Below are 72,089 nucleotides of genomic sequence, written 5' to 3'. Positions count from 1 at the left end.
TTGCTTAACAGCATTTTCCACCTGTAAACAAACGAACAAAAAACTTGTAACACTTGCAATTAAGTTTACATAATTGTGCCAGCCATTATAAACATACTGATTAGCAACAGGCTAGCAGCAGATAGCAAGTGTTGCCGCCACAACAGTACAGTATTTGTAGTAAATAATATTAAACATCATCATCGTAATAACAATATCAAAGACACCAAATCGTTTCATGCGCAAGATTTTAACTCTAGTATTTTTTTAACACTGGACACATGAAAATGCAGGGATAGGAAGAACATACATTCCATAACACCAGCCTGCAACATGGCTACATAAACACCCGGTCTTTGTGGTGGCACGGGCTTGCTTCCACATCTGCCTTCATGAACATGTTGTTAAGTTGGTTCCTATTTTATATTTGAGGAAGAAATTGTTTGTGTTACACACTGGATTTACACAGCTGAATATTTTGAATGAATGAATGAATGAATTTATTGTCATTGTCATCATCATCAGAATCATTGACAATTACAGAGTGTGGGATAGTTTGGCCAGAAAGGAGAAACATTGACACAGACTATGGAATAATTTGCCCGAAAAAAGACGATGACAGACAAAGGAAGACGGGAAAAAAGCAAAGCAAATGCTTACCCCCTCCCCCAACAGCCCGGGACGCACAGTCTAGCATGTTTGTGTTAAATAGTCCATTTTTTTTTTTTTTTTACTCATATATCTTTCAGAAAGTCATTGATTGCAATGGCATTTCGCAATATTGTCAATTTGAGTAGGTTCATTGGATAGGTTGATTTCCAAGTTGGTGTAGGGAGGGATGGCCGGGGGTATCATGGAGGCCCACGTCTGCTTTATCCGCTCCGGAAGATTAGTCATCATCCTCCCTTGCCCGGTTCCTGCGAGCGAGCCTTTCATGATCCCGGATCTCTGTGATGATTTTCGTGACCATTTGAGCGGTGGCATCACTTAACGCTGCTTGTTCCTTCGTCACCTGGGACAATTTGTCGCCATTGTTACGAGCAATCTCCATTGCCTCGTTGAGTTGACGCTTCATTCTCATCGAGAATCGGTGTACCCAGAGGGCACCAAGAAGCAGCAGGAAGGCGAGCACCATCAGAGAGCCGAAGATAAAGAGGTCCTTGACGTCCTCAATCTGGAGAGACGTTAAGCATATGGGCCTCCATTTTCCCCAGGCATCCTACACATAACCAGACATGAAGGTGTTGGCCGGACATGGCCGTTGGTTTGGTGTAGGTCTCATTGTAGAAAATATTTTGTCCAATGAGCTGAGTGTCCAGTCAAGGAGCTCCATGTCACAGCAGGTTAAACACACCGCTCACGTTGCAATGGCAGATCCGTAATCTAATTTTACTGGAGGGTATATCTTCAGAGCAAGCAATGTTATGTCTTAGTCTCTGTCCCTGACATTTAATCATCCTTTGCTTGCCTTTTTTGCTGTGGGAACAACTTGTAGTGGATGTGTGTGTGTAGTGCAGCTATGACTCATTTTGGTCCATGTAGCGATTTAGTATAGTTTCTTTGTACATCTTTTTGAAGTAATTCAATGATTTTATACTCGTAAGCGCTGCATCACATGTATTCCATAGGCGAGCCCCAATGTTCGTAATCGAGAAAGATTTTAATGTTGTCCTAGTTGCCCGATAGGAAAACAATCTGATTCCTCTCAGGTCGTAGTCTGATTCCCTTAGTTGGAAACATCATTCCAGTCTTGAGTTGAGAGATCTTTTTTCATGTTTTCAATGTTTTGATCAGTTCTAATTCACTGTCTTTGTCAGATTTACGCAGTAGTTGCGTAGAGTGTAGCTTGTGAAGATAGGCAGATGGTCGGTGATATCACAGATTAGCAAGCCACTTTGAGTCTGATTTAGAATTTTGGTAAATATATTATCAATGAGTGTCACACTGTGTGTCGTTATTCGTGTTGGTTGTGTAATCAGAGGCCTCAGGCTTTGAGAATACATGGAAGCAACATGATAATGAAAAGTTACTGGTCACGGAGCTTTTTCAACACCTACTCTAATATAATCAGTGGGCTTTAATGTACACTAACTAAAAAAATATGCGAAACTAAACAAAACAATTTAGATACCTCGACATACGATCGCTTCGGCACACGATCCTTTCGACATCTGACGTAAAATTTGACTCGCTGTTTGTTTCTACATCCGATGACATGCCCGATATACAACAACATGACAGCGCCGCAGACGAACGCACGGCGGATTTTCTTTTGAGAGAAATCAACACAGGTTCCGAGAAGGTTAGTGCATGTGGTGAAAGAAAGGAAAAAGGTGACGCTTACCATTGAAATGAAGATGGAAATGATAGAAAAACATGGGCGTGGGGTGCGCATCAGGGAACTGGCTCGATAATTTGGCCATAGAATGTCTACGATCTCGACGGTCCTCCTCCGACCTCCGTTCGCCAGTCTTGATAGGTTAAAGTATCAATTATTATTGTGATAAAATCGGCCAAAGAAATCACCAGGTTCGTCAGGTTTTTGATATTTATTTCAGAGCTTGTGCAACACAACACGCCTACTGTCCGCCGCAGTTGACGGCAAAACAAAACATTAAAAGAGAAAGCAAAATCTCAACCGCACCTTTCTCTTTCTGTCACGTCAAACACGCGATGCGTTCAGGTACAGCACGCAAAACACGTCCACCACATTAGAATTCGTTAAATTATTACAGAAATTATTATTATTATTTAATTTTACGGTTTTTACTAATAGTTTGTGGGCATGTTTTGCTATGTGTAACTGCTATTTGTAATAGTACCAGGAGTATTTATTAAGGATTTAGTGTAGGTTTTCAGACTGTGGAATTAATTAATGGAATTATAATGTATTCTTATGGAAAATCCTGCTCAACATGCGATCATTTCGACTTACAAACAAGGTCCTAGAACGGATTAACTTTGCATGTAGAGGTGCTACTGTATACTGTTTGTAGGCTATTGAACATGTATTAAAAGTCTTAGCTATGTTTCTTGTGATTGCTGAAGATGCTAAATGCTTCAAAATTCTGAACTAATTGGCTGCGATAGGTCAGTGAACGAACAAGCTGCCAATTCATCCAAATTCAAATGAACTGGACGTCTACCAGTGACAAACGACTCACTGGAAGTGTTAATCTTTTATTTACCATTTAGTTTCCTTAGCAATGTGGATACAATTGTAATATGGTAATATTGTCACTTTGGTCATGCAAATCCAAGCATCATAACCATGGTCCACCCTACATATTTGGCAAAGGGTGGGGTATTGCTATCATTGCCTAAAACCTGTATGTCCTATATTACGCTAATGCATCTTATGTACATTCTGTTACTGAATGCACAATTTACCCCAATTCTTCAAGCCATGAGACCCATACTAGTTGTGAAAAGGTTATGTAATGCCTGTATGATGGCATCTTTCACTCCCATCTTGTTGAAAGTAAAGAGAGCAGCGCAAATAATAAAACGCTGACGGTCCCTTTCGTTCCTCCTCAGCATCACCTCCCAGCTCTGGCTTTTCATTTGTTTTATTTACATAGCTGCATTTATGACCTTTCATCAGCAGGCATCCTTATATAGGAAACTAATGGCTTCTCAGAGCTGTAATCCATGTGTGTTTGTAGGCCTGCAGTCAGTCCATATATTGTGTATTGGCCTGCCTACTCGTCCCTGGGTGTGTGTGCGTGTGTGTTCGCAGAGAGGCAAAATCAACATTTTGATGAAGACCTGAGTATTGTTTTTCCAAGCAAACACTCCTCTTCCCTTTCCGCTTTCTAACCCCCTGCTCATTTTTTCAGCTGCACCCTCTGTGTGAATCCATTTGTAATACCTCCGTTGTTCATTGATTATCCATCATCACTGCAGGTCCTGCTACAAGATGTTCTGGATAAGTAGCAATCATGGGCACTAGCTCTGAGGTCTACGGTGTTTGTTTCTCTTCAAAAGGTATTCGTGTTACATTGAGTGTTGGAGTGCTAAGCTATTTGTATTTTGTTTTTGGTTGGTAAACTGTTCGATGTAAACGCAGCATGCATTTCTGAGACAAACAGACACATTTATGTTGTGGGAAAAATAACACTTCCAGCACCTCTGCTCCCCTGCTCTCCCTGTTTAACACCCTCTGCGCACAACGTGGGCTAAAAAAAAAAAAAATGGGCCCAGCTTAGGGCCATAATTGGTCTTGATCCTTGGGCTTCGGGCATATTCCAGCGGTGGGTCTGGATGAGGCGCTTGTTATGTGTGAAAAGGTGGCAGGGGAATGCCTGGCCAGTAATTAACAGTGTGCAGGGGACTGTGGAGGAAATTTAAAAGTGAATGGGGGAGGCCAGTTCATTCTGTGGCCTCCGCACAGCCTCTTACTCCGCCTCCTCTGTTTCTCATCTATTCAGTCTTGCCTGTTATTGGAGCTGATTGGTTTACAGAGATTTTCACACTTTTGGACGTTGGGCTGGCATTGTGAATTTGTTTTTTGCTCGCTCCCCATTTTGCACCCCTTTGCTCCCAAGACAGCCACACACAAGCACAGACACCCCCCACACACCGATCTTTTCCACCTGTTTACTAACTCACAAACTTTACTCAATAACTATTCTCAACAATATTCATTTTTGAAATTTACCAAATAGAGTCAAGTTTTGGACTACTTAAATGTACAGGAAAGTCGCAGCTGCCTATCTACAAAAATAATTAGTTACAAGAGTAAGCGAAAGACCAAACACTCCTAAAGTGAATCTGTAGATTAAAAATACTTAATGAATGTTTGACATATTGTCATTACATGGAGCATTTGTATGTCATTTCCGGTCTTCAACCTTCATTGATAAAGCTTTGCATGTTTAGTCAATTGAACACTCTCAATAGCCCATTGTTCGGAATGTGACTGTGAATGGTTATTTGTCGAGAGGCGCCCTGTGGTTGTTTGGCAACCAATCCAGAAACATGGATATCCATTCATTCATCTTATTCCATACTAGTATATGGTATATTATATTACATAATTCATCCACCCAAAAAATTATCTTATTTATTATTATTTATCGGTCTATAAAACACACTTGAAATCCAGTATTTTTCCCAAAAATTGATAGAGTGCCTTATAATCCAGTGCGCCTTACATATAAATTCTGGTCGTGCTTAATGACCTCAATCCTATTTTGTTGAATCTTAACTGTATCATCATGCTCCAGTAAAATGCTCTATAGATGCATTCTGCAAGCCCATAACAATACACACAACAATAAAACAAGTAAATTATCCAATAATTACAATGTGAAAAGGCAAAGAACAAAATCAGTACATTTATGCACTACGGCATTTCACATTACCGGTTTGCCCCAGTGGCAGAATTTAAGGGGGTGTGAAGGCCCGCGAATAATTGTCCCCCCACCGTTAGACTCTTATACATTCTTTCCGCCACTTTGCCCGCCGTTTGCCGCGCAGAAAACGTGTTATTATGTAGGAGGGGGCGTTCCTGGTGGCAGTGATCATTCGTGGTCATTCCGGCAGCAAAGCATGAGAGAGTTTGCCACAGCAGGGCGGGTCCCAAACTAAAAAAAAAATTACTATTTCAGAGTGGCAAACTCTGAACGCGTCCAATAGCGGAAGTGCTGCGCAGTGATATCGTGCTATCATGGATACACACAAGTCACGGCAGAGGAAGGCTGATAAACGTGCTTTCATGAAATTTCCTGAGCTTTGGAACACTCGAAAAGTGGCTCTCACAAGAGGCTCTCCCTGCTAAGCCAAATGATACCTCATTGCAGTTTTGTGACAGATGCCCAGTCCATTTGGACTGGGAAGGATGGCAGTGAATGATTCTTCATCTGATTGGCCATGTATCACTGTCAATGGCAATCAAAGAGTTGTGATAAACATTTCTGTGTACAGTTCCTTTACTTGGAACTGGATTTTTTTCCCCCCAAATCCCCAAAAACCTTGGCTTGTGTTTGAACCTCACAGCCATCACTTTTAATTATAAGACAGTTAATCAATGTTTGTTGAGTGTTCTGTTTTTGTTTGACTGCAGGTCTCACCAGGCCACTCAGTCACTCACCTTCGCCCTCAATGAGGGGCAAAGTCACCATGTTTTATAGATTTAGTCTCGTCTGGCTTTGCTTTGTCTAAACACAGAGACCAATTTGAATATACAGTAACAAAGAACACATAAATAGTGTGATCGCAATGTAGAATGATGAATGTAAACAGGTTGCAAAACCGGCATCCATAATGGAGGCCTTTGCTTATTTTGTTTCTAAAAGCTGCCGAGTTATAGCATAAGAGTACTCTTGGGCTGTGTAGTAGTCGTTGATGGCCACTTTTTGGGGCGTCAGTACCCCATTTGCATCCTCCTCACTGCTCTCCAGACTAAACATGTTAGCTTGAGAGGCCTGTTTAAGCCGACAGGAAGTAGGCAAAGCGATGAGAACTCCTTTGACAGCCTTGGAGATAAATGGCAGCGCTGCTAAATGATGGAAGAAGTGGACACAAATGAGCCATCACGAGGAAGCACCTGGCATGGGGTGGAATTATGTACCAAAAAAAAAAAAAAAATGCATGGTCTGCCCGTGTCTCCTCATGTGCAAGTATATGTCTGCCTGTGTGTGGCTCTTGGGGTAACAGGTGGGAGGTATGCCATGTCCCGGTTAACAAGAGTGTTATTGTGTTGTTCTGTCCTGCATGGCTGACCGTCAGCTGTGCAGGGTCATCCTTTTCCCCCCTTAACCCCGAAACACTAACACACCAGCTACGCATGCCTGCACACACACAACACACACATTTTTAGACATACTCAAGGACACATGCCCAATCATGCACATATAAACAGATTGTGTTATGCATCAGTTAGTGGCCTGTAAGTGAATTGGGACGTAATCAGTGATATTTTCAATTAGGTAGCCCAGTGAAAAGACATCTGCATGTGTTCTGGCACAGGTTTGAACACAGATTCTGATTTATACACATGCCTGGTGAAAGGAGCACTTCTTGGCCAAAAAGAAACGTTGACACGATAAAGGTGGGATGTCAAGGGTTGTGCCACTCAAAAACAGAAAGACAAGCATATACAAGCGGCTTTCCTAAGTCAGGCACTCACAATGCCTCAGGGCGCTCTTGCTGTTCTGTAACACTACCCAATGACAATAGTCCCTCAACTGCTCGGCTGTTTACTTTCTCAAAGAGTTAAAGTCTCCCACTTAAAGGATTACCTTACATTGCCCTGAACCCCATGCCCTATCCCCTCTCTTTAGCACAACACACACACACAATCACACACTGATGCACACACATGTCCAATGCCAGGTTGACAGCCACACAAAGACAGTGATGAAAAGACATGCAGTCATTGATGGAAGGGAGTCTTTGTCCCACCGTAACCTCTACTCTCTACCTGCGTGACTTTTAAACAAAGTGCCTATCTGCTCCATTTCTTTTGTTGCATCCTCATTTGACTATGAAATGGAAAATCAAAGTGGTTGATGAAAAAATATTGACCTGAGTGCAGAAAAAATACCTTCCCAGAAGGGAGTCTTGTACTCTATCTGCACTCTGAAGTGGCACTCAAGTGGTCTAACAATCTCCACCTTCCCTTACAAAGTACCCCCTACCGGGCTGGGCGGGGCTATCTAAGCACGAAGGCGGGATTTGGAATCGTAACTGATGGACTTGTTTACCAACACCCTCATTGTTTCCCACCCACATGCTGCTCCTTGTAGGGCTTTCCCAACGAATCCTCATGGTCAAAGCCTAGGATAAGAAGAGGTGGCCTTCTAGGCCACTTCTTGACTCTGCTGCCTATAGTTGCAGGTGTACAATAACACACTTTTGTATTATTATTATTTTTTTTTTTTAATTGTGGTATTTGGTGTTATGCACAGAGGTGGGTAGAGTAACCAAAAATTTTACTCAAGTAAGAGTAGAGTTACTTCAAAATAATATTACTCAAGTAAAAGTATTCCTCCAAAAAATGTACTCAAGTACAAATAAAAAAAATATCCAGTGAAAAGAATACTCAAGTAATGAGTAACATTTTGAGTAACTGAGTATTTTTGTTTGATTTTTTTTTTTAAACAACAGTATTTTTTTTCTCTCAGCACAAACGTATCTATATGAACTGTTGTTATAATGATACTGTACAATAACCCATTACATAACCACAGTAAGCCAAAGAAAAAAAGGAAAAAAAACACTAAAATAAAGAGAGTGAGAAAAACCATTGAAATATTATTCGTCCAAAGAGCATGAGTGCCCTGCCTTCTGGTGGAGAAAATAGTTCCTAGTATGAATGGTGAATACTATAGTTCCTTCATAGTTACTATTATGAAATTAAAAGGCTGATATCTCCGGTTTTCCGTGGCCAATCGGTGCCAAATAAAAACTGGGAAAGAGGTTTAAATCTGCACTTTTGATTCATGTTGAGGGCAGCGCTCTATATCACTCTATGTGTACTTCATTTGTTAAGGTGCTTTAAAGACGCGTGATTAGTTACATAGTAACATAGTTACTATTATGAAATTAAAAGGATCATATCTCTGGTTTTCCGTGGTTAATCGGTGCCAAATAAAAACTGGGAGAGAGTTTTAAGTCCGCGATTTTGATTCATTTTGAGGGCAGCTTCCTGTGATCATAGAACGGAAAGCATGCGTCTGATTGGTGTAATGGAGTCATGTGATTATAGTTGCGACGTCTCATTGGTGAAATTATTAGTGCTACTCTTGGCAATAGCATCGCGAGCAAAAAATAAATAAATAAATCTGATATGTAGAACAAAGAGGAAAAATGTAACGATTCTTGTGTAGCCCATAGTAGCGGAGTAAGAGTAGCGTTTTTCTTCACAAATCTACTCAAGTAAAAGTAAAAAGTATGGCTTAGTAAAACTACTCTTAGAAGTACATTTTTCTCCAAAAGTAAATGTAACGGAGTACATGTAACACGTTACTACACACCTTTGGTTTTGCATGACATAAATCTCAGGCAAAGCTACGCGAAAGTGTGTATTTTATGATGTAGAGCGAACAGAAAATGATTTTTTTCTCTCAATAGCACAAGCGCATCACACATTTACACAAAATGACTGCAAACGCTCTAGAGGCCCCACCTAAATGAACATAATGTCAATCCTGCCCCTTGAAGAATGCAGTAGCCAGCTGACTACGGGAGCTAATGAGAAAGCTCAGTTGTCAAGGGGGAAGAATTTACATGAAGGTGCCGCTTCCAGTTTATGTGCGATGCATGACCTCCACATACCAGTTTGCGCTCAGACTCTTTTCATGTATGTCGAACGGTATGTGTTATTAAAGGGAGTGCATGCTAACGTGCTAAATTCTAATGGTGTTTATAGTTTCTGTGCGATATACTTTGTGGATACGTTGCTGTAGATATATTTATTTCTTCCCACGTATTTGTTCGTTTTACTTGGTATATTCATTTCCATATTATTTGTCTTATTCACTATGTATCTATAACCTTTGACTCTATTTGGATAGCTATGAATGGGAGCACTCAGCTTCTTTCTTGTAGCAAGGCCATTCTAGGTAAAGTTGTGGCCCTATTGTAGGTGCATGGGAAATTTCTATTTTGGTGTTAGCCACACAGGTGTCCTTACAGGGTGACCTTGTGGGCGGGCATCAGCCTGGCTAGTTGCATATGGAATAATGAAAAATGTATGATTCAGAAGCTCGGGACCAAATCCTCTCAACGGTATCATGGTGCACTCGATAAACGAGGTCCAGGCCTGCTTTTAATTGTCCATTCATAATTAAATGTATTTAGCTTGGTGATTATCCCTTTCTTTTGCAACGGATTTGTGTGTCATCATCTTTCGTTCATTTAAGATAATTAAATAACATGTTAAAGAGAGAAAATTATTTTTTTTTTCTTCAATGCAAACCTGAAAACTGCATAGAAAAAGAAAACCCGATTGCACATACTGTATTGTTTGATGATTGTAATGTATTGTAATTAGTGATGCACGATAATACATTTTTCAACTGATAACCGATCATTTCCTCCTCGTTCCAACCGATAACTGATAATGTCAAGCCGATAATTCTATTAAAAGATTTATGTAAAATATACACAAGAGAAAATATTACTGTGCAAAAATATAATTGCACTTTTTTTCAACATCAAATGTGAACAAGTAGTAAATTTCAACATCTAAATAAAGACAGATTGTCTGACATTGTGGAATGGTAAACTTTTGGCAACAATTACTTACAGAGTAAATACCTTAGTTGAACAAAAATGCCTTTAAAGGTAAGCCATTTCTAACATATAACATTACTATACTGCAAAAACACACCTCCCTAAAACTAGTTAAATTCCTTTGTTTTCAGTGTAAATTTATTGGAAATAAGTGAAATCTGCCAGCGCTTCAAGTATATTTCACTCGGATTTCTTGAAGAAAAATAGCTAGTTGAAAATAAGCTTAACAGCTTTATTTTAAGAAACAAATTATTATACTTAATCCTAAAATACAGAAATGTTCATTATTCAAGAATAGGTATGGTCCAAAACATTATTTGAAATTTTGTTCTTGATTTGGGTGAAAAATGACCAATTTTTTTAGATGTATGGGCTTAATAAGAACAAATGGCAATATATACTTCAGATAAGTGGAATAATCTGGTGCATTCATCTGTTAACTAGTCTATAACACTCAAAACAAGATGGGGAAAATTATTTGACTAGATTTAAGAAGAATGATCTGATTAAGACGTCATAAATTTACAGCGTACTGAATGCATTACTGACTGGCTGACTTGAGTGTGGTTTGGTGCATATTGAAATGATCATCTAACCACCATGATAAGCATACTTACTTGACATCACTTGTCCAAATGTCAGCGGTGAAACTGACGTGAACGGCATGTTTTCCAGAAAGAATAGTGGTCGTATAAACTGCATTATTTTTTTATCCAGGGCTTTGGCTCTCGGGTCCCTTCGGTAAAAAAAACCTCTCTCGTCCAGCATCCCCTCCCGCCTGTGCCCTTCAGTCCGTCCAGCAGCCAAATTAGCACAAACGTCAGGCATGGCCGTGGTGCTCGATGAGTTGAACCGGAGATGAGTGACGGCGACAGCTAGGTATTTCGGCGTATTCTGGCTCTGGCTCTGCAGCTCAGAGGCAGCTACAGAGACTACAGTGGCGGCACCTTGCCTCCCACACGCCGTGAGGGAACGCTCGAGAAACCGGAGTGTTCGCCAGAGGTCCCGCCACCTGGCAACTGGGCTCGGCCCGCCTGCGGCCTGCCGGACCGGCAAGAGTGGCGGGCTCCGTCAGAAGATGGCTACTTGTCGACTATTGGTCTCATTCCGGTGTTTAGCCTTAGATGAAGTTTACCACCCGCTTTGTGCTGCTTTCCCAAGGAAGCCGGGAAGGCCGCAGCATCTCTCCATCGTCACAAGTAGCTTAGCTTAGTTTTTGTGCGCTTACATTAGCTTTAGCATTTGCGCTAGCAGCAGCCTTGTATTCGTTCCAAAAATTTTTGTGATGCAGTTTTAAATGGCTTATCGGGTTAGTGGTGTTGAATTAGGACGCTTTCTTTCTTCTGCAGTGAATGTTTTGCAGATCGCAAGAGTGTAGTTGTTTTTCCACACACGGATAAATCAAGCTCCTCCGTGAGTCATCACCTTATCGTGGTGGAGGGGTTTGCGTGTCCCAATGATCCTAGGAGCTATGTTGTCTGGGGCTTTAAGCCCCTGGCAGGGTCACCCATGGCAAACAGGTCCTAGGTGAGGGGCCAGACTAAGCATGGCTCAAACTGACCCCTTATGATGAGAAAAAGAAATGAACTCCAGTTTCCCTTGCCTGGACGCGGGTTACCGGGGCCCCCCTCTGGAGCCAGGCCTGGAGGTGGGGCTCGAAGGCTAGCGTCTGGTGGCCGGGCTTGTCCCCATGGGGCCCGGCCGGGCACAGCCCGAAAAGGCAACATGGGTTCCCCTTCCCATGGGCTCACCACCTGTGGGAGGGGCCAAATGGGTCGGGTGCGTAGAGAGTTGGGCGGCAGCCAAAGGCGGGGGCCTTGGCGGTCCAACCCCCAGCTGCAGAAGCTAACTCTTGGGACATGGAATGTCACCTCTCTGGCAGGGAAGGAGCCTGAGCTGGTTGGTGAGGCAGAGAAGTTCTGACTAGATATAGTCGGACTCTCCTCCACACACAGCTTGGGTTCTGGTATCAATCCTCTCGAGAGGGGTTGGACTCTCTTCCATTCTGGAGTTGCCCACGGTGAGAGGCGCTGAGCAGGCGTGGGCATACTTATTGCCCCCCGGCTTGGTGCCTGTACGTTGGGGTTTACCCCCGTAGACGAGAGGGTAGCCTCCCTCCGCCTTCGGGTGGGGGGACGGGTTCTGACTGTTGTTTGCGCTTATGCACCGAACAGCAGTTCAGAATACCCACCCTTTTTGGAGTCCTTGGAGGGTGTGCTGGAGAGCGCCCCCTCTGGGGACTCCCTCGTTCTACTGGGGGACTTGAACGCTCACGTGGGCAATGACAGTGAGACCTGGAGGGGCGTGATTGGGAGGAACGGCCCCCCCGATCAGAACCCGAGTGGTGTTCTGTTATTGGACTTCTGTGCTCGTCACGGTTTGTCCATAACGAACACCATGTTCAAACATAGGGGTGTCCACATGTGCACTTGGCACCAGGACACCCTAGGCCGCAGTTCAATGATCGACTTTGTAATCGTGTCATCAGACTTGCGGCCACATGTTTTGGACACTCGGGTGAAGAGAGGGGCGGAGCTGTCAACTGATCACCACCTGGTGGTGTGTTGGCTCCGATGGCGGGGGGAGTTGCTGGCCAGACCTGGCAGGCCCAAACGTATTGTGAGGGTCGCTGGGAACGTCTGGCAGAATCCCCTTTCAGAAAGAGTTTCAACACCGACCTCCGGCAGAACTTCTCTCTTGTCCCGGGGGAGGTGAGGGACATTGAGTCCGAGTGGCCCATGTTCCTTACCTCCATTGTTGAGGCGGCCGATCGGAGCTGCGGCCGTAAGGTGGTTGGTGCCTGTCGTGGCGGCAATCCCCGAACCCGCTGGTGGACACCAGCGGTAAGGGATGCCGTCAAGCTGAAAAAGGAGGCCTATCAGGCCTTTTTGGCCTGTGGGACTCCGGAGGCAGCTGACAGGTACCGGCTGGCCAAGCGGACTGCGGCTTCGGCGGTCGCCGAGGCAAAAACTCGGACATGGGAGGAGTTCGGCGAGGCCATGGAAAACGACTTCCGGACGGCTCCGAGGAAATTCTGGTCCACCATCCGGCGTCTGAGGAGAGGAAAGCAGTGCACCATTAACACTGTGTATAGTGAAGATGGTGTACTGCTGACCTCGACTCGGGACGTCGTGAGTCGGTGGGGAGAATACTTCGAAGCCCTCCTCAATTCCACCAACACGCCTTCCTTTGAGGGAGCAGAGTCTGGGGACTCTGAGGTGGGCTCTTCGATCTCTGGGGTTGAAGTCACTGAGGCGGTTGGTAAGCTCCTCGGTGGCAAGGCCCCAGGGGTAGATGAGATCCGCCCGGAGTTGCTAAAGGCTCTGGATGTTGTAGGGCTGTCATGGCTGACACGCCTCTACAACATTGCGTGGACATCGGGGACAGTGCCTCTAGATTGGCAGACCGGGGTGGTGGTCCCCCTTTTTAAAAAGGGGGACCGGAGGGTGTGTTCCAATTATAGAGGGATCACACTCCTCAGCCTCCCCGGTAAAGTCTATTCAGGGGTGCTGGAGAGGAGGGTCCGTCGGGAAGTCGAATCTCGGATTCAGGAGGAGCAGGGTGGTTTTCGTCCCGGCCGTGGAACAGTGGACCAACTCTACACCCTCAGCAGGGTCCTCAAGGGAGCATGGGAGTTCGCCCAACCAGTTCACATGTGTTTTGTGGATTTGGAGAAGGCGTTCGACCGTGTGCCTAGGGGAGTCCTGTGGAGGGTGCTCCGGGAGTACGGGGTAACGAGCCCCTTGGTAAGGGCTGTTCGGTCCCTGTACGACCGGTGTCAGAGTCTGGTCCGCATTGCCGGCAGTAAGTCGAATTCGTTCCCAGTGAGGATTGGACTCCGCCAAGGCTGCCCTTTGTCACCGATTCTGTTCATAATTTTTATGGACAGAATTTCTAGGCGCAGCCGAAGCATTGAGGGTGTCCGGTTTGGTGGCCTCAGCATTGCATCTCTGCTTTTTGCAGATGATGTGGTGTTGTTGGCTTCATCAAGCCGTGACCTCCAACTCTCACTGGGGCGGTTCGCGGCCGAGTGTGAAGCGGTTGGGATGAAGATCAGCACCTCCAAATCCGAGACCATGGTCCTTAGCCGGAAAAGGGTGGAGTGCCCTCTCCGGGTCGTGGATGAGATCCTGCCCCAAGTGGAGGAGTTCAAGTATCTTGGGGTCTTGTTCACGAGTGAGGGTAGGAGGGAGCGGGAGATTGACAGGCGGATCGGTGCAGCGTCTGCAGTGATGCGGACTCTGCACCGGTCCATTGTGGTGAAGAAGGAGCTGAGCCAAAAGGCGAAGCTCTCGATTTACCGGTCGATCTACGTTCCTACCCTAACCTATGGTCACGAGCTGTGGGTCGTGACCGAAAGAACAAGATCCCGGATACAAGCGGCCGAAATGAGTTTCCTCCGCATGGTGTCCGGGCTCTCCCTTAGAGATAGGGTGAGAAGCTCGGTCATCCAGGAGGGGCTTGGTGTTGAGCCGCTACTCCTCCGCGTTGAGAGGAGCCAGTTGAGGTGGCTCGGGCATTTGGTTCGGATGCCTCCTGGACGCCTCCCTGGAGAGGTGTTCCGGGCATGTCCCACCGGCAGGAGGCCCCGGGGTCGACCCAGGACACGCTGGAGAGACTATGTCGCTCAGCTGGCCTGGGAACGCCTTGGAATCCCGCCGGAGGAGCTGGCTGAAGTGGCTGGGGAGAGGGAAGTCTGGGCTTCCCTGCCAAAGCTGCTGTCCCCGCGACCCGACCCCGGACTAAGCGGAAGATAATGAATGGATGGATGGATGGATGGATGGATGGATGGATGGATGGATGGATGGATGGATGGATGGATGGATGGATGGATGGATGGATGGATGGATGGATGGATGGATGGATGAATGTATAAATCAAGCCACGCTGGTGACAGAGCTGCCATGATATTATTAGAGTTAAGAAAATTGTGCCATATATAACTGCATTAATTCGCATGCATTTTTATTACGTTATATTTTTTCTACAAGTAAAAGTACCTTAAATGCCCTTTCCTGTTAATGTTAAAGCAGTAGAATAGTCACATCCCTGTTTTGCAGACACAGGAAAACCGTAAATGACTGAGGTTTAGTGAAGTTTCAATACTTCAGCATTATTTACTTCCCTATAAGTGGGCCACGAACCTGGTTAAACATAACACATTGTTCAGAGGAAGGGCGCTAGGGTCACAAGGGGCCACAGGTTGCGCCAAAGGCTGACTTAAGCGTCTAGGGCGCAGGTGCTGAAGAGGCCTTTTCGTCTGGACACCTGCTCTTCACGTCATCCCAACATCACATCACCCCACGTTCTTAGTATGCTAATTTTCTTACGAATGGAGTATATATGGAAAGTGCCTGGCTGGTGGGTTTACTGATACTTCTGCTTTTCTGTGATGCTCAGACTAGAGAGCTATCAGCCAGATATCTGTAACTGTTGATTGCTTTGTCTCTGGAATCAATACACTCGGATAAAATTGCAACTCAATGCCTATGACTCTTTTTATTTAGATTTGCACTCAATTATTAGTATACCTCGCTTATGAGTAACGAACACAAGTAAAGTTAGGACAGAGGAGTAATCCGTTGTCTACACCCTTAATAGGGTCCTGGACCCTCACAACAGGTATTTTAAACCTAGCAATATCCAACTGCCTGTGTTGTGTAACTCCGCCTCCTCCACCCCTCTTCCCTCAGGGGCTTCAGTGGGGGGAGGGGTTGAGGAGGCGGCGGTGCAGAATTGGACAAAACTGATTCGGTTGCGCACATTTGAAGGCTAAATCAAGTATAAAGTTATCGGATTGCATTACCGGTTCAATTTTTTTTTTTATCTGGATTATCTGTGTGACGTCATAATTGCCATTATCGGCCTATAATTATCTGTAACCGATATTATCGTGCATCTTTACTTGTAATGTGTTGTGTTGTAGTCTAGTCTAGTCTAGTCTAGTCTAGTTTGGACTAGTCTATCCTGATCTGTTTGAATGTACAAAATTCACCTGCAGCACAACGAGATAATATAGAGCATAAAAGCATAATTTTCACACAATGGTATTAGTCATAAAGTTCAATTTTTTCTTTGCCCTCTTTAGAGGTCACTATGGGCAACGACAGAAACTCTCTCCACTTCCGAGCAACTACAGTGTGACGTCAAAGATATTTAAATGATATGAAAACAGACTTGAACTTATAGTTTGATGTTCAAGGTCCACTTTATTTTAATTGTATTTTAGGACAGTCTTTGTCATATTGGAGTTTTGGACCCATAACAGGTTCTGTCAAACCTCAACATGGACCATACTTTATAGTCATTGTATTTAAATATTAAAAATAAAGTAAAAGTTTCCAATAAAAGCAACGCAATATTTTGTTGCAGAGTTCCTTACGGTGTGCGAAGTAGCCCTGGTACTACACAAGCCATGGCATAGGATTATGGCATGTCAAAGGTAGTTCCTGTAACGGAAACATTTTAAAGACTATTGCAGAATATACTGTAATTTTGTGATGTTTTCACACAGCCTTAGAAAAACCCCTTGAAAGCAGTTGCTGTCTTTCACGGTTCCGTTGATACAGTTAACACAAAACATTTTTGTTGTAGAATAAACGTGTGAAATGTGAAACCATTTCTTAAAAAGATCCGGAAAGCATAAAAAGAGCTCGCCTGACAAGCTTCCTTGGCACCGCAAGCATGTAGCCTTATCCCGTGGATCTTTTGCCGCAGACAGTCTGAGTTCCAGACAGCAGCGTGGTAACTCATACTAATCAGCTGGGACAGTATCCACGTTTCTAAAGTGATGAGTCAGTCCGAACACAAAAGTCACCCTCATATCCCCTCCCCCCATCACCAACCTCAACTTCACCTAGTGACTCAACTCACCACCTCATGTGTCACCCTTGCATCACCTACCGTCTCTAAGCACGCCCCCCTGTATTCGCCAGGCCATTTCCGTTCTCCTTCCTATTCTACAAATATGTTCTTTGGAGCCTTTCCCAGAATACGCTGGCATGTGCCCATTCCCAATCTGCTCACTGTGTTGACACACATCCAGAGGACAGCAAGGGGCAGTGAAGGTGTTGGCGTCTACAGTCTGCGTACACTTTCTGTACAGTCATGGTGCAGCTAACCCCTCGAGGGGGAGATTTATCTCATGCACTCTTCTGTGTAACAAGGCATTCATGTTTGGACAGGGTTTATTCTCAGTGGAGCAGCAACTCAAAGCCAGCCCTCGCCTAAAAATATCAAGTCTTGGTAGCTTTGATGGGAGCTGTGACTCCACCACCAACTGCTATGAAGTTATGAACAAGTGATGAGAGGCTGGCTGAGAGAGTGAGATGAGAGAGAGATGAGATTGAGAGGGGTGAGATGGGGGTGAGAGCCATCGGGGGGGATAAAGTAGTGGGTGATGCAGGGCAAGAAAAGGGTGGAAGAGTATTTAAAAGTAAATCCATGGTGTGAAGTCACTTAGAGCTTGAAAAAGATACCAGCGTGTATAGTGACGTCATTGATTATCTTAGAACTGAACTGTATTCATTTGTAAAGCACTTAGCTGGTTCCACCATTTGCCCAAAAACTATTATCTGTCTAAGGCCTTGTTAAGACTGGCAGCCAAAATCTGATTTATAGCCCATCCAGATTGATCTCGCTTGTATTCTGGAAAGTCACAAAACACAGAAATCAGATTTTTGTACGACGGATTGAAACCACATACAGAGGAGGTAGTTTCATATCATATATACTGTAAACATGGATATGGATATGCTTCTATGTCTAAACGGCTCAGATGGGTTTTGACTGTCCGTGACGTCACTTTATGCTGGATGACACCTTCGTTGCCACAGTAAGCTGTCAGGCGTGTCAATAATGTGGCCCAGTCTGAACAGGCCCGGATCTGATTCGGACACTAGCTAAAAAATAGTGCGAACTGTCAGCCCTAAAAATCCAATTTGAGGAGGAATCCGATTGGAATCAGATATGCGTGCAGTCTGGACGCAGACTAAGTATTACACACCTTCTTAGTAAACTTCTTATGAGAGGTCATGTCATTCATTGAAAGAAACAGTCTTTTGTCATCTTATTTGAAAGGTTGCATCTACCAGATGACTTTTGGTCAAGAATGAATCAGTGTTTTTTTTTTTTTTGGCACTGTTTTGTCACTGCCACGATCAGGAAGAAAACGCAAGCTATCACCTGCTGCTGAGAGAAAATTGGTCAGGAGAGTGAAGATTCAACCGAGAATCACCAAAAAGCAGATCTGCCAAGAATTAGAAGCTGCTGGAACACAGCTGTCAGTGTCCACAGTCGCGCGTGTTTTGCATCTCCATGGACTGAGAGGCTGCCATGCAAGAAGGAAACCCTTGCTCCAAAAGCGGCACCTTAAGGCTCGACTGAAGTTTGCTGCTGATCACATTGACAAAGATAAGACCTTCTGGAGGAAAGTTCTGTGGTCAGACGAAACAAAAATCGAGCTGTTTGGCCACAATGCCCAGCAATATGTTTGGAGGAGAAAAGGTGAGGCCTTTAACCCCAAGTACACCATGCCTACCGTCAAGCACAGTGGTGGTAGTATTATGCTGTGGGGCTGTTTTGCTGCCAATGGAACTGGTACTTTACAGAGAGTAAATGGGATAATGAAGAGGGAGGATTACCTTCAAATTCTTCGAGATAACCTAACGTCATCAGCCCGAAGATTGGGTCTTAGGCGCAGTTGGGTGTTCCAACAAGATAATGACCCCAAACACACATCAAAAGTGGTAATGGAATGGCTAAATCAGGCTAGAATTAAGGTTTTCGAATGGCCTTCCCAAAGTCCCATTGAGAACTTGTGGACAATGCTGAAGAAACAAGTCCGTGTCAGAAAGCCATCAAATTTAACTGAACTGCACCAATTCTGTCAAGAGGAGTGGTAAAAGATTCAACCAGAAGCTTGCCAGAAGCTTGTGGATGGCTACCAAAAGCGCCTAATTGAAGTGAAAATGGCCAAGGGACATGTTACCAAATATTAGCGCTGCTGTATGTATATTTTTGACCCACTTTTTTTCTGTTCACCCATAATAAAGTCATAAAAGAACCAAACTTCATGAATGTTTTTTGTGACAAAGAAGTATCTGTTCCAATCACTCTATCAGAGAAAAACCAGAGTTGTAGAAATAACTGGAAACTCAAGAGAGCCATGACATTATGTTCTTCACAAGTGTATGTAAACTTTTGACCACAACTGTATGTGCTTGTCTGTCAAAATTGTTGGAAACCTTTATTTATTTATTTTTTTGGACTAAAACTTTTTAACAGACAAAAAAGTTTTGAGTAAAAGTCAACTAAAATCAGACGAAATTAGTCTGAGTTTTGGTCAACAAAAACTAAACAAAGGCAAACCCATTTTGAAATGAGTAAAATATGAATAAGGCTAATAAGTATTTTAGTTCAAAAGAGTAAGAGTAAGATAAAAATTAAAAGGGCTGCAGAAAAAAATCAAGACTTGTATGAATCTAGTAACATGAACACCTTCTTTACATTTATTTCGTGAGGTGCAATCTAAAAAAAAAATGGTGGTTTCAGTTCATTTACGGCAATAGACATCCAAGTCATTCGATCTAGGAAGGCGTACAGCAATCAAATGGTCACTGCCAGACCCTCCCAGTTCAAATTGATTGGGAGCAGTTAATGGCAGTGAATGAGTGAAGTGCATATTTTCAGTCAAAGTAGAATTATAAACATACTTTGTCAGGTTCTTACTATCATACAGTCCCCAAAGTATAATTAATCCTCACTTCATCTTTTTGTCTTATGAATTCTTTAATTCTAAGTAAAGTTATTTGCTTTCTTTTGGCCATTGATAAAAGCTACATCAGAGCAGAGTGACTTTGATGCAGGGAAGAGGAACCTTTGGCAATGATCTGCAATGAGACAGCCAGCATGCTAGTCAGGAGGGTTTTCATTAGATGAATGCTATGTGGGACACAAGCCAGAAAAGATGCTTGCCAGCACACCACAATCAACCAAAAAAGTTATAGCAAGGTGCTCTCTGTTCGACGGCAGTGTCTGCATTTCTGTCTCTGTCTTCACCCTTTGAAATTTGCCCAAAAATACCTACTGTCATCTCTCGATCGATCGATCGATCATGATTTTCTGCAAGTCATTTTACCTTCTTGTAACTTAATCAGCGTGCATGACTCGTTCTTTTGGTGCGCTTTGTATTTATTCGTGGCATGAAAAATCCAGCGCTGATTATTTTAAATTCTGTGTGTGAAACTACGCGGGTGACAGAAAGCTGATATCTATCTGGGCGTTAAGCTGATTAGGGTGAACTGTGGCCAGGTTCATTTGCATACGTTCCTTATCTCATTAGATTCCTATCTGCCGCTGTCACCACGCAAGGCCTCAGCCGGGGCGCCTTCGTACCTCGTTCGTTCGCTACACGTGCTCACACACACACAATAGCCCTTCATGCCCCTGGCAAACAACAGTGCTAATGTGTAACACCAGCCAAGAAGTGCGGCATCTTCATCTCCTCTTGTCAGCAGCACGATGACACTGCTGTCACGGCAACGCTTCATGTTTTTTCCGCAGGCCGTCCACATAGGCTACCCCGGTCCCTTATCAAGGTCATTAATTCCTATCTCATACTGCTATCGTCACAAAATCATCTCATTTGTTTCACTTTGCCATTATCTTTCACTTTAAGGTCACCAAAACTTGACAGTCGAGACAAATTTTCTGTTTCTTAGGAAAGTTGTTGATTAATTTTTGATTGTCGAGATTGTAATATATCTACCATGATTTTAAAACTATAATCCACTGTTTTCCCATTCTTTAAATCGTGCGGTTTGTAGACAAGTGTGCGAAATATGGGTGGCGCCATCTTGGACAATGTCTGCCTAGAACTTCCGGTTCAGAAAAAAACTACATGAATTACTGTTGAAGTAAGCAGTGTTTTGTCAAAGTTAAAACTGCAAAACTAAAGCAGAGGAACTCAATAATCTCCATAAATGTATGTAGCACGACTTAGATGAGACATAGATGAGATTGTATGATTGTTCTTATCACGTCGTTGATCATTCGTGGGCAAAACTATAACAACCTGTCAGCCTGTGTTGACGTGAGGTATCACTTGAAACGCCGCCCACTTGAGTGACCAATATGAGATATGATTACACATTATAGTACATTTGCCGAATGCAGATGGGCTGACATGGATTTTGTTGTTACAAGGAAATACTACACGGTATGTACATATAAACAAAAATAGTATAATTCTTTTTTATTGCAGATAATGATCGCAATAAAAAACATTTGGACAACATGATTCAATTTCTTGTTTTATTTAAAACGATTGGTGCATGTACACAACAGGTCAATAAATCACAACTTATAAAATGATCAGGAAAAATAGAAACGAAGGTTAAGCATACGAGGAATGTGTTATTAGACAGCAGAGCTTAAGGGGAACCAAACTTTCACCCGGCATTACAAGACCTTCGGCGGCATTCAGACGGGCTTTCTCCCGCTGTCCTCGGTCATTCCAGCTCCAATAGCATATCTTAAAGATGCTGCAGTTAAAAAGTTCGTAGTTGGATCACGGCGAACCACCGTCTGTCCCAGCCCCTGCCTTTTGAGAGGGCAGAGGTGATCATTTTTGGGCCAAAAAAGGAAAGGTCAAAGATAAGCAGCGAACTTAGCACAATGTCACTTACAGCTACAAATCAAGTCAGAAACCTTGGCGTAATTATTGACTCAGACCTAAAATTTGATAGCCATTTAAAGTCCGTCACTAAATCCGCTTATTACCACCTAAAAAATATAACCAGAATTAAGGGGCTTCTGACTCAACAAGACATGGAAAAACTTATGCATGCATTCATTTTCAGCAGCTTGGACTATTGCAACGGTATATTTACAGGTCTTGATAAAAAATCAGTCAGGAAGTTGCAGCTGGTACAGAATGCTGCAGCCAGAGTCCTCACAAATACAAGGAAGCTGGACCACATTACAACTGTTTTGAAATCGCTACACTGGCTTCCAGTAAGTCAAAGGATAGACTATAAAATACTACTGCTCGTCTACAAAACACTTAATGGCCTTGGACCAAAATACATGCTTGACTTGTTAGAGTCCTATGAGACATCTAGACCCCTAAGGTCGTCTGGAACCTGTCTTCTGCATGTTCCAAGAACAAGAACCAAGCAGGGTGAGGCAGCATTTAGTTATTATGCTCCTCACCTCTGGAACAAGTTACCCGAACGTCTGAAGTATGCTCAAACTGTTAACTCTTTTAAATCAGGGCTAAAAACGCTTTTGTTTAGCACTGCATATCTATAACTGTCTATATATTTCAATCTACCTGCTTTCTATTCCTCTTGTTTTTATCTCCATTGCTGATTTCAATTATTAGTAGTAGTAGTAGTTTTTGTTTTATTTTTATTTTATTTTATTTTTTTTTCTGTGATTAAATGCGATCTTTTGTCTTCGTTTCTACGTTGTGTTGATTTAAATGTGATTTTTATGATCTTCATGTGATGTCAAGCACTTTGAATTGCCTTGTGTTGAATTGTGCTATATAAATAAATTTGCCTTGCCTTGCCTTGCCTTTTGGCCACACCCGGGAGTCGAGCCATCCACCATTAAAGTAGAACGCACGTAGTCTTTATATGTCCATCAACGTACAAGTCAAGTTGTCTTCCCTTGCCTAACAGCGTTTTCCAGCTGTAAACAAACAACAAAAACTTGTAACACTTGGATTTATGCGGTGCCATCAAACACGTACTGATTAGCAACAGGCTAGCAGCATCAGTAGTTGTAGTAAAAATAATTAAACTTCATAATTACAATCATCATCGTAATATCAATAGCAAAGGCAACAAGTCGTTTCATGCGCCAGATTTTAGGCTTCGTATTTTTGGAGCACATACCTTCCATTAGACAGCGTCAGACACGAACGGCCGTGCCCCGCGGGACAGCCTGCACTTTGGACGTCTCCCTCCGGTATTACGAGCACCCATGGTTTGTGGTATGGAGCATTGAGGCACCGTCTTGGTTTTACATCCGCCTTCATGGAGACAAAATTCCAATGTTCGTGAATGCGGAAATATCCAACTTTGTGGGTGTGCAACTAGTACTGGAATGCCTCTGAGCTTCCCGATGGTGTTTCCATCGACTGCCAAAGAGTCAATAAAATACTATAAAATTTTATTTGTGGTCACCCTCAGCCACTTCTTGATGTTGTCTTCCCATGTCGAGATGGCAGAAGGATGCAGTATTTCCAAATCATGTTTTTTTAGGGTTTTTAGTGAATGATGCCACTCCAGCGCCATTGAAGTCAATGGTAAAAAAATCGGAAACGGAAGTGGTAGGGAGACATAAGGAAGTCAAGCGGAAGTACCTCGGAAACTTGCCTAATGAGAGCACCCTTTTGATGTATTTGGGTATTTTTTTATAGGGCGCCATTTGGATGTAACACAGTGGATAATAACAGAGGGGACATTTTGTGCTAAATTTAGCCTAGCTTTGCTAGCATAATAGCTAACATGACTTTGGATACTTGATGAGAAGTTTAGTTTATCCAGGATAATTAAATCATAACAATTTTTTTTTAAATTCTCTACTTATATTCGTTATTTTTTAACTGGATTTGAATGAAACACACTGGGGGCAAAATTCCAAAACAGCCTTTCACCAGAAGTAGATTAAATTTACAAAAAAAAAAAAAAAGAATATAGGAGCCTGTAGCCTTGATTTTATAATAGACGGCAGTTGATAATACACCAAAAATTAGTTGAACGAGTATTTGTCCAGCTTTAGTGAAAATACAGCTTAATTTATAATGGAAATATAAGTATATTCAGTAGTATGATAAGTATCTGAACCATTTGGAATTTCTCACATTTGTGCATAAAACCACCATCAGATGTGATCTGATCTTTCTCAAAATCACACAGATGTAAAACATTTATAGTTTTTTTTTTTATTTTAATGAGGATCAATCAATCGGTCGATCAACTTTAATGGTGTAGCACATTTAAAAAATCCGCAAAGCATTCCAAAGTGCTTTACATACCATAAAACAGCAAAATAAGTTAACATTCAAAAGTATAAGAAACACATAAAAAATGAAATAGAAAAGACAAGGTCATAAGGAGACTTAAAGAGCAAGTGAAACCAATTTTTACCAAAAAATTTAAGTCAGGTGTGTTCCCAATCACTGATGAGTGGTTTAAAGCTGCCCTGCCCACTATAAAAACAAAAAACACCCCTGGTAAGAATTGCCTTGATGAGAAGCATTGTCTGATGTGCATCATGGCTCGGTCAAAAGAGCTGTCTGAAGTCCTCCGATCATTTATTGATTTTTATAAAGCTGGGAAAGGATACAAAACCATCTCTAAAAGTGAAGATGTTCATCAATCAACAGTCAGAAAAGTTGTCTACAAATGGAGAGAGTTTGGCACTGTTGCTTTTCTCCCAAGGAGTGGCCGTCCACTAAAGATGACGCCAAGAGTTCAGCACAGAATACTCAGAGTTAAAAAAAAAAAAACCTTGGAGTGTCTGCTAAAAACAGAAATCACTGGCACAGTCTAATATCTCTGTGTACACATCAACTATATGTAAAACTATGGCCAAAAATGGTGTTCATGTGAGGACTCCACAGAGGAAGCCACTGCTGTCTAATAAAAAAAAAAAGAAAAGAAAAAAGAAAGAAAGAAAAAAAAAAATTAACTGCTTGTTTAATGTTCGCAAAAAGGCAATTGGACACTCCACAGAAGTTTTGGCATAATATTTTGTGGACTAATGAAACCAAAGTTGAATTGTTTGGGAGTAATACACAACGTCATGTGTGGAGGAAAAATGAAAAATCTCACAAATATCAACACCTCATCCCCACCGTGAAGCTTGGTGGAGGGAGTCATATGATTTGGGGCTGTTTTCCTGCCTCAGGGCCTGGACAATTTCAATTCAAAAGTCAGGATGTTTTGCAGCAAAACCTAAGGCCGTCTGTCAGACAGTTGAAGCTAAAAAGAGGATGGATGCTGCAACAAGTCAATGATCCAAAACATAGAAATAAATAAACTTCAGAATGGTTTCAGAAGAACAAAATACACCTTCTGGAGTGGCCAAGTCAAAGTCCAGACTTGAACCCCATTGAGATGCTGTGGCATGACCTAAAGACAGCGATTAATCCCGGACATCCCAGGAATCTGACTAAACTACAGCAGTTTTGTAGAGAACGATTGGCCAAGATTAGTCCTGATCGATGTGCCAGACTGATCTGCAGCTACAGGTAGCATCTGGTTGAAGTTATTGCTGCCAAAGGGGGGACCACAAAATATTAAATGTGTTGGTTCACTTACTTATTTTCCCCCTTCTGTCATTGTTTGCAAACTATCCTGTTTATAATATGAAAACCTATAAATTTTTGGGTGGTTTTAGTTAAAGCAGTTTTTTTCATCTGTGTGATTTTGACAAATATCAGATCATATTTGATGGTGATTTTATGCAGAAATGGGAGAAATTCCAAAAGGTTCAGGTACTTTTTCGCACCACTGTATATGACCCTCATGAACAAATACTGTTTCTTGTCAAATTTGGTGGGTCATGTGGTGGGTTATGGTCAGGTGTGATTTATGGTCCAGCAGTAGTACAGTACATAAACTATCAATCTTCTGCCCTCAGCCGAGCGTATGGCTACTCGACTTTGGCAGCGAGCTAAACCGACAAAGAAACTTGGAGGCCCAAACTCCTTCCTCTCATTTATTTCTTCGCGTGAACGTGCGTGTGCGTGTGTGTGTGTGGTAAAACTGAAACATACATAAAACACAAATGTTATACACAAAATAAAAGGTTCTATACAATAACATGTTTATGTAAATAACAGAAAACTGGCTCCATTATGAGCAAATGAAATGAAGTGGCTACTTTAGCTTAGCACAAAAACGTGTGGGTTCGCGCCACATAAATAACAACAAAATAACAGAATAGACACACCAAAATTACATCTAACCCACTGTTAAAACGTACAAACTTACAGATTTTGTTTTGTCAAGGGTTCCCAACGATGTATGGTGCAGAGGAGGTGTGTAACGTCTTAACACCTCAAGGCCTCTTTTCCAACTGAAATAAAAAGTTCTTTCTGCCTGCTGCTTACAGCAAGTCGCCACTAGGGGAAGCCGAGCGCAAACAGCAATACCAAAGAAAAACTTAAGATTCTGAGTTAGAATAGCGACATCCTGTGGACGGATGAACAATGTACAATCTTAGAAAGAAATTAAACCCAAAAAGTAGTCAACATAAGACCAGAGGACATAACACTCCCCGCCTGACATCTGCAAGATGTCAGCCCTTAACTAATGAACGATACAAAACAACAACTCGTTTTACATGCTATCCTTAGACATCAAAAGCACAACTTCACGAATTGGGCGAATGTAAAACCTATTCTCGCCGTTTCGGAAAATCTTAACCTCAACTTTTCTGACATTACCGTCCTCACTTGGGAAAGATTTTGTGATCAGTCCGAGTGGCCAATTATTCCTATGTTCCAGAGACTCCCTCATTAAAACAACGTCGCCCATTTGAAGGTTCGGCTTTTTTATTTTCCACTTGCGACGAACCTGCAAGCCTGCGATGTATTCTTTCTGCCAACGACTCCAGAAAACATTAGCTAAGTACTGCACGCGCTTCCATTGGGCTTTGAATAGGTCACTGGTCTGAAACTGCCCTGGTGGAATCGGTGGTGTGCCAACCTTTTGCGTGAGTAGCATCGCAGGAGTAAGAATGACTGGGTTTTCGGGATCTGTAGAAACGGCTGTTAGCGGACGGGCATTTACAATTGCGGTGACTTCAGCTAACAATGTTACGAGTACTTCATGTGTGAGCTTCCCATATGGATGTTCAAGGAGCATTGCATTGAGGATTTTTCGGGTGACGCCGATCATGCGTTCCCAGGAACCAGCCATATGGGATGCATGTGGAGGATTAAACTGCCATTTGCACGCACTGTCTTTCAAGAATGTGCCTATTTTGTCATTGTGACAGCCTAGTTTGTCTATTTGGAGCTCTTTGCAGGCACTCACAAAATTTGTCCCACAATCAGATCTCAAGAGTTTGGCACCACCTCGGATGGCAAAGAAACGACGCAGTGCATTAATGAATGACGATGTGTCCATTGACTCAATCACTTCAATATGAATTGCACGTGTACTCATGCAGGTGAATATGACTGCCCATCTTTTAGCATCTGCATTAGCACCACACGTTTTTCTCACTGTAACGGACCAGGGACCGAACACATCAAGGCCTACATTTGTGAAAGGAGGGTCCGTGGACAGCCTGTCCTCAGGAAGTTCAGCCATTATCTGTTCAGGTTGCCTGCCCCTTAATTTGCGGCATGTGATGCACTTGAAAATCACACTTCTTACTGCTCTTTTTCCTCCCACAATCCAAAAGCCCCCTGCTCTGACTGCTCCCTCCGTGAAATGCCTTCCCTGGTGACATAATTTTTCGTGAAAGTGTCTTATTATGAGCTGAGCAAGATGGTGCTTTCCAGGGATTAGTATGGGATTGGTTTCTTCTGCAGACAACTGTGCTTTCTTTAGTCGGCCTCCAACTTTAAGGAGCCCTTGCGTGTCAACAAATGGATTCAGTTTGCTGAGTGGACTTGAGTTTTTTAAAGCTGTGCCTTTTTCAATGCATCCAATATCTTCTGCGAAGACCTCTCTTTGAACGGTGCGAATGATCGTGGTCTTGGCTAGTTGCAGTGACTTTTCAGTTAAATGTTTGTTGCAGTTGTGCCAGCCACGACAGGAAACCTCAGAGTTGTTCTTGAATGATTGAGCTATATGTTGGAGTTTGGCAATAGCCTTTTGCAGCACCTTCCAACTTGAAAACCTTTCAAATCTGGCACTATTAAACTGGCCTTTTGATAGGGTGGTAGTGCAAGTTGTTACCTCAGGACGCAACTCACAGTCAGTCTCTGGGTCTATGAGATCGAAGGTTTGACTTCGAACTTGACTTTGGTCCAACCTGGAGAGGAAAGCTGGGCCTCTGAGCCAGGTGGAGCTGGAGAGCTGCTCAGCGGGCAACGCTCGTGTGGCATGGTCTGCCGGATTTAAGTGTGTGGGCACGTAATGCCACTGGTGAGTTTGTGCAAAGCGCCTGATGCGTTCGACTCTGTTGTGCACATAAACGTGAAAGCGTCTCTTGGTGTTTGAGATGTACCCAAGCACTACCTTTGAGTCTGTGTAAAGATTCACCTGATCGACTGTGACATCCAGCTCCTCTAGAACCAACTCTGCTACTTCCACGGCCAGGACTGCTGCACAGAGTTCAAGTCGGGGTATGGTGATGTCTGGTTTAGGAGCTAAACGTGCTTTGCCGAGGAGGAATCCCACTTCGCTGTGTCCGTCCTCATTTGTGAGTTTGAGGTATGCTACCGCACCTACGGCTTTTGTGGAAGCATCACAAAAAACGTCAATCTCTATTCTTTGGGCTGCAGACAGCGGTATTGAAGTGTACATTCTGGGAATTTCAAGATGTTGTAGGTGTCCGAGGGAACTTTTCCACTTTTGCCACTGTTCTAATTTGTCTTTTGGCAGTTCAGTGTCCCACTCTGAAACATTTGTGGAAATGTCTCTGAGTATGGTTCTACCCCCTACGATTACTGGAATAGCAAAACCAAGTGGGTCGAACACACTGTTGATAACTGACAGAACTCCCCTTTTTGTGAACGGCCTTTCATTTACTCTTACTTGGAACTTGAATTGGTCAGTCAACAGCTCCCATCCTAAGCCCAAACTGCGCTGCATTGGTGGGGTAGTCTGCCCAATGTCAAGACCTTGCATGCCTACAGCACGATCTTCGGTTGGAAAGGCTCCTGTTATGAGAGGACAATTGGATGAGATTTTGTGCAGGCGTATGTTACACTGAGCCAGCATCTTCTGTGCCCTACTAAGAACATCAATGGCCTGCTCTATGGAAGAGAATGATTTTAGCCCATCATCTACATAGAAGTGCCGTTCAATGAATTCTTTTGCGTCACTGCCAAATTCCATTTCTCCTTCTATGGCTGTTCTTTTCAGTCCAAAGATGGCGACTGATGGGGAAGGACAATTACCAAACACATGGACAGTCATCCTAAATTCTTGCACTTTTCCATCAAGGTCATGATTTTGGAACCACAAGAAACAAAGGTAGTTACGGTGGTCTTCTCGGACTACAAAGTTGTGAAACATATGCTCCACATCTGCCATGACGGCGTATGGGTCGGACCTAAACCGCATCAGAACTCCTACGAGAGTGTTGTTAAGATCTGGTCCCTTGAGGAGCACGTCATTGAGAGAAACATTGTCAAGTTGAGCACTCGAATCAAAGACTACCCTAATTTTTTCTGGCTTTTGCGGGTGGTAAACGCCAAAACTAGGGAGATACCAGCACTCTTGATCTGGCGCCAGTGCGGGCGCTGGTTCGGCATGGCCCTTGCTGAATATTTTCTCCATAAACTCAGCGTAATGCGCTCTCATTTCAGGTTTTCTTCTCAGCGTTTTGCGGAGCGACATTAAACGATTGTAGGCCTGCTCCCGATTGTCAGGTAGGCGCCGCCTAGGTGAGCGGAATGGAAGTGGAGCTACCCAGTTATTCGCCTCATCTTTAGCAAAGTTGTTGTGCATAATGTCTAGGAACAACGCATCTTCTGCCGAAAGTGCAACTTTGTCGTCATTTGTTGTTTGTTGGAAAATATGTTGTCCTAGTTCCGCTTGTGTGTTTAGTGGATCGTTTTTGGTGTATTTCTCTTTGATAACGATTGTGTTTTCGCAAGGACTGAGGAACGTGGGACGTCCACTGTTTAGAACGTTCGTCTTAAATGAGTTCAATGTGGGTTTATGAGCTCCAGAGAGACAGACATCACCTATGACAACCCATCCTAAATCGAGACGCTGGGCATGAGGTGCATTGTTTGGCCCATTTACCTGACCACGAACTTTATGAGCCTGAATGATGTCCCTTCCCAGGAGCAGAAGAATGTCTGCCGATGGGTCGAGAGGAGGAATCTGTGAAGCGATTGATCGCAAATGAGGGTGAGCTGCTGCTACCTCAGGGCTGGGAATTTCGTCTCTATTATCTGGAATCTGATCACATTCTGTTATTGTAGGCAGCATCATGGAGACCTTACCATCTACATCTTCTACAACAAAGCCATCAGCTTTACGACCTTGTGTCTCTGATAAACCTGCACATGTTCTCATGGTGTATGGGAATATGGTACCTTGCACATTAAACATGTCAAAAAACGCAGATCTGGCTAAGGATGAATTGCTCTGATCATCCAACATGGCATATACCCTCTTTTTCTTTTCTGGAGAAGTTCGGCGATATACATTAACTAAACAGATCTTTGAGCATGATTTTCCTTTTACGCCTTGCCCACATACTTCTGTGCAACTGGCTGTGTTCACAGGATTTGGGCCCTCAGACTCCCCGCCGTGACTCTGGGTTGGGGGATTAAAGTCTTGAGGTGTCCATGGAGGTGGACCGACATGCATGGCAGACACATGAGCATCGCTATCACATTCTGAGCATTGGATAATAGCTTTACAGTCTCGAGCCCTGTGATTTGTGGACGCACAACATTTAAAACAAATGGCGTGCTCTTTGAGAATGTTCTTTCTTTCGTCTAGTGTTTTCATTCTAAACCCCCTGCATTTGACGAGTGAATGAGGTTTTTGGTGGATAGGACATTGTTTGTCTGGATCGAGTGCTGTCAATTTAGCCGGACTGATCTCTATTTTATTCACTGCTAGTGGAACTCTGTATTTGTCTCGTCTTACTGATGTCTTACCAACCCTTGGATTTATTACGTTTGAACACTGTAACATAAAGCTAGGGTCTGTTCTCATTTCAGCGTAGTCATTTACGAACCGCACAAAATACGAAAAAGGTGGATAGACTGCACCGTTTTCCCTTTTGTATTTGGTACCTTGTGTAACCCATGACTCCTGGAGTCCATATGGGAGTTTTTCAACTATCGGGTTTATGCCCCTTGGTGTGTCGAGAAAGCTAAGACCCGGCAAATAACTTTCACTTTTGGCATACGATAGCTCTAACAGAAGATCAGCAAGCTCCTGCAGTAAGTGAGTGTCTTTGTTGGAGATTCTTGGAAAAGTCTGCAACCGTTGGAAGAGTGAGGATTCAATTACCTCTGGAGAGCCATAAGTCTTGTCTAGCCGCTGCCACAGACGTTGGAGACCTGCCTGTGGATTACTCACGTGGACCGCCCTGATCCTCTGAGCGTGTTGAAGAGACTCCCCGCCGAGCCACTTGGTGAGAAGGTCGAGCTCTTCGCTGGGCTTGAGATTGAGGCCTTCCGTCGCGTTGCAGAACATGGACTTCCAGGACAGGTAGGACTCTGGCCGGTTGTCGAAAACCTTGAACCCCGATGTCAGCAGATCACGCCGTGCTAGATAGGCTGCTAAATTGGACAGTTCACTTTGTGGGGTTGCTGAAGGTGTAGGCTGGTGTGAGATGTCCGTTCTCCCACGATGAGATTGGAGATGCTCTTCGTCAGCGATGTCGATGTGACGCACATGTGGAAAAGCACCAGCTGATTTTGGGCTATTTTCTGGTTGTTGAGAGTCATTGTGCCTAACCAGGTGCTCAGTGTTTGGCGTTTGTGTGCCATCTGCTTGCACACGCTGGTCGTCAAAGTGAGCATGCACATACTCTTGTGCACGCCTGATGGAGGGGGGTGTCTTGGAAAATACCCCTTGCTCGCTGAGGTCGACTTTGGCGCGCTCCTCTTCTTCGAAAGTCGCCTCCCAAACTTTAGCTGCGGCGAGCGCTGCTTCTGCTTCACCTTCCGTCTTCAGAGCGTGTAGTGTTGCCTCGATGCGTGCCTTCTCGACCTCCATGTCGATTTGGCGTTTGGCGTACCGTGCTCTGGCGTAGGCAGCTTCGGCGTCTGCTCGTGCTTGTGCAGCAGCTTGACTCGTTCTGGACCGGCGTGAAGAATGAGAATGACTGGCCTCCGACCTGGTGACCACTTGGCTGATAGGTGGTGAAACTTCTTGTTGAGACATCTTGGGTGCTTGATGTGTTGAAAATCTTTTTACTCTTCTGCCCTCAGCCGAGCGTATGGCTACTCGACTTTGGCAGCGAGCTAAACCGACAAAGAAACTTGGAGGCCCAAACTCCTTCCTCTCATTTATTTCTTCGCGTGAACGTGCGTGTGCGTGTGTGTGTGTGGTAAAACTGAAACATACATAAAACACAAATGTTATACACAAAATAAAAGGTTCTATACAATAACATGTTTATGTAAATAACAGAAAACTGGCTCCATTATGAGCAAATGAAATGAAGTGGCTACTTTAGCTTAGCACAAAAACGTGTGGGTTCGCGCCACATAAATAACAACAAAATAACAGAATAGACACACCAAAATTACATCTAACCCACTGTTAAAACGTACAAACTTACAGATTTTGTTTTGTCAAGGGTTCCCAACGATGTATGGTGCAGAGGAGGTGTGTAACGTCTTAACACCTCAAGGCCTCTTTTCCAACTGAAATAAAAAGTTCTTTCTGCCTGCTGCTTACAGCAAGTCGCCACTAGGGGAAGCCGAGCGCAAACAGCAATACCAAAGAAAAACTTAAGATTCTGAGTTAGAATAGCGACATCCTGTGGACGGATGAACAATGTACAATCTTAGAAAGAAATTAAACCCAAAAAGTAGTCAACATAAGACCAGAGGACATAACAATCAAATTATCAATTTTCCAGATTAATCAATTTTCAAAACCCCAATAATGACAGAAAACTGGTGTCACCAACAATCAATATCAAGCTTAACTATCAACTGTTTCTCTCAAAGTGATTGTGAAGCAATGCCCTCGCCATCTGACAGTTCTTGGTGGAGAATAGCATCATCCAAAATGAATTTTTTGTGAGGGCTAGAAAGGTGTTTTAGACATCTAGTTTGGATTTGAAAAGTTCCCTTAGAACAGAAGTTCTGGAACCTTCCAGTCTCATACTTCAAGTGTAACTTGAACTATGATATAACTGAATACGCCAAAAGGAGTTCTGTGAACCTTTTTAAGACTGCTTATCCTTCGGTTAATGGTGATGTCTAAATTGGATCCCAAATAATGTAGCTACTATACTGTATATTCTCATATTTACTACCATCTCTCTCTCTTAGAATAGTATTAACACTTGTTTTATGAGCTGTCGTGCCCATGGACTAAACAATGCATTGTTGTCATTTACTGTATGCACCGCGTGCTTGGCTGCCATCAGTGATTGAAACCCCACTCAGCGCTGTGTCAGCACATCTCTTTGTGCATGTATTCATTGCCAAGCTAAAACAAGAGCCATAGCTGGCTTTTAAAATACAATGAATTGCCCAGCAAAACGGGTTGACTAGTTTGTCATGAGGACATAAAGAAATAATTTGGACATTTGTGCATTTAATAGGACTTCAAGTCCCCAATCACAGTTTTTTCACACTAATTAAATAATTGAATCTGGTCAAAGAGTATTCAAAAATTAATAATCAAGACTTGCACAGATCCATAGCTATTGAAACTGCAATACAAATAAGTTTTGTAACGGTTTGCCTCTGCATCAATGAAACTGATGACGTAATCAAGGGCAAGGATTCCGGCAGATGCCATATGACTCCCTGTAAAATAGCAATCAAAAATCGTTGACTTTATCGTGGAGCGGGTCGCAATACGAAATTGAAAGTGGGTCAGAGGAGGAAGTAAAACATGATTCTTATATGGTAATAGGAGATTTTACCATTTAAGTTCAGACCGGAGGCAGAAATTCACCATTACATGGCGCAAGTGAGCATCAGAGAGCACGTTAGACAGGGAAGCAAGTGGACTCCCATTATCATCGGATCTCGGGCACCTAAATGTTAAAAATAGCCCCTTTCACACGCGCCGAAACACCGGGAAAATCCCGGGATTTAAATAGGCAGCCCTTGAATGTAAACGCAATTTCCCAGGTCAACTGACACAGAGATTACGCGGACATTTCACAGGTCGCGTCTTAATTCCCAGGAAAGTTCCAGGACCAGGCTTATGTGAAAGCAAGCGTTAAATTCCCGGGTCACAGCAAAGCTGATGATGTAAATATCATGGGGGGCAGATCGTCACTTCCTTCTTCGCAGTAAAACAAAAATCGGTAAGCTAACATCGCAATTATCAACATAGCAAGCTGGAAATAGCTAAATTAAACTGAAAACATAACGAAATTAAAATGCTACTGGATATTAGAGCTGAGGAAGAGAGTCCAGCCTCCATTTTTGGAAATGCGTGGTTTATTTTGTTGCGGATGTTAGGGTCCGCTACTGTGGAAACAAGGTTGTACCTCAAAACAGAAAACTAGGGAGGGCTGCGTTCAAGGGTTTATTAAATACAAACAAAAATACATGCGATCACGGAAAAGGGGGAATGACACAATGGCTCCGTGACAGTAGGTTGGCGGGGATCAATAATACTAACCTAAGCGGTAGACAGAGAGCCAATAACACAACAAAACAAATACACTCAAATACCAGCACAACATAGGGGATTTCAAAACAAGGGCAGTAAAGGTGTCGAATGGCTCCCAGCAAGTTAATATCTCGGCACCCTTCTCTTGGATCGCCTGGACTTAAGTACAGTCTTGATGAGCTTGAACTGGCTGCAGTCGGAAATTCTCCCACAAACGGCTCTATAAAAGACACGATTTTACCAACATTGTGACAGCTGATGCCGACCAAAAATGACGCAATGTAGAGGTTATAAAATCGTGCCAGCAGACCTCCCCGCACAGAGAGCGCCAGTGGACAACACGGGACAAGTCTGTGAAAGTGTTCAACCCCCGCCATTCCTGGGATATCTCTCCATGCGCGAAAGCAATGACGCGAGTAAATCCCGCGTCACTTTATGCGGGAATTTACCAGGATATTTGTGTGAAAGGGACTCATTTTACATTTACCCCTCTCCATTCTACACAATAGCATGGATAGCAATTGAAAAACTGATAATTTATCATCTAAAAATATTTAAAACCGAGATTTTTTACTGGTACAAATTTTGGGACGCTGGGGCCAACAAAGCCTTGTTGTTTTGTCCTTATGTCATTGTTACCAACTCTTCATTGGCAACACGTCATTTGTCACTTGGCCAAAGCAGTCTTCAGTAAAATATTTTTATCAAAACAACAGGATACTTACCGGCTTATAAATACAGTCTTATAACGGCAGTGTTGGTGTTGGAGCAATTTCCTACACAGCACGTATTAAAGCAACACAATTTAACTTTTCAGTTTTGGTGGATTTTAGCAATAGCGGTGGACAAAAAGCGTAGTGTTTTGCCTTAAGGAAACTGCATTTCCAATGAGGACCAGCGCACACCCGCACAGTGTCATAAAATCATCAATCAATCTACCGGTCGCCTGCAGATGGATTAAACGATATTTCTGTGTCCAGCGGCTGTGTGAAGGATGTATAGTAATAAGGTTAATGAATCCATTTGTGACTAAGCAACAGCATATAACGGTTAGCAACCGTGTGGCTTATGGGCAGTTTATATGGCAACTCTGCGACACGAAGACGCAAAGACTGTGTTGCGGAGTGACCTCGCTTTCGTATGGTGTAGGCGAAGACGCAAACCTTGGAATCCTGCTTCCAAAGTGGAAGAATTCGATTGCGGGGGTTTGAGGGGGGCTTGCTCCGCATGCATATCAAAAGCTCTCGCGGCACAGGATCCCGCGATAACATCAGCACTCATACACGTCACGTTGGGCGTGCGCAGCGGTGCTACTAAACATTAAAAAAGGCAAATATGGCGGAACGTCGGCTTTAATTTACTGTTTTTATAATGTTTTTAATTTAAATATGTTGACCGTTTCCATTTTTGTGCCTTTTTGAACTAAAGAAAATGGCATTGCTTGGAGTGGGCGGGCATGTTTTCTTCTGGGCTGAGGAGGTCAAAGTGCATAATTCGCTGTCGCCTTGTAAATCTGCACTGCCCCCTAGGGCCTGGCATGAATACTACATCGTTTTCATGCGGAATTGCAACATTGTTCGAATGGAGACGGAACCATATAAATGCAAACATAAAATTTTTCGTCTTCTCAGAGAGTCACCACGTAAACGGCCCCTTAGTGTGGCTACTCCCCCCCAAACCCACCAGAACTCGTCACCGTTGACGAGTTCGGTTGGGGGTGGCCGTCATGCCAGTGAGTGAAAGCCGGGCCAATGTTTATTCTTGAGTATCCTGGTTGCCTCCCTTTTTGTCCTCCTCTGACAAAAACGTTTGTCTCTTTTGTTGCTCTGCCGTTTTTGCAGAATTCGCATTTGCTCGAAAGCGTTCGGATCGACTCCCGTCTTTATAATGATTGGGGAAAGGGAGAAGTGACGTATGCCGTAAAGCAGTAAGCGCATTTGTAGTTTTTTTGTGTGGAAGGGTTCCTACCACCCTCCTAGTTAATTAGTGCTGGTGAAAGGGATACACACCTCCTCAAGATATAAGAGGTTTCATTCAACTAGTTGTCAGTTGACATATCATCAGAAATGTTATAAAAATATTTTATAAAGGTTGAAAAGTTACCTAGTGTTGCTTTGACCATTGCTCCATACGCAACACATATTAGCCATTTTTACAATTTAATGATAGCATTTTTTGGAAAAACTCAACAGCCACAGCAATGAAACTAAACAAATGAAAAAGCCTGCTGGCTTCCTGACCCTCAGCGAAAGGGGATTAAAGTTGCTTTTTTTCTTGTTCATTTTACAAACAAAAGGTCTACAAGTTGTGGCTCGGTGAAGTACAATCTATCAAATTCAGCAAAGTACCTCTTGACGTGATAGGGGGACTTTAAACGAAATATTGTGATCCCTTCATCAACACAGCAAGTCAAGAGAAAATGCCCAGATTTTGACAAAAGCAAGTCCCCGAGTTTTCCTCTTTTTTGTAGTGTTACATGTACCCCCTCAGCGATGAAAGGAGTACATGTACATGCCTGCGGGTTAACTGTTAGTTAGAGTTAGTGAGGAGAAAGTGAGCTGCAGAGACAGCCCCTCACATCTTTGTTCCCTTCAAGAGGCTAATGCTTTATTTATAACACTGCCCCCCCGCTCCACCAACACCCCACCCCCAGGTGTACACCTCAGGTCCCTGCGCAGTCCTTTCTCTTCCCCACAGGTATAGCAGCGCCTCTGCATCACTGCTCAGCACACCTTCCTTTCAACATCCCACTCCTGCGGCTGGCTGCACGAGAGGAGGAAGTTGAGGAGAGAGATACAAAGACACACACACAATGTGCAGACTGAAGCGGTTTCACAGTCATGGTCTCCCATGTCTCGCTGTAGTTCTCTGGTGTGTTGGAGAGAAAGAGCCAAATCCCTCATCATCTCGCCCCTCTCGCTCTCAACTAGCTCAACAAACGGCACAGAGGAGGAAGAGATGGAGATAAAGAAAAGTACGAGAACACTAAGGCGATGGAGAAGTAGAATCATAGGAGGAGGGGAGAATGGAGAAGACAAAGGAGATTGGCGCGGGTGAACGACGAGATTGAAGAAAGCATGGCAAAGAGTGGGGAAAAAATGGTCTCGCACTTTTTAAACTTGGAGATACCCGGTCCCTTCTTCTCGCTCCAACCTGCATTTCTGGGTCACTAGAGACATTTAAACTGCACTTATAATTAACAGCTATTTTTAAACAGGGAGGGAGAAGTGGAGCGGTGGCGAGGTACAAAAGCATTAAAATTGCCCCAGATTCGCTATTGAATGGGACACATCAAGGCAATATGCTGGCAGATCAAAGAGAGCGAGGAGAAAGGAGACAGGGCTGATCAGTGGGGATAAATTGTTTCTTTTATAATAGCATAAGAATAGACCTCTTTGCAGCTGAAACAATTTAATAACTGCATTCATTACCTTCCGTCCAGCCTGTCTGTCTTTGCATCTGCTGCACAATTGCAACCACCTTTGTCCCCCTTTCCTCTTTTTTATTTATCTTCCCAGCCACATTTTTTGTCTTTTACTCATTTTCTTTTCTCTGTTGAGTCTCCCTCCATCCGTCCCCAATGGTCTAGGCTGCTTTAACCGCCGCTGTGCTGCAGGCCCCGCAATGAAGATGTGCAATGTCTGACACTCTTGGAATGAGTGCCCTAATAGAAGGGGAAGTGGTTATCACAGCGCTCCCCCAGGACCAGCTACTGTGTGGCTGACGCTAATTATGGCGCATGCAAATGAATGTGCAGCATTAAAGTCAGGAGGAGCCCCAGTGCTTGACTGTGTTGGTACAAAGTTGGTTGGTGTATGTGTTGCGCTCACTTATAGCACGTGAGGTTTTGGGGTTGACTCATTGACTGCCTTTGACAGCAATAGATGTCCAAACCTTTTGAAATTTAACATTCAATCGCTGCCTGCCCCCCCAGTTTAAATGGATTAGACGTCTACGAGTGACAACCTCATTTAAATTCACAGCAGAAGGACGAAAAGAGCCACATGATTGGACGTCTATCATCGCCAATAGTACTGAAAGGCCGAATTATTATTACATAATTGTTATTATGAACTCCTGTTCAGAGCATAAGGACAAAGAGATTCCTATTCTCAGTGTCTAGGCAGCTGAACAGGACAGGTTAGAAAGAAAAAAAACTTTTTTTTCATGGTTAATTTTTTTTTTTTTTTTTTTATAAATACGTTCATAAATTAATAAAATCTTAATAAAAAAATAACTAGGAAATCTGTGGAGAAATTAAATTTCGATGATTTGTTCCAAGTTAGTAAACACCTGTGAGCCACTTCCTGCTGATTTGGGAGGATTTATGGGTCGTTGCCTTTTGAGACTTGGTCACTTCTTGTTAATTTTGGCAGGTTTACAGGTCAATATTTTTTTATTTTAGGTCACTTCCTGTTGATTTCAGGGCATTCCTGAATCACTTCATATTCATTTCTTGTCACTTTCTGATTTAGATTCAATGGCGTACGGCACGCAACATGTCACTCTTGCTCATTAATATTCATGACGTTAGCAATTGTTGCTAGGCGGGTCAAGCTCCTGAGCTAAACCTACGAATTCTGTACCTACCAAAATGATGTCCCTGGTGACAAATTCACTGGTAAAGATGTGAAACAACATACAAACGTTGAGTTAAAGAGATGGCTTGAGTGTCGAGGGCTGAAAAACACAGGGTTTTTTATCGACACCTTTTCCTTGTGTGCATTGCCTTACGCCACTGAAAATGACATTCTCCTGTTTCAACAATCTATCCTTTGCCCTGTGCCCTATGCCCTCGATGTCTTATATATTATATCCTCTGATTGTCTTACGTCTCTGACCGTTCTTGGGGGTAATTTACATTGCTACTTTTGTGTAGCGATCACAAATGCTACTCAGTGACGGAGAACGAATACTTTTCATTTATTCATTATTTTTCAATCATTTATTTACACTTCCCCCTTACTAAGGTTGTTTCCGTACAACAGAAAAGGTAAATCTGGCTAAAACATGGCTAATTTATTTAAATATCAGTATTTCAGAAAAATAGGCCTACTATACAGTATATACAGTGCCTTGCAAAAGTATTTGGCCCCCTTGAATCTTGCAACCTTTCGCCACATTTCAGGCTTCAAACATAAAGATAAGAAATTTAATATTTTTGTCAAGAATCAACAACAAGTGGGACACAATCGTGAAGTGGAACAACATTTATTGGATAATTTAAACTTTTTTAACAAATAAAAAACTGAAAAGTGGGGCGTGCAATATTATTCGGCCCCTTTACTTTCAGTGCAGCAAACTCACTCCAGAAGTTCAGTGAGGATCTCTGAATGATCCAATGTTGTCCTAAATGACTGATGATGATAAATAGAATCCACCTGTGTGTAATCAAGTCTCCGTATAAATGCACCTGCTCTGTGATAGTCTCAGGGTTCTGTTTAAAGTGCAGAGAGCATTATGAAAACCTAGGAACACACCAGGCAGGTCCGAGATACTGCTGTGGAGAAGTTTAAAGCCGGATTTGGATACAAAAAGATTTCCCAAGCTTTAAACATCTCAAGGAGCACTGTGCAAGCCATCATATTGAAATGGAAGGAGCATCAGACCACCGCAAATCTACCAAGACCCGGCCGTCCTTCCAAACTTTCTTCTCAAACAAGGAGAAAACTGATCAGAGATGCAGCCAAGAGGCCCATGATCACTCTGGATGAACTGCAGAGATCTACAGCTGAGGTGGGAGAGTCTGTCCATAGGACAACAATCAGTCGTACACTGCACAAATCTGGCCTTTATGGAAGAGTGGCAAGAAGAAAGCCATTTCTCAAAGATATCCATAAAAAGTCTCGTTTAAAGTTTGCCACAAGCCACCTGGGAGACACACCAAACATGTGGAAGAAGGTGCTCTGGTCAGATGAAACCAAAATTGAACTTTTTGGCCACAATGCAAAACGATATGTTTGGCATAAAAGCAACACAGCTCATCACCCTGAACACACCATCCCCACTGTCAAACATGGTGGTGGCAGCATCATGGTTTGGGCCTGCTTTTCTTCAGCAGGGACAGGGAAGATGGTTAAAATTGACGGGAAGATGGATGCAGCCAAATACAGGAACAATCTGGAAGAAAACCTGTTGGTATCTGCACAAGACCTGAGACTGGGACGGAGATTTATCTTCCAACAGGACAATGATCCAAAACATAAAGCCAAATCTACAATGGAATGGTTCAAAAATAAACGTATCCAGGTGTTAGAATGGCCAAGTCAAAGTCCAGACCTGAATCCAATCCAGAATCTGTGGAAAGAGCTGAAGACTGCTGTTCACAAACACTCTCCATCCAACTTCACTGAGGTCGAGCTGTTTTGCAAGGAAGAATGGGCAAGAATGTCAGTCTCTCGATGTGTAAAACTGATAGAAACATACCCCAAGCGACTTGCAGCTGTAATTGGAGCAAAAGGTGGCGATACAAAGTATTAACGCAAGGAGGCCGATTAATATTGCACGCCCCACTTTTCAGTTTTTTATTTGTGAAAAAAGTTTAAATTATCCAATAAATTTTGTTCTACTTCACGATTGTGTCCCACTTGTTGTTGATTCTTGACAAAAAATTAAAATTTTATATCTTTATGTTTGAAGCCTGAAATGTGGCGAAAGGTTGCAAGGTTCAAGGGGGCCGAATACTTTTGCAAGGCACTGTATATACAGTGTCCTCCATAATTACTGGCACCCCTGGTTCACATGTGTTTTTTAGCTTCTAATATTTTTTTTTAATTAAAATAATATGGGACCTTAATGGGAAAAAAAGAGAAAAATCCAACCTTTAATGCATGCGTGCATTTATTCAAGGTCTGGGGACTGAGATGGCCATGGGAGGAGCTTGGTTTTGTGTCTGGTGAACCATTTCTGTGTAGATTTGGCAATATGTTTAGGGTCATTGTCTTGCTGAAAGACCCAGTGACGACCCATCTTCAGCTTTCGGGCAGAGGGCAACAGATTTAGATTTAAAATGTCCTGGTATTTCCAAGCATTCATGATGCCATGCACCCTAGAAAGGTTCCCAGGGCCTTTGGGAGCAAAACAGCCTCACAGTATCATTGACCCACCCCCATACTTCACAGTGGGTATGAGGTGCTTTTCAGCATGCGCATCTTTCGTGGCACGCCAGACCCACTTAGGGTGTTTGGTTCCAAAAAGCTCAATCTTGGTCTCATCTGACCAAAGCACACGATACCAGGCTTCAACTGGGACCGTGTGTGTCAGGGGTGCCAATAATTATGGAGGGCACTGTATTTATATATATTTATGAATGTATGTCTCCCTACCTTTGCAATCTCCTCTGTATTAACAGTCCTCCCCTTTCACTTCGCTCTTCCTCTAGCCTTCAGCTTTCCGTTCCCCGTGTCCGTCTCACCACCTTTGGTTCCATAGCTTTTAGTCACTTGGGGATTGTCATCTGTAAGACCATGGCCTCCAACAAAATGTTTACTGCATATGAAGGTGAATGACTTCACCTTGCTGGCGTTAAACTGGTCTTTTGGACATCCGTACAGGTTGATCCATTGTTCACATTTTTTTCTCTTTTTTGGGCTTCGTGATACATATGAAGAAAACATCCTTCATATGTCGTAATGTCTAGAGTCATTTCTACAAGTTCCATAGCAGCAGTGTTTACTTGGCATGTTCTTTTTTGAAAGATTACCGGCAGAAAACAAGCAGTAATAAGATGGGTTTTATGCGAGGGTATGTCTATGTTGACCCACTTTCGAGTTATGATGGCGACGTCATGGTCTAAAAATAGCATTCGTGCGGTACGCTATTCCAGGTCATTTCCTGTTGATTTTGGAGCATTTTTGGAGCGTTTACAATTGATTTCGGTTCGCTTTGTACTAATTTTTGCAGATTTACTGGTCAATTCTTGTTTATTTTAGGTCACTTCTTATTGATATTGGGGCATTCCCGGATCACTTCCTATTCATTTCTGGTCACCTTCTGGTTTAGGTTCATTTCCAGGTCACTTCCTGTTGTTTGGGGGGCATTTGTGGGTCATTTCGTATTGATTTTGGGTCACTTCCTCTTAATTGGGGCAGATTTACGGGTCAATTCTTGTTTATTTGGAGGCATTCCTGGATAATTTGGTGTACATTTCTGGTCACTTTCTGATCTAGGTTAAATTCTAGGTTACGTCCTGTTTATTTTGGGGCCCTTCTGGTTGACTTCCCATTCATTTGGGGTCACTTCCTTTAGAACTTTTGATATTTCTGGGTCACTTCCTGTTGATTTTGAGGCCTTTATGGGTCGCTTCCTATTGATTTTGAGTCACTTCCTTTTTGGGCATATTTATAGGTCAATTCTTGTAGATTTTGGGGCATTCCTGGATCACCTCTTGTTCATTTCAGGTCACTTGCTGATTTAGGTTTAATTCCAGGTCACTCCCTGTTGAATTTAGGGCATTTCTGGATGACTTCCCATTCATTTTGGGTCACTTCCGTTTGAACTTTTGACATTTTGGGGGTCACTTCCTGTTCATTTTGGGGCATTTCCATAAGAAATAAACTGGTTACGGCCCTCAATAACACTTTATTTTTTTGTTTTGTTTTGTTTTGTTTTTTTGCAGGGTTTGGAGGGGGATTCATTAGTAATAAAATAAGAACTCTATATAGTTTTAATTTTATTTCATAAATTAACTTATTGGCTGCCATTGATGGTGATTTGCTGTCCAATGTATTTCTCAGTGCCAGCCGTCCCAGTTAAAATGAATTTCATGTCTATCATTTTCAATGGCAGTGAATGAGTAAAAAAGTGGATTTGGGTGTTCATACCTGCACAAAGTCTTCTTTTGTACCACACAACATAGGAACTTGGCAATAATGCGATATTTCTCCCATACGCATACACACACACACACACACACACACACGCACACATATGCATGAATATGAGACTGAGAGCAGATGATCTCACGGGAGATTTCCTATAAATAAATCTTCCTCACAATCACGAGCAACCTCTTCAGGAGGGGGGCTTTATTAAAACCATTTTGTCTTCACTTTACATCCGTTGTATTCTTGTGGGCAATTGTGCAGTTTTTAGATCCATTACATTGCATATTCTGTATGTGAAAAACATCAACCAAATGATTTTTTTCTTTTTTTTTTCTTGTTTGTATGAGTCTGTGCATTGACCGTTACCCTACAGAGTTCAATAGCATCTTTATATGACATAGTCTATGTTCAGGTGTGTGCGTGTTGGAGTTTATATGTGTGTCCTCTATAGTATGTTGGCCATCTTATCTCCCCATTAGCCTCTTGTGCCCTGACCAGTATTCCCTTTCTCCCCATCCTGCTTTCTCTAATGGGTAATTTAGCCATGCTGGCCTGACATCTAGCCTATTCCTTGTTTAGTTGCCATGGCTACGCAGGTCTATGGATTGCTCCCTTGCTCCCCCTGGCCTTCCTGTGGATGCTATAGATGTCTCAACTATTAGATGGCATAAGGGCTAAATACAGAGCATCCTTACGCCGGTGCTGACGGCAAACACACAAAACAATTAAAGTATATACGATAAATATACAGTAGATGGCTCTCAGCAGGCCATTTCTATAAGTGCATTGGAAAATGCCTGTAACTATTAATGGTGTTTTGATGACATCATGTGTTAAAAATGTAATAAAAATGATTTCATTGTGTGAACCAAACTAACCATTTCAATGAAATGCGTAAAGATGATCAATTCAGTGGAATTGATTTTTATTTCGATTACCCTTCATTTGTGAGAACATTTTGCTCAAACAATTGTGTTTATTGGAACTTGAACCTCTTACCTTCTGACCCTTATATTGCAATGATGGGATGCAATTTACCTTAAAAGAAAAAAAAAAACACTCAAATATGCTATAGTGGGATGGAAGAGAATAGCGCAGATCAAAATTGCCGACTCATCTGGCCACTCATGTTGACCATATGTTTTGTATTTCAACTTATCCTGTCTAGCAATAACAGGTGAAATCCTCATCTAAAATGATCATATATTATGTATTTCAGCGTATCGTTTCTAGCAATAACAGGTGGAATCCTCACAACTCCCGAACCTTCATCCTTCAACTTCATCACGAGGGTTACGTAAGGTGCTGGAGCCTATCCCAGCTAACTGCGACCAGTACACCTTGAATCAGTTGCCAGCCAATCACAGGGCACAAGGAGACAACCATTCATCCACACACTCAAACCTACGGACAATTTGGAGTGTTCAATCAGCCTACCACGCATATTTTAGGGAAGTGGGAGGAAACCTGCCCACCCGGAGAAAATACACGCAAGCACGGAACTTCACCCAGCAAGGCAGGAGCCATGGATTGAACGCTTGATCTCAGAACTGTTAGGCGGACATGTTAACCACTTGCCCACTGTGCCGCCTACTCCCAAACTATGAGCTTTTTTTTTTTTTTTTTTTTTTTTTTTTCCCCCCTAAATAAATAGATAAATAATAAATACTTTTTTTTTTTTTAATGAATCTATTGAACCATTAAAGGAAAAAGGCATTTCCAAAAACTAAACTAAAATAAAATAAAATAAAATAAATAAAATAAAATAAAATCCCCATTTGGGGACGGACTGATAGTATTGGTTTGGGAAACGGTATGAAATTGACCAATTTTGAACGTTTTCTTGTCTAAGAAAGATGGTATCCTTTATGTCAGGCATTTTAGTTTGAAAGACATCTTTACACTGTGTGAAGGAATTTTATCCTTTTAGTATACAGTACAGCACAGACATTAACTTAATATTTGGTGATGGCACAACACTCGTTGAAGTAGCTCGGGCGAGGGAAGTCTGGGCTTCCCTGCTAAATCCGTGACTCAACCCCAGATTATGGAGTAGATGATGGATGGATGGATGGATGGATGGACGGACGGACGGACGGACGGACGGACGGATGGATGGCACAATATATATATATATTGTTTTTTATGCCTGTTTGCAAATTGTAATGGCAGGCAAAATTTGTGTTGGAATGGATTTTGCATATTTCAATCCAAACGTTATTATATTTTGCTTAGCTTGTAGGAAATTTCATTTATGATATTCAGAGGTGGGTAGCAATGTGTTACATGTACTCCATTACATTTAATGGAGTAACGTTTTGAGAAAATGCACTTCTAACAGTAGTTTTACTAAGCCATACTTTTTACTTTTACTTGCGTAGATTTGTGAAGAAAAAATGCAACTCTTACTCTTACTCTGCTACTATGGGCTACACAAGAGTCGTTACATTTTTCCTCTTTATTCTACATTAGATTTATTATTTTTTTGCTAGCGATGCTATTGCCAAGAGTAGGGCTACTAATTTCACCAATGAGACGTTGCAACAATAATCACATGGCTCCATTACACCAATAAGACACAAGCTTGCCGTTCTATGATCACGCAAGCCTGTTCAATCACGCGTCTTTAAAGCACCGTAACAAATAAAGTATTTGACATAGAGCTCTGCCCTCAACATGAATCGAAATCGCGGATTAAAATTTTCTCCCAGTTTTTATTTGCCACCGATTGACCACGGAAAACCGGAGATATGATCCTTTTTTTTCATATTAGTAACTATGGAGGAACTACAGTATTTACTACTCAAACTAGGAACTATTTTCTCCACTAGAGGGCAGGACACTGCTCTTTAGACGAATAATGCTTCATTACTGGTTTTTTTTTTTTTTCCACTTTAATTTGATGATTTTTTTTTTCTTTGGCGTGATGTGGTTATGTATTGGGTTATTGTACAGTATCATTATAACAACAGTTCATACAGATAAGTTTGTGCTGAGGGAAAAAAAATACAATTGTTAAAAAAAAAATCAAACAAAACTAAGCAGTTACTCAAAATGTTACTCATTACTTGAGTATTCTTTTCACTGGATACTTTTTTACTTGTACTAGAGTACATTTTTTGGATGGCTACTTTTACTTGAGTGAAATTTTTGGCTACTCAACCCACCTCTAATGAGATTAACTATTGTTGTCCGATATTAATGGGTATCCATTAATATCGACCAACTAAAGCATTTTAAAACGGTATCGGATAATATCGACATCTGTGTTTCGTTATCAATTTTGAGCTAATATGCATGTTGCCTTCAAAGAAAATGTAGAAGCCGTCTTGTCTGCCTTTGTACAAAGGCTGGTCACAGATTAGCACAGCACTAAGATTCTCAGATTTGTTATCTGAGCCAGACCATTTGTGTTTATGGTGCAAATGTCATTGTCAATTGCGAGCAAAAAAAATAAAACTGTTTTTTTTTTTACCTCTCATATGTTTTGGGGAATGGCGCTTCATAGCTTACGGAAGGGGCTTGGAGGTCAAAACAAACAAGCGTGCATGGAGTTTTCAGGCTTTCGCAGAAGGTCTCGTTGCCTTTGAAGCTCCAGCTATCAGAAACAAAGTAAAGTGGGAGCGAGAGAACAAGGGTACAGCGCGCTCGCGGAAGGAGAATATGTTAAAGGAGTGTGAAGCCCTTGAGTTGAAACTGTGTCTGGCTGGGCCTACAGAGAGCATATGACAGTAACTTTGGTTTCTTTTGTGGAGCTCACAGTTCTTTTGCCTTACATAACCCCTCCCATTGAGCCTTTTCAACCATTTGGGAAAAACCCTAAGTGTGCACTTAAAAAGTTAATGCTTTTATGTATTTGCAAGTAGGGGAAGAGGGGGCGCATCACAGACCACACATAAAGGAAAGACGGCGTTTCGGAATATCGGCAATCACGCTTCTCTTTAAGTGAGCTTTAACACCATTCAGCAGAGCTTTGGGAGCGCTACAGAGACACGTAGGGAAACTTTAGCATCGGAGGAGTAAATGCACATCGTACAAACTTATTTCTTCACCCTCCCCCAGTTTCAGGCTCCCCCTTAAAGTCCCTCTTGATCCCCCTTTACTCCCTCCTTCTGCATCTTGGTGAGGTTAAAGCACACCTTCCCTCCAAAGGGCTCCGGGGTCACGCATCTGCATGTGAAATGTGAACCCGCTGACATTCCAGGGCAGTCCTAAACCCTGCGGTCCTTTTGTTCACTTGTGTGCCACTGTCAGGCCCAACACACCAAGCAAAGACCTCTGTGATTGGATAGAGAAACACAAGGTGAAGGATGGCTGTGTTGTTGATACTCTCTGCTCATTTCTAATATGTTAAACTACTGCGCTCTTTTAAATCAGGCAGTGCACATAGATGCGATGGCAGCACTCGGGGTTCTTTCAGCAGCTGAATGACGTTTCGAGGCACAAAGAGCAGCTATTCAGCAAGCAGTGATGGACTTCACCCTCGCCTTTATGGCCTCACAAAGTCGTGGGGGATATACATGAATCAGAAAACGTTGAGAATTTCCTTTGAGAGGTAACAACAAGTGATAATTAAGTTGATCTACGCATGTCATCACAGAGTTTATAGGAGATGTTTAGATGACAGTTTTCAAGCATTGAATGGTTAAAACAGTCATTTTGGCTGATTTGCACAACAATGTTAAAGAGACAGGATATATAGTTGAGGTGTTGGCTTCCATTAACAACGATAGGCACCCAAATTTGGCTGGCAGCGATATCCCAGGCAAAATGGATCGGATGGCTATCGCTGTTAATGGGTAGGTACTAGTATGTGGCAAAAACTAAATAAATTTTAAGGAACACAAACACCATATCGTCAGCGAGTGTAAAAGTATACCAATAGGTCCCTATTTTCCAGTCTGCATATGTATACAGGATTTTGACTAAATGGAAGTAATTCCTAATATCTGATTGGCTGATGCACTGTGTTTGTAAACAAATGCCATGTTTTTTTAAACTGACGTCGGCCAAAAGCTAAATCCAAAGCGCTTCGTTCAATTCCCTTGTATTTTGACATAGTAGTAGCTGATTTCCTATCTTTCACATTTTTATAATTTCGTATGGTTTCGTAATTGATTGGAGGTGGTTTGTACGATAAATTATCAGAAATTTAAACTGAAACGTGCTCTGCTTCTGGATGGCCGATTGGAATAAAATTGAATTATAAGCATAATTATGCGGAATTCCCCTACACATTTGTGTACCCTGAACCACTTCCAGTGCCATGAAAATTTAAAAATGTGTCTAGTCATGGTTAGTGCTATTACCAGAAAATTGCACGAGTCACTATGATTCGAGTCACAGTAAGTCCCGAGTCTTACCTATTGTGAGCAAGTCGATTCATGAGATTTTATCGAGTCAAGTCGAGTCTAGTCATAATTTTATGTCGAGTCCAGTTTGAGGTCATGCTGAGTCGAGTCACAAGGTTGTAAAGACGAGTCGTGCCGAGTCGCAAGTGTCATGTGCTGTCATGTTTTTGTTCTCAATTGTTCTTTATGACATGTTTGTGTTTCTCAGTTGTTCTTTGTGACGCATTAAGGCGCACACTGTCTTTGAGACGTAGTAGGAGCCCACTGTATTTAAGGACGCCTGTGCCCATCAGCTTTGTCGGACGATTACCTTGCTTACCGCTGTGTGCCCTCATCTTCGTGCTCTCCAACATTTCCTCCGGTTGTATCCTACTTTGATGATTTTGTTTTTTTGTGCTCTATTTTCTATTGGACTTTGCGTACTGTTTGGCATGCTTCCTTTATTGTACGTTTTATTACACATAAACCTATTAGCTATTTCTGGTCTCTGAGTCTGTTGGTTGAGATCCACATAAACGGCTTGCCGTTCATCACAACAAGGTTGTAAAGACGAGCTGTGTCAAGTCAAAAGGTTGTCGAGTCACAGGTTAGTCAAGGCCATCACCATTGTTCCCCAGCCCACCTACAAAGCACTCAAGTTTATCATTAAGTGAAACCTTACAGACAATGTAAGTACAGTGGGGAGAACAAGTATTTGATACACTGCCAATGGGTTTTCCCATTGTGAGTGTATCAAATACTTGTTCTCCCCAATGGGTTTTCCCATTGTGAGTGTATCAAATACTTGTTCTCCCCACTGCCAATGGGTTTTCCCATTGTGAGTGTATCAAATACTTGTTTTCCCCACTGTATATGTAAAAAAAAAAAACAAAAAAAAGCCGTATAGTCTGCAGGGAATAAACAAGGATTAAGGTGTTCCAAGCCGATCACTATCAGGTGGGGATCCAAGTTTTTCAAGTCTAGAGTCATTGTCTAATGAGTCAAGTCGAGTCAACTCGAGGCCCTGTGACTCGAGTCCAACTGAAACACCTCTGGGTTGGCAAGTGAAACCACAGCAAATGAGTTAAAATTTCCAAAATATAAATTGCAAAATGCAGGCCTATGTGGTAGAACATCACATTAAAAATCACAGTTGCAAACCACTGGAATGTCAAAGTGTGTTGTTTTGCCCTGAGGTCTTTACATGTTGTCAGGCTGGGTACACATGGAAATATCACACTGCAAAAACAAAGTGGAATCCTTTTCACTGAGCACTTTTATTTTACATCTTGTAAGTGGGGCCTCACACACCCATGACACATTCCTTCAATTCCGTTGGAGTTACTACATTAGCGCTGTCCATCCATCGAGTCTACTTTTCCAAACACATCCATCCTGGTCCTAGTTAAAACACTAGGGAATCTCCATCTCAGCTGCCCCCCGCCTACACCAAAGTCCTTTATGATGTCCATAAAACGGAAGAGTGCAGCTTTACTTGAACTAATAATATTGGAGCTTACAGGGCCGTGATTGATGGTCTTTAAAGTCGCCCTGATCGGTCTCATCTTTCTTCAGATTTTTATCACTGACTTGTTTGCAGTCATGTGCAATCACAAGCACCGGGAGAGGTAACAAGTGCTTGATGTATGATGCTTGAGCCCTTTTTGTCAGCTAAGGATTTCCCTTTTTTGCGCATTTTAGCCTGAATCTTGTTGAGTCATTTCTTCAATTTCTTTGAAAAGGAAAGCTTCGCACATATAATATTGGTTTCTTTTTTTCCTGCCCACTTTTTCAGTGCTCAGCACACACACTTCTTACTGTTCTAACTTCGAAATAATAAAACAATTCAAGCGACACTGGCTCTGTCAAGCCATCTGTTCTAATTTTCACTATTAAACGACATAGCCGTCCAAAGCCATTGTTCAAAGACCTGGAGTACCTACGCTAATTATTAGCACCAGGGGCCGACAAGACCCTGCTGCAGCCGCATAATGTTAATTTATAAGAAGAACATTGTCTTCTGGGTGATGGGTCATTGTAAATGCGAACTTGGTAGAAAACAAATATTGGGCATACGTATTTTATTGTTCTTCTTCAATTAAATGATGAATGAATGAATTTATTGTCATTGTCATCATCAGTATCATTGACAGTTACAGAGTGTGGGATAGTTTGGCCAGAAAGGAGAAACATTGACACAGAATATGGAATAATTTGCCCGAAAAATGATATTGGAAAAACTGATTAAGGCTAATTTTCCGTTATTGAATGACCTGTTTTTAAATCAGGAAATGGGAGACGATTCATTTCTCAATTTTGGTAAACACACATAAAAACAAAACACGAAATTGGGCTTGTTTTATGTTGGGTTTTTTTTTTGTTTGTTTGTTTTTTTGTTTTCAAAAATTAGAAGGAAAAACGAATGACCAAAAGGTACACGGACCTTCAGGCCGAGTTATGCTTCCGCGTCAGACCTGCGTCGTCACGGAAGACCCGATTTACAACCTTACGCCGTAGCCTCTCTGGCTCCTTTTTTTTCCTGACTTCGCATCGCGTCAACGCGTGTGACGTGGTGGAAATGGACTATGATTGGTCCGCTCAGACTGTTGTTTCCGGTTCAGCACGAAATCACCTCCATTCCCAAAACATTATTTTTCTACACGCAAAAATGGACCAAGCCGACGAGAGTACCAACGAAGAGCAAGTATGACAACTTCTACAATGTCTCGTCAAGACATTATGAAGATTGCCAAATGGCAAGCAATTCGTGGGAGGAGATTGCTGAAAATACGGGGCTGGAGGTCAGCCAGCGATTGAATTTTTTTTAAAAATGGAAGAACCACCGAGAGAAGTACAGTATGTGTGTGTTCGGAATCGAATGGCCACACTCAGTTAAACTAAAGGAAGTCAACGAGCATGCCCCAAAACCGTACAAACATAACGCCACACCCCTCTAGTGGCTTGGCGGTGAATTACAGAGCAACGCGTTCCCTCACTGCAGAACTATCGAATGCTCATTGACGCCATAGTCACTTCGCCGCAGGAGCATAACTCAGGCTTTATAGACACCGGTCCCTAATGTCCACATGTTAGAGCAAGTACATTGAAATTCAAATGAGCCATAAGCCCTTTTCACACACATATCCCAGGAAATTCCTGTGTAAGGTGACGTGGAATTTACTTACGTCATTGCTTTCACTCATGTAGAGATATCCTGGGAATGACGCGGGTTGGACACCTTCACAGACTTGTCCTGTGTTACCCACTGGTGCTCTGTGTGGGGAGGGCTGCTGGTGCAATTTTATAACCCGGACATTACGTCATTTTTGGTCGGCATCAGCTGTCACAATGTTGGTCAAATCGTTTTTTGTTTTTTTTTTTGTTTTTTTTACAGAGCCGTTTCTTGGAGTGCGCCCGACGTCGTGACTGCAGCTAATTCAAGCTCATCAAGACTGTATTCAAGCCCAGGCGATCCAAGAGAAGGTTGCCGAAATTTTAACCTGCTGGGCGCCATTCGACACCTCTGCCGCCCTTGTTTTGAAATCCCCTACGTTGCGCTGGTATTTGATATGGTGGCTTCTAACCACTGGACAGCCAGCCCAAAAGCCGCCGGGGAAGGAAGAAGGTCGCTGGCTTCTAACCGATGGAGAGCCAGACCGAAAGCCGCCGGGGAAGGAAGAAACCCGCTGACTTCTATTTGTTTTGTTGTCTTGTCGGCCCTCTGCCTACCGCTTAGGTTATTATTATTGGTCCCCGTTGACCCTTGGACACTTCCCTCTGTTGTTTTGTGCTTTGAAGTACAACCTTGTTTCCGCAATAGCGGACCCTAACATCCGCAACTAAATAAACCACACATTTCCAAAGCTGGACGATTGACTCTCTTCCTCAGTTCTATGATCCCGTAGCAATATAGTTTCATTGTTTTCAGTTTAATTTTGCCATTTTCAGCTTGCTAAATTGATAATTGCGATGTTTGTTTAGTGTTTTTCGTCTTACTGCGATGAAAGAGGAAGTGACGATTGCCCCGCAATGATATTTACGTCACCTGTCTTTGTGCAGTGACCTGGGAATTTAACGCACACCGCTTCCCAGGAAAGTCCCGGACATTATACTAAGACGCGACCCTTGAAATGTCCGCGTAATCTCTGTGTCAAGCTACCCGGAAAATTGCGTTCACATACAAGGGCGACACGTTTAAATCCCGTGATTTTCCCGATGTTTTGGCGTGTGTGAAGGGGGCCATAGATACACACACAAAATAAACCTAGGTGAAGTCATTCGTCACCCTCATAAAGCAGCCAAACTTTGGTTATGGGTCAGTCAATAATGTTTGTGGTTTTCAAACGTTTTCACCAAAATTTGACAAAAATATCTCGATTTATTTCTAATGGGCCTGTTCATTTCCAGTGCAGGAAAAAAACAATATCATCAGGAAGTGACCTGAAAAGGCCTAAAATCTAAAGGAAGTGACCCAGAAATGCCCCGGAATGGCAGCAAATGCGTTAACAACGCAACATTCACCCAAAAGTGACCGAAAACCTGCAGGAAGTGTCCCATAAGTCAGAAAGCAAAGCATGCAATTTCTCAAGAAATTGCATCTTCTAGTTGACTGTGTTGTTGTTCCTTTCTTTTATTTTCAGATGGTGAGATTGTCTTCTCTCTGCGGGTGGGCCAAGAGGTAAAACAAACCCTCTCTACTTTTGACGTTTCCAGTTTTCATTTCATATCATTTAGGCTGTTTCCTGCTCTCGCACATAAATATCCGCTGACATCTCCCATTTCTTGGGGAGTTGAAGATCTATTTTTCCAGAATAAAGATTAAAAGGTTTTGTGGGGGATCCGTGTGCGATCTCTCTCTCTCTCTTTCCGAGCACTTAATATTCTTTATGGTGTGCCAAGAAAGCACATCTTTTTAAATTCTGTAAATCACCTTTATAGGATCTGCTCAGTGTCCGTTTGAACTCCTCTTCTTCGCATGGACAGAGCAGGGAATTCTCCTCGTGGAATCCAGTGTAGTTTATGTCTGTGCATGGCCTTTGTGAATGCAAATAACCATAAGTATACTCTTCTGAGAATTGGTCTGTGCTGTCTCGCCTCTGTTAGATATAAAGGATCCCACCTGTCACCGAGGATTGTTCTGGCCTTTCATTTAAGACGTTCTCTAAAGAGCCGCATCATTACACAGGCCTCAGACAGAGCCCAGACAGTGTAAAACGTCGGCCCACCTCAATCCCTGCGCTCCCCCTACTCTCGATTCTTTTTCCTCCTGTTTATCCGTGAGGTCGTTTGAAGCCGCCGCCGCCAAAAGAGATTCCTTTTACAACGCCGCTGTGAGGAAGATGTCTGTCTAACGCGCACATTTAGGTGAAGGTTAGCAAGGGAAAGCATTGTAGTCACTTTTTACGAGCTTTGACACGGCCACTGTCGCCGTTTGTTGTCGCTGAATTTTTAAATAGTCTTCCAAGCGGTTTTAGCACTTCAAGTTAGTTTCAGTCCTCGGCCTTGTGTCTCCTCTCATCTACTTACCTTAAATCCTCATTTCCTCTCACTCTTCCTCTACCCATGCTCCTTTGCCCCGCTTTTTAACCACCTTTTTCTTCATCTCTCCCATCCTCCCAGCCTCCTCTGTCTCAGAGCTCTCCTGATGATTGATTGTTTCTCCGTGCAGTCTGACAGGATGTAGCACACGGCGAGCCCCAGGGGCCTCGAGCAGACTGCGCCACCTGATTAAGACTCTCCCTGTAATCAGCTGCACGGTGCCACACTGAAAACCACTTCAGTCAACATTTTAAAAAAATAAATAATAACAAATGTCCCACGTACTAAAAGATAACACTTTGTATGGAGCTGAAGTGAAACGTGAACAAGTATGCCATCTTGAACTGTTCCTTTCTTCGCTGATACCTTCTTCCTCTGGGATTTGAAGGCCCTTGTGTATAAAGTAGAAAAGCAAAAGGTCATAAACTTAATAAAGCTCTCCGGTACCTAACTCACATACACGGAGGTAACGCTAACTCTATTACGGCTGGTAATAGTGTTACAGATAGGAATCTCATTGTTTCCATACTATTGAGACTAGAAGATGGACGGCCCTGCTGTATCACATGATTGAGGTGAGAAAGAATTTGAATGATGTTGAGAGCACGTGCCACAGCCAGGCTACATATGGTAGCAACGTCACAGTGAAAGGGAAAAGTCTTTTAACTCATTGGCTCCCATTGACGGTAGTACATGAATCCAGCAGAGCTGCTCTAAACAATGAACTCTTAACATTTGACCACAGAGTGACTTTAGCATATTTCCACTGAAAAACAACACCAAAAGTAGGAAAGAGATACACCTTCCAACTATTCTACGGCTAAAATCAAAAGATATAACCCAAAATGAAAAGCAAGTGACCAAAATTTAGCAGAAAGTGACCCTGGAACATCCTAAAATTAGAGTTGGCTGATATTTAAAATCATTTTTAAAATGCTATTGGATAATGTAGACATCCAAGTTTTATTTTTTGGGCTAATGTGCTGTCATGTCCACTTATTGCCTGCCTGTGTTTCTGGTGTTTTGTAGCCCCCTGATGGTGCTTAGGTGTAATTAGTTTTGATATGTTCCAGCACTTTCTGCTGATGTCATCTAATGTTGACACAAGCTCATTGCGAATAGAGAGAGATAAATGGACAAGCTAACGTTTCCAGCCACTGTACCATAGCAGTTCTTGCCATCTCACCACATTGTGCCTTATACAAGCATCGCTTGTACGTTATATTCTTCCTTTGTTTTAGATTCATGAGCTTTGTGTTGTATGTTGGAGATATATTGTATATGTTGTATATTTCATTTTGTTTGTATTTGTGAGAAAATGTGGTTACATTATTTCATTGCTTGCAAGCTGTACTACCAGTTGTTATATTCAAATTGACCAATAGTGTATACTTTGCTTCATTTTTCCAGCGTCTGACATCTCTTTAGAGCCTGATTTGTTTGCTATCTGTCAATTTGTGTACCCACACACACATTAAGGACAACATAAGTGCCTTATTGTTACTTTGCACTTGTACTTGATCCAAAAAAATGATGTTTGCACTATTTTGATTTCAGCAACAAATATAGTGGCCCAATATAGGCACTTTTTCGCATAATTTTAGTTGTAGTTGTTCTCCTATTTTTCACAGAATGTTTATTTGGAAAAACTTGAAGTTGTTACATTCATAGTTATTAAACATCCAGTGGGGCATCACAATACAATTATGATTACAAATACGTCCACAACAGCTTAAATCGGTATCAGATTTTTGGAGTTGGGCAAAATCAGGATAACAGTTATCTGTTAAAAAGTCATTATCGCACAGCTCTATCTAAAATCAATATAAATTGATCTATTAATGCCCCAAATTAACAGGAAATGCCCCATAATCAATAGGAAGTGACCCATGAATACCCCAAAATTAATAGGGAGTGATTCACAGGGGTTTACTGACCAGCAGAAAATTACATACCTTTAATGCTATTTAATGCTTTCATATTATTTCATAAATTAATTAATTGGACAGCAAATTCATCCCATTCATAATGGATTGGACTTCTATCGTCATGAATGGAACTGAAAAATAACCATTCAATGCCTGTCATCCTATTCAAATGGATTTCACATTGGTGTCAAAGGCAGTGAATGAGTGAAACTACCACGTATCAAAAAAAGAAATATGGGCTTGGCAGTTATAGCTGTCATCATGGGTTATTGAATTAACTGGTAATCCAGTGTGTAACAGTTGCTATAAACCTAATACAAATACATCCTTGGAATTATGTTCCTAATGTCAGCTGTGTGACAACCGGGTCAGCTGTCTGCTTAAAGTTGTGTCATCGAGTTTAGTCTGTGTAAGACCTGAATGGACAAAGTGTGCTTTTGACTTGTCTTACTTGAGCTTTAAAACATGAGAATAACAAGAGAAACAGATAAGTGTAGAATGCCTTTTTGTCGGGGAATGAAGAAAAAAAACTCTTATTTGTGAATATACTTTCAAAGGAAAACATAAAATCAAGCATTTATTGTAATTGCAAAGGGTACAACAAAATCATAAAACAACCACTCTTTCATTTTCCAAAACAATTCAGGCCTCATCAAACCTTGGGCTTCTTCCTAATTGTCCCAAATGTGTTGTAATTGTTTTTTAATTGATCATTATTAAATTGTAGATGTATTTGTTTGGATGAAAAGGGAACGTTGAAAGGATTTTGCGGTGGTTGTTTGTGTTTTTGAAGCTCCCGCATGAGTGCATTTGTAAGTTTATGCACGCTCACGCCCTTGGATGTGTGTGTACATTGTCACACCATCTTAGCCTGTGGGTGTATTCAGTATTTCACTCCACTCTCATTTATATCTGTCAGTGTTTTCCCTTCGCTTTCCTGCTGATGCCATCAGTACACACGTCATGACTGATGACAGTCGTTGCCACAGTCTGATGCTCTGTTGCTTAATGTCTTTATTGTTTATTAATTAACTGCAGGACATATATGCTGAGAGACACCTATTGATTCTGCTGCTGCATTAATTGATTTTGTGCTTCACTAATCATATTGTTTCTGCAAGATCATTACCGGGCCACTGCTTTGTGGAGGTGATAAACTGTGCAGCTCGTTATTGTTTGGTAACGCTTTTGTGGGATTTTCAAATTGGAATTCGTTGGGAAATTCAATTTAAATATTCAGAGACGATGCCTCCTATCTGGAATGTTGGATAAATGAATTGGGGACTGCAATGTTAGTTAATACGTCACAGTGTAATCATGGCAATCTTCGGGTAACATGCAAATATGCTCCTTGGAGCTGTGAGCCGTACAGGCAAGCTGACGGGATGGGACTGTAATTGTCATGTCTTTTTGTTGCACAAGTAGAAGAAGGAACATTTAAGAAAGTACAGTGGGGCAAATAAGTATTCAGTCAACCACTAATTGTGCAAGTTCTCCCACTTGAAAATATTAGAGAGGCACGTAATTGTCAACATGGGTAAACCTCAACCAAGAGAGACAGAATGTGGAAAAAAAAAAACAGAAAATCACATTGTTTGATTTTTAAAGAATTTATTTGCAAATCATGGTGGAAAACAAGTATTTGGTCAATACCAAAAGTTCATCTCAATACTTTGTTATGTACCCTTTGTTGGCAATAACAGAGGCCAAACGTTTTCTGTAACTCTTCACAAGCTTTTCACAACTGTTGCTGGTGTTTTGGCCCATTCCTCCATGCAGATCTCCTCTAGAGCAGTGATGTTTTGGGGCTGTCGTTGGTCAACACGGAATTTCAACTCCCTCCTCACCCCGTGGTGTCAAAATGATAAGAAGAACGGTGAGGAAAAATCCCAGAACCACACGGGGGGACCTAGTGAATGACCTACAGAGACCTGGGACCACAGTAACAAAGGCTACTATCAGTAACACAGTGCGCCGCCAGGGACTCAAATCCAGCACTGCCAGACGTGTCCTCCTGCTGCAGAAAGTACACGACCAGGCCCGTCTGCGGTTCGCTAGAGAGCATTTGGATGATCCAGAAGAGGACTGGGAGAATGTGTTATGGTCAGATGAAACCAAAATAGAACTTTTTGGTAGAAACACAGGTTCTCGTGTTTGGAGGAAAAAGAATACTGAATTGCACCATACCCACTGTGAAGCATGGGGGTGGAAACATCATGCTTTGGGGCTGTTTTTCTGTAAAGGGACCAGGACGACTGATCTGTGTAAAGGAAAGAAAGAATGGGGCCGTGTATTGAAGGATTTTGAGTGAAAATCTCCTTCCATCAGCAAGGGCATTGAAGATGAGACGTGGCTGGGCATGACAATGATCCCAAACACACAGCCAGGGCAACAAAGGAGTGGCTTCGTAAGAAGCATTTCAAGGTCCTGGAGTGGCCTAACCAGTCTCCAGATCTCAACCCCATAGACAATCTGTGGAGGGAGTTGAAAGTCCGTGTTGCCCAACAACAGCCCCAAAACATCACTGCTCTAAGGAGATCTGCATGGAGGAATGGGCCAAAATACCAGCAACAGTGTGTGAAAAGCTTGTGAAGGGTTACAGAAAACGTTTGGCCTCCGTTATTGCCAACAAAGGGTACATAACAAAGTATTGAGATGAACTTTTGGTATTGACCAAATACTTATTTTCCAACATGATTTGCAAATAAATTCTTTAAAAATCAAACAATGTGATTTTCTGGGGGGGTTTTCCACATTCTGTCTCTCATGGTTGAGATTTACCCTTGTTGACAATTACAGACCTCTCTAATATTTTCTAGGGGGAGAACTTGCACAATTAGTGGTTGACTAAATACTTATTTGCCCCACTTTAAATACTTTCAGTTTCACTTTGAATGAAGTAGCCTTGTGTATAGCTAATGTTAATTAAATCAAAATGGCATACTGTATATCACTACAAAAAGTACTTTTACTCTTGCGGCAACTTTTGTGCATTGTACTACTGAGTCAGTTCTGACTTTCCTTGGTGAAGAGTTGGCATCAGTATAACCAATACTATGCAAGAAAAAAAAATCTTTCTTTCAAATCTTCAAGTATACTGTTTGTAGTTGTGGTGTAAAGACAAAAGCATTGTGTTATATGACACAAACACATCAAACGAGAGACACATGGTAGCAACTGTCCTCTGACATAAAACAATAAAACAGTATTATAGGATGATTGCTACAGATTCACACGCTTGCGTGTATCTGGCTGCCAGAGGTTCCCCAGTGTGTCTGACTGGGGGTTATAGTGTAACCAAAGCGTCTGTCTCCTGCTCACCAGCCAGATCCGCCGGTTCAGCTCGAGTGGGCCCAGTTGTCTTGCTTTCACACTGACGACTGTCTGGGAAAGGTCTGTCTCGGGTTCAAGTACATTAAAGTCATCCGCCTACTCCCACTGAGCCTCCACACAGATGGCTCCAGATGCAGCTGGCACAGCACGGGGCAGCACCTGACAGCGCTCTTTCACTCACATACACACACACGCACACACACAGCAGAATCTCATAGACAATCAGAAAGACAAATACACAAAATTACAACTCAGACCACAGGTATGGACACGACTGCTCACTTCTATAAAAGCATGTAAACACTGATAGAACCACACAGGTATACTGACACTCATCCCAGCAGGAACATATGCTGCAAAGCATCTGCAAATCCTCACTGCGGCTCACATTGGAACATGCAAGACACAGATTACAACATGGCACATTCACATGTAAACCAACACATATTGCACTCACTTGCAAACATATGTTAAGGCAGGTCGATGAACACCATGTGGAAAAAGCCTTTATCTCTGCATGAAGATGATGAGTTTATGTAATAATATATGAGCCATTCAATTTCCACTTTTTCTGTCGTAAACGCGAACCAGTTTCAACTATTTCTTTTTCAAAAAAGATAACATTACTGTTCTAATCAAAGCAGAGATTTCAAACTGGAGCCACGCGGGCAAATCCGGCTTGCCATGAACTTTTTTTTGGGCCCCCGTAAGTAAATCATGTGCATCGATTTAATGTTTTTTCGCGAAAGATAAATTTAATATCTTTAATGAATGATCGAGTTGTACAGGAGGTAGAGAGTATTTTGATTTTTTAAAAATTATTATTATAATTATTTTAAATGACTATGCATTTTTAATTTTTTAAAAAAAATGATAATAGTTAAAATCTTCCATTTTGTTTTTAATCAAAATTCAAGTAATTATAAAATATATTTTTTAAAGAAAATAGAAAATATTTACTATTTTTCCCTTTTTGGCTCTAAAGGGAACTCAAAAAATATTTGCTTGTGACATGCTCAACTCAAAGAATTTGGACTAGAGTTGTCCAATATTATCAGGTAGCCGATAATATCGGCTGATAAAAGCATTTTTAAATGATATCGGCTAATATCGACGTTGATTTTTCATTCTCGTTTTTTGGCCTACTGTAATTTCCCGAATATAACGCACCTTTTTTTCCCCAAAATTAACTTGTAAAATCATGGGTGCGCATTATACACGGGTACAGGGATGGAGACAGAAATATATATATATTACATATATATAAAGACAGATTTTTTTTTTTTTTTTACTAACACTGCCATGTCGTGTTGAAGAAAACGTATGCGGCGATCCGTTGCCGATTACGGTACATGACGTCACCATTTTGTTTTGGTAATACTTCACTCTGATTGTTCGAATGATTTCGTCTGTGTTAAATTCTGCTTTTTTCACTCTTCATAAAGCATAAAATTTAGTTTCTTGAACTCATTTGAGTCAACATTTATTGCAACTCGGCAACTCGGACCATAACAAACGAAACACAACACAGACTTCCTGTGTCTGTCAACTATATCGGTCCCTTGGGAAACTCAACCCCAAATAACAATAGTTCCTCTTGTTACAGTCTACAGCGATGCACTCTTTCCGATTTCCGACTTCAGTCCTCACTTTTATTTTACCGTATCAATCCATGGAAGAAACATTTATTCATCATGTTGAAACGAGCAAGTTATACAGCAGCCTTTAAAAGAAAAGTCACATCCGTTTTGTTTTCTCCTGGATTCTGGTAAGTTGGAGAAGTTGTCAAATCATATTATTACTGTACATATTGTTAGTTTATGGTAATGTTTTGAACTACCAATGTGCTATGTAGGGATGGGAATCGAAATCCGATTCCAATTCGGAACCGGTTCCGAGTGTTTCGAGGCCTCGACATCACAATGAAAAAGCCTTAACGATCCCTTTAACGATTCCTAAAGATGCGTATTGCGTCGTGACGTGTGTTGTTGTCCAGACGCATCAAACTAGCATGGCGCCAAGAACCACTCGCTCCAAAGTTTGACTACACTTCACCAGGAAAGAGTGTGAAAATGAAAGGTTACGACAGGTAAGCACGAGCATTGCAGCCATAAACATAACAATGACAGCACGTAGGTTCAAACGCTCGAAAGTGTGTCTTCACTTCACGAGGAAAAATTCCAACAAAGCGACTTGCAGTCAGGGGCGGACTGGGACTAAAAAGCAGCCCTGGACTTTGACTCAGCCCAGCCCATAAGAATCGCTATACGAAGGGAAACACAGACCCCATAGGGGGGTCCGGGAACATGCCCCTCCCGGGGGAATTTTTTTTTTTTTTTTTTTTACATTTTATTGTAAAATGCACCAATTTCGTGCACTTTGAGAGAAAAATGAAGAAAATGTGTCTAGACTGTGACTGTCTGACTACGGGTGCTCAAAGTACTGCAAGGCTGAACTGGAGTTGGATTTATTTTCTGTACTAGCTCTATGATCAACCTGAATAAACAAATGAAAGAATTTATTTTTCAAAGCAAGTTTTACGTATCCAATTGATTATAATATATCTCTATAGATCTCTGTCTATAAAATGACTTCATTGTTTATGCCATAATTCAGTGGTCTCCAAACTATTCCACATAGGGCTGCGGCGGGCGCAGGATTTCATTCCAACAAAACAAGACAAAACCTCTGCACCAATCTGGTGTCTTACAAGTGTAATCAGTTGATTGCAGTCAGGTGCTGCTTGTTTTAGCAGAAACTTCATTGGTTAAACTGTCGGTACTCGATCGGTTAAAACAAAAACCAGGCCCCACAGCGGCCCTTGAGGACCGGTTTGGAGACCCCTACCATAATTAATCTTGCCATACAAATAATAAATTTCAATGAAAATACAATACACATTTCAGGACAAATCCTGTATACATAAACGTCATTGGAAAGTATTAACCAGAAAACAAAACGATATATAAATGATTAATAATGTACATAACATCAATTTAACTACCTAAACTTTAAAGTAAAACCATTCATTTTATTAATATTTTGTTATATTTCTTCTGAATTAATATTGCTATGCTGCTGCGTGTGCATACATTGTTTTACGGCTAAAATATTTTTTCTTAGGAGAGGGATAGTAGGACTAGCATACTGTAACTTGACACGATTGCAAACGGGTACATCGACTAGCTGGCACTAACCCTTTAATTGTCATTTATTTGATTTAAAATGTAGCTACCTGATGGATAACAATTGCCAGTTTACAGAGCAAGTAACCCTCTTCATCCCAATTTACTTGCCCTGCGCTTGTCTGGGGAACTTCCAACAGTTTATCGTTGCCCCCTCCCTCTTCTTTTCTCTCTCCCAGCACCGTCTGCACGTCAGAGCGGCTGCAGCTCCCTCTCACCATCGCCGGGAGCTGAGCTGTTGTTACCCGACGTGGCCGTTGCAGCCAGACTGCTGCTTGCGAAAATATTTGTCGATTTATGACATTTCAATGCTTCACTCTCCAGTTTCTTTAATTTTTTCTCTCTAACCTTCTCCGCGCCACCCTGCTCTTTTCAGTTTTTTTGCCACCACCATCCATATTGTGCATTAACACTCGTCGCTATTTTGCTTCCACAAGGAAGGAACCAATGAAAGCTACTCTGTGCTTTCGTCGTTCCTAGTCTATCAGATTGGCGGTGAAAAGCCAGGCGCATTGCTGCCACCTGTCGGATTGGATGCGAACTGTAGATAATCAGAGGATGGGGGGATAAAAACAGTGATGCATAATGAATGGCGGCCGCCGGCCGTCCAGGGCACCGGCCGTTCTGTGATCCTCCAGAACCCACAGATTACCAGTCCGCCCCTGCTTGCAGTCATTGCAAGGTGGAGATAACTGCATCGGGAGGGAATACGACTGCGCTGTCCTCACAGAGAGGCTAAGGCTCAGTCCTGGCTATACAGCTAGCTAAATTCCCAAATGACGATGCAGAAGACGTTGGTATAATTTGCTGACTTTATTCAACCATCACTTGAAGAGTGAAACTAAGAATAGAAATGAAACAAATCAATTTCTTCCCCAATAACAAACAGGTTTGCATCAACGTAAATCAGCGATGATTAGCTGCTAATAACAGTATGGTTAGCATTCGTTCGCTAGCATTATCACATCGTTCAAACCACTACACAACTGGATTTAAGTGTCCGATCGCGAGTGGAAACACAACAACAACAACACAAAAGATGATACATACAGGCGTTGCCTCTGTAGATATTAACATTAACAAAGAACGTAGGCTCGTAGAAGTGTTTCCCTCTCTCACTAACTCGCTCACTCACTTGGATGTGGCATTTCTTCTTTGGGTGTAAGCGCGCTCTTCTTCACGTGAGCGCGTTCTTCTTCGCGTGAGGAAGCGCAAGGGCGCCCCCACTTGAGCGTGTAAGCGCCACAAAAACTAAAAGGCATGCAATTCAATGTGATGGTAAAATAATACACGTTAACCCAGTAGTCCCCAAACTGTGGCCCGCGGCCCAAATACGGCCCCCCTCCACATTTGGTCCGGCTATTTTGAAAAAATTTTTTTCTCAATCGTGTTATTTATTTTCTGGCCTTTTCCTTGAAGAATTCAGAGAGGGTTATTTGGTTATTATCTATTTAATTAATAGTGTTTTTATTATTAATTATTATTATTATTATTATTATTATTATAAAGAATCCAGAAAGGGTTATTTGATTGTGGCTTTCTGAAAAACAATAATTTTTTACATTTATGCACTTCTGCAATCGTCACACTTTTTCTGTTACAAACTGACCCCGGCCCCTCATCAGAGAAGGGAAAAGTTATGTGGCCCTCACAGGAAAAAGTTTGGGGACCCCTGCTTTAACACATATTGCCAAAGGCAGAACAAAAACCTATCTGCCAATATATACCAATATTTTTTATTCTATTAGATAAATGTTTCAGTAAAATGTTACACATTGTTATGTATTTGCCACTTATTGCCACAGTTAACATTGAGGCTTTGGGCCTCTTTTGATCTTGTTGTGAGTTTGTATGGTTGTGACTTCTGATTAAACAAACTCGATGCCAATCAAAACGTTTGTTCTTCTTTTTCCCCAAACTAGAATCGATAAGAGAATCAATAAAGAATCGAATCGTTATGCAATATCGATAATGGAATCGGAATCGTAAAAATCCTATCAATTCCCATCCCTAGTGCTATGCTTGTGCTGTGTTTCACCAGTCAGTAAAATGACATTTCTGTATCTGTACACGAGCTCTGTTTTCTTGTATTCATCTATTTATTGGTGCTAAAATTAGGGTGCACGTTATACACGGGTACAATAATTTCCCCTAGATTTTAGAAGTAAATTTGGGGTGCGCGTTATACACGGGTGCGCCTTATATTTGAGAAATTACGTTATATGAATGTTCCCTTCAAAGTGGATGTAGAAGCTCTTCTGACTTTGTACAAGGGCTGGTCACACCTTAGCACAGCAGTTATGCTTATTGACCTTAAAATGTCTCCAAACTAAGATGCTTGCTTCGGGAGTTTAGTTCGGATTGATTTCAGTTCATAATAAAATTATTGTACTTATTTTAATTGAAAAATTAATGCCAGTTGCTTTTCATATGCCAACCTTTTACTTCATTCACTGCACTCAAGCCGTGTGCCTTTGTTGTTATTTTAAACCAGAAGCAATGTGTGAGCCATATGTGATATAGCAGTGCCTTATTGGTACTTTGCCCTTCCACTCGCACGTGACCCCAAAAAAAACTGATGTTTGTACTATTTTGATTTCAGCAATAAACATAGAATGGTGCTATATACACACCTTTTCCATAATTTCAGTTGAAGTTGTTCTCTTATTCTTCAAATGTTTAATTGGAAATCCTTAAAGTTGTTACATTTATCATTATTAAAGCTTCCAGTAAGGCATCGCAATACAATTAGCCATAATATGTTAAGTCCACGACCACATAGCCCTACTGTATATCCATATCGGTTTTCTATCGGTATCGAATTTTTGGAGTTGAACAATATCGGTTAAAAAGTCATTATCGGACAACTCTAATCAACTAATCTACGAATCTAACATTAATCTACTTGCAAAATGGTTGGCGATTTTTTTCATTATTGATTAGTTGTCGATTAATCGTAACAACCCTAGTTGGCAAAAAAACTGGCCTTCAGGAGGAAACCATAACTACAATATCGCTACAAAGACCAGTTTGGAACCCAAGGCTTACATTTTCTAAAATGTGTATTTTGTTATGTGAAAAATACAGTGAGACATACTTAAAGTCACAAACTTTGTCGTCCCATTGTCCATATTTTGCTTGAAACATTTTTTACAACGATTCTAGGACAAGCCAGAAATCCATCCCTTTCAAATGGGAGAGATTAACAGGGAATGATCATGATCAATGCCAGCAGTTGTCCAATCCATTTTGACTGAGAGGGTTGACACCAATCATTAAAAATAATTTGAAGTCTTCTCGCCATCAATGGCATTGAAGGAATTTAATCATATGCATTATTTGTACAATTAGCATGATTTCATTGCCTTGCAAAATGTGTTGCAGCTGGACCAAATGTGCTATTCTGAAATGCTATAATTACAAAACACAAAATTAATTCTGACACTGCTTGAGGTGCAAATTTAACTTAATTGTTCTTTATCGACTATGAAATTAGCAAAGACTTAGGCCACTTTTGCGTTGTGTACATCTTTGAATTGTGTTGCATCCTATTGATTCTACCATCTGATCTGTGCAGCTTCTTTCTTTCAATTAAAAAGTGAGGGATAAGAGGCGCACCTTTTTTTACAGCAGTTATCAGATGTGGCTCTTCCCATTTCAGTTAATTAACATCATATTTTGTGGGGCTTCCTATTATTAGTTGGGTCTATGGTGCTAAACTAAAGTCTGTTTTTGTAAAATATATGATTCAGCATAAAGGTGGAAGAGTGGTTAGCATGTCCACCTCACAGTTCTGAGATCAAGGGTTCATTCACTTTCTGTGTGTTTGCATGTTCTCCCCATGCCTGCTCGGTTTTTCTTCAGGTACTCAGGTTTCCTCTCACACCCCAAAAACTTGCAAGGTATGCTGATTGAACACCCCAAATTGTCCCTAACTAAGCGTGTGTGCGTGAATGGTTGTCTCCTCTTGCCCTGTGTTTGGCTGAAAACTAATTAGAGTGTACCCCACCTACTGCCCATAGTTGGTTAGGATAGGCTCCAGCAACCCAGCGACCCTCATGAGGATAAGCAGGAAGATGGAAGATGTTTGAAAGAATGAATTAATATACACAGCTTTACAAAATTGAATACACAAATGAGTGTTTCAATTGGATTTATTGTTAGGTTTTATGGACATAGATGAGATAGAACTTTACAAATAACTAAATATAAGACTAATAAATTAATTGATGGGAGCTTTGCATGTAATGCAAAAACTACCATCTATAATATTCCTTTTTTTATTTATCGGCAGTGTTGTCACAGGTTACTTGAAAAAGTAATTTAATTACTGATTCAAACAAGTAATCTAGTTTACTGATTGCTTTATTATCAAAGTAACTAAGTTACTTTAACAATAATTTATCGGTTACTTTTTACCAATTTTTCAACCTTTGCGGCCTCGACATAAGAATGACAACAGAAAAATGTCATTGCATGTCTTTGAATTTTTCTCATAAGGCGTAATATTTGAGATAGCGGGGGTTTAATTAGTTGAAGGAGTTGATTTGAACCACCATTGAGTCGCGCTAGCTTAGCCACTCGAGAGCCCTGAAACTAACAAATAACTGACAAACTTCACGGAATTTGTTCAAATCAACTCCAACAATGAATTAAACCCCAGCTAATTCAAAGACTAAGTCTAATGTAAAAAATTCTGAACCCCCTTTAAAATAAAGACCATTAAATATTGGAATTAATATAGCTATTAAAATGTTGTCTATAAAAGTTTTAAAGCAATAAAACAAACGACAAAAATGAGCTAAATGAAGTAGAATCCTTCAAAATATTTCATAATGAGTCCAAATTATTTTTTGAACAGATAATGTGACTATAGCACCTTAGAGACGGTCGTTTGCTTTACTTAGCCAAAACTACAGCTGAGGAGGCAAGATGGATATTTAGAATTTCTTTAAACCTAAGCTTTCAAAAGTTTCAACAACAACTGAGCTTGAACCGAAGATTCAGCACGAGCAGTATCAATAAGTAATGGCTGTCTCATAACCTGTAGCCTTTGTTTCCAGTTGTGTCGCGTTGTACTCGTCCTTGAATTGGATGTTTTCAGCGGTCGACAGTCTTTTTGAGCCAGCACAAAGTTCGAAACACACGGAGATATTTTTGTCATCTTTAATGGACAAAAATGTCAACTAATGGCTGTATTTCCATTGAGCATATGCAGCCGTTTGTTGTATATCTCCTGACTTTATTGTTCACGTCGTGACGAGGGAGCTAGGCTATGTTGTGTTGGCCGGAGACTCTCGGCGGCAGCGCTAAAACGGCATGTTAATACAGGAGACCCGTTTTTTACCCCCTTCTGATTAGAAAACGTGACATGTGATGTCACTCCCATGGCTACAGTATTCTTAATTCTACATACATTATGAGGCAATAACATAATAGTAAGGTACTAAGGTGTCAGGTACTAAGGAAAGTAACTTTAATCAGATTACTGGTTTAGAAAAATGAACGCGTTAGATTGGTCGTTATTGAAAGAAAGTAATCAGATTAAAGTTAGTAACGCGTTACTGACAAGACTGTTCATCGGCATGTTTTCGGCACGCCAGCCAGCCAAAACCATTGACCCACCAATGGCATTCATACACGAAAACAACCGCAATTCTAATGTGATGTGGCTCTCTTTTAATTCACACCCCCAAAATGGTCGTTTGCCCAAAAACCCTATTTTTTGGGGGGGGGGGGTTAAGTGAAATTTCCAAAAGCTACTTGTCCGACAATTTTTGTCCAAATCATATAATTCATACATAATAATAAAAATAAATACATAAAAAAACAGGACGCTAAAGGACACAAAAGTTTTTGCTAAAAACTGTTCGTCCAAAATTTGCCAAAAACATACCCATTCATTTTAATGGCCAAAATTTCCCCTTATTAACAATGGCCCTTTTCACCATTCATTTCAATAGCACAAAAACTTCCATTCACTCCTATTGATTTCCAAACTAAGTGACCTGATATCAACAGGAGGTGACTCCGAAATGCCCTCAAGTCGACAGGAAGTGAACACGAAAAGCCCCAAAATAAACAGGAAGTGACCTGATATACCAACCATCACAATATATTTCTGCACAAATAGCATTTTCTCGTTTTTCTATGTTTTTTTGGCAGCTATTGTCAAATACTGTACATAAACACGTGAATTGTTCCCAGCGTTTGTATCATTTACATATTTGAATCAATACCAAGAAGTGGCATCAATAAAAAATAAAAAAAATCAATATCAGCAATACATTTAGTATGTAGTTATTGATGCAAATGAAGCGAATTGACAGCAAAATTGAAACAGGTAAATTAAATTAAAAATTCTAGGTGTTCATTAAGTTAAGCATAATGAGGCAAAACTCATTTAAATTTGGCATTTGTTTGCAAAATAAATAAATTAGCATAGGAAAATCTTGAATGACTTGGATGGATGATTGGCTACTGACTGAAAAATGCAATTTCTCACGTTTAGACTTGTGGATATGACTTTAAGTGACATATTTTTTTGGGCAAAGACCTTTATGGGAAGACTGACCTTAACACTTGACTGATGTGACCTCTTAGAGTGTCATCATTTGGGCCAACATCAGCCTTAACCTTTTTAGGTGGATTAGCCTGCCACTTTGTCGTCAGTAGGCGTGTGCACATGCATGTGTTACTTGTTTTAGTGGACATTTGCGAGGCATTGAGCAACAGTTGCCACGTGTGTTTGCCAGGGTGGCTTCTTGGAGATTAAAAGATAGAATTATTGTGTGTGTGTTTGTGTTTGTGTGCGTGCCCGCTGAGGCTACGTAGAGCTCGATGCAGAATAGAGATTGATGGAAGCTTGCCTTGAGGAGGATACTCTGTTATCTCCATGTAATTAAAACCCACCTCATAAAGATTATTGACTCCCTCACCACACAAACCAGCAAGCTCCCTGGCTTGGCAGGGTTTGTAGAAGGATTCTTAAAAAAAAAAAAAAGAAAGAAAAGAAAAGAAAAAGAAAAATAGCATATTAAGCAGGCCATATTTCCCGATTTATGCGAAGCATTTAGATGTGGTTAAGTTATTGTAATGTGCAATAAAACCTGAATGTGAAATTTGTAATCCACTTTGGAAAATTGCTTACTATATTGCTTTAACATTCCCTGAAAGAGCGTGTGAGCTGTGTGCCAGGTTTATTGTACACCATAATTTAAAAGCCCTCAATGTAGGTAGTAAACACAAATTTATTAGTGGCACGCTTAAATTGGCACACTAAGATGAGTGATGGGATGGATGCTTGAGTTTTTGTTGATACCGTAGAGCACATAGTGTGCATGTGTGTATGTGTCGCTCCACTCAACTAACCACGGATAAAGCTGTTTGTGTGTGCATGTCTCATGGGAGGAGAGTTACCATCTCCATACAAAGCTGTACATTAACTCCCTCTTTTAAACCAAACCAAGCTGGTGGTGTAATTCTCTGTTCCATTTAATGGATTCTATTCAAGGTCAATGTTTCTACTCCAATTCGTAAGAAATCACAAGTTATAAGGATCAGGAACAGGCTAATCTGAGGTAGACTGGCATCTGAATCCCTGTAGGGCCTCAGCTCTGCTATTTCCACAGTACAAGTAATTGTGTGGGTTGTAGAAGTAGACCTACAATCAACCTGGGGACACGCTGATGAGGGAGGGAAGTAATATGACACGTATACCCTGTGGCAAGATGACACAGAGTGTGTGTGAATATTTGTTATGTATTCTCAGCAGGTGGAGAGCTTCTTTTTCTGGGGTCGGGTCCCCTGTGGGTCCCAGCTCAGTGAGAATCACGGTCACAAAAGGATTTGGATCCCGCAGCTTGTCCCGTTATTTCGCCCCAAGGGTACACTCAAAGGCTGTGACAATGAATTATATACAGTGTACTGTATATACACACATACATCATTTTTTACAGTAAGACTTAACTTTTTCAAGTTCATGAATGAAAAGATAAAGCGTGCAGGATCTTTGTCAAGAAAATGCATGAGTGCAGTCAATCAATGGAGTCATATGTGATACATGCACACTCACTAGGGGCTGAACTTAGGGAGGACCTGGGGGTGCGACCACACTCTCAGGGGCCCAGTTTGCGGGGGTAAAGTAGGTGTGGCTGGGCAAGGGGAGAGTCAAACAGCAAGGTAAGATTATGCGTGGAGCTGTAAGATCGTGTTTTATGTGTTAAAATATCTTTGCTAGCACCCGCCCCCAATTGGCCAGTTGTCTGGAGGGGCCCGCAAAACAAATTCAACTTGCACACCACACACATGAATACATACCAGACGGTTGTCTTGAAGGCTCGCAAATAATTGATAATTGTCCAGCAACTAGCGCCCCCGTCGGACGATCCACTCGTGGGGGTCCCGTTTAAGCTCATCGCACCCAGCCCCTGTTAACATTTTTTTCTGTCACCGATACTCACCTTTATTTTATTTTATTTTTTAATTTGCTTATTCCTTTTGAATCGTGTCATGTTTTTTGGGGGCTCATAAAACTATTAAAAATTACAGTGTATAAGCGTCCATGTACCTTTTGATCATCCGTTTTATTTTTGGGGTATATCACAAAAAGACAAACTGAAAAGTAGCCTTTTTTATGTTTGTCAACAAAAAAAGGATCGGAATCGTTCTCTGTTCCCAATTCATAATTGCTCATTTAAAATCGGAAAACAATTTAAAGCAACACTTAATAACTTTCTTTTTTTTTTTTTTTTTTTTTTTTTTTTTTTGGCGACACCAGTGGACTTAAGCAGTAGCGGTTTGCCTAACGCAAGACCGCATTTCCCATGAGGCCTGCGCAAGTGTCGTAAAGTCCTGATCTCTCGGTCAGACTCAGACTGAACTACATTTGTATTTCCAGTGGCTGAGCAAAGGATGAATAGTGATGGGGTAATGAATCTGGTTGTGGCCAAACAATATCATATGACTTTGTAATAATGTTTGATTGGTATGACTGCAACTTGCATTCTACTGTCTGTAGCTACTATTGAAGCTGATCACAGCACAATCAAAAACTATAGTCTTTTTTTCTTTCTTTCTTTCTTTCTTTCTTTCTAATCTGTAGGGGGTTTTTTTGTGTGGCAGAGTTTCTACTACCCTCCTCGAAGTTGCTTAGTGCCGGTAAAAGTGGTACAGACCTCATCGGTCCGTGACAGATGTGTCATTTGATGTTTAATCACAAAAGTTATCCCATCATAATTTGTTTTCGTTT

The 72,089-nt window shown here is 41.8% G+C and overlaps 2 protein-coding genes and 1 long non-coding RNA gene across 3 annotated transcripts; 1 reads left to right on the top strand and 2 right to left on the bottom strand.

The window, feature by feature from the left end:
- Nucleotides 1–25,936: 25,936 nt before the first annotated feature.
- On the bottom strand, nucleotides 25,937–28,339 carry LOC130913911 (uncharacterized). The gene is made up of 2 exons (XM_057832874.1): nucleotides 26,232–28,339; nucleotides 25,937–26,003 (listed from the first exon to the last, which is right to left on the bottom strand). Exon 1 carries the CDS (start codon nucleotides 27,555–27,557, stop codon nucleotides 26,580–26,582), a length of 978 nt encoding a protein of 325 aa, XP_057688857.1. The 5' UTR covers nucleotides 27,558–28,339; the 3' UTR covers nucleotides 25,937–26,003; nucleotides 26,232–26,579.
- A 939-nt stretch (nucleotides 28,340–29,278) lies between these two features.
- Nucleotides 29,279–32,943, bottom strand: LOC130913079 (uncharacterized). The gene is made up of 4 exons (XM_057831385.1): nucleotides 32,677–32,943; nucleotides 30,467–32,356; nucleotides 29,352–29,875; nucleotides 29,279–29,296 (listed from the first exon to the last, which is right to left on the bottom strand). Exons 2-4 carry the CDS (start codon nucleotides 32,274–32,276, stop codon nucleotides 29,279–29,281), a joined length of 2,352 nt encoding a protein of 783 aa, XP_057687368.1. The 5' UTR covers nucleotides 32,277–32,356; nucleotides 32,677–32,943.
- Nucleotides 32,944–47,688: 14,745 nt separating this feature from the next.
- Nucleotides 47,689–52,697, top strand: LOC130913912 (uncharacterized). Its single transcript, XR_009062827.1, has 3 exons — nucleotides 47,689–47,828; nucleotides 47,903–48,080; nucleotides 52,250–52,697. It is a non-coding gene; the product is annotated as an uncharacterized LOC130913912 (long non-coding RNA).
- The last annotated feature ends 19,392 nt before the right edge of the window (nucleotides 52,698–72,089 follow it).

The sequence above is a fragment of the Corythoichthys intestinalis genome, chromosome 3 (genome assembly GCF_030265065.1).
Source record: "Corythoichthys intestinalis isolate RoL2023-P3 chromosome 3, ASM3026506v1, whole genome shotgun sequence".
Lineage (NCBI taxonomy): Eukaryota > Metazoa > Chordata > Actinopteri > Syngnathiformes > Syngnathidae > Corythoichthys > Corythoichthys intestinalis.
The sequence above is the reverse complement of the archived record's forward strand: the minus strand, read 5'-3'. Positions and strand labels throughout refer to the sequence as shown.

Coding starts and splice junctions, on each gene's coding strand:
- LOC130913079 (XM_057831385.1), bottom strand. CDS start 32,276: ATGTCTCAACAAGAAGTTTCACCACCTATCAGCCAAGTGGTCACCAGG. Junction 29,876..30,466: donor TGACATGTTTAATGTGCAAG/GTACCATATTCC, acceptor CGTTGTTCCTAG/ACATTATGCACAACAACTTT.
- LOC130913911 (XM_057832874.1), bottom strand. CDS start 27,557: ATGGCTGAACTTCCTGAGGACAGGCTGTCCACGGACCCTCCTTTCACA.